This window comes from Lontra canadensis, unplaced genomic scaffold (assembly GCF_010015895.1).
Source record: "Lontra canadensis isolate GAN:19392208 unplaced genomic scaffold, GSC_riverotter_1.0 scaffold37, whole genome shotgun sequence".
Taxonomy (NCBI): Eukaryota; Metazoa; Chordata; class Mammalia; order Carnivora; family Mustelidae; genus Lontra; species Lontra canadensis.
The window spans coordinates 14,121,454-14,193,542 of NW_022631031.1; the positions used below are offsets into that span (position 1 = coordinate 14,121,454).

The window sequence follows — 72,089 nt, forward strand, 5'->3', positions numbered from 1 at the left end:
TCTCCCATGTAAAAGGTACCTACCCTTTACTAAGAGGAAGAGAGACACCCTTATAATCAGGGATAGAGAATTTAGGGCTAAGAAAGCTGTATAAACAAAGCTTATTACTTCTTCATTAACTTATTATCCCAAACCCCTTTGTCTTCTCAATTCTTCACAAATTTATTCTTTGTCTAAAAGGTATAAAAGCTGTCTGCTTTGGTGACTTTTTTGAGTTCCATATTTTTATGGGCTTCCATATGTACAAAGTAAGTTTGTTTTTCTATTTTCAATCTGTCTTATATCAATTTAATTATTAGACCAACAAGAGAACCTAGAATGGAAGAAAGGAAAATTTGTCTTCCCTAAACTATTTGCATTATTGCATTATTGTTACATTATTTAGATTATTGCTGCATATGTATTATTGTATATTTATTTTATAAACTGCATGAGGCATCATTATTGTTATTTTAAACAGCTAATATTCATTTATATTTATTCCCATAGCCACCTTTCTAATGCTTTTCATTTCTTCCTATAGTTTTATTTTTCCAGGTAGGATCACTTTCTTCTATCTAGGAACTCCCATTAATTTCTGACAACATAGGTATTTTACAATAATTCTCTCAACTTTGTTTTCTTTTAATCTGCAGTTATCTTGATTTCATCTTCATTTTTGAAGGATTGTTTCTATAGGTATAGAATTCTGGGTTGGGGGTTTTCTACCTCTAATACAATATTTTAAGGACATTATTCCTTTGCATTCCATCTTCTGTTGAAAAGTCGCCCATGAGTCTTGTTATTTTATTACTGACAATGGGCTTTTACTTCCTGTTGCTTTTAAGATCATTCATTATCTTTGACTTTTAGCAATTTGACTATGATGTGCTTAGGGTAGTTTATATACATATGTATATATATGGTAATTGAGATTGTAGAGCTTTTTTAATCCCTTGGCAAATGTCTCATAGCTCTTGGAGAAAAGTCTCAATAAATCAGAAGAATGTAAAATTTGCATTATAATTATGTATCATAGAGAAGGGGTAGAGGGAGAGAGAACTTAGTTCAGATAGCAAATCCTTCAGAAAGTCTTGGGAGAGCCATACCTACTCACAAACCCTAGGTTTCTCCTAGGGGTTCTCTCCTAGAACATTGCATTACAGCAAATTTAATAATATATTGTAACTGTAACTGTCTATATTTTTCCCTAGTGAAATGATCAGACCACAAATAATATGGACTCTTTGTTCTCACTATGCACAAATGTGTATTATGCAAAATATGAAAAATAATTTTTATTAATCATAAAATCATATTAAAATTATTTTATTATGCCATTATATGTCTTTATTTTTGTTTGTGTATTTTGCTTGTTTAAAATTTAAAAAATGGGGCACCTGGGTGGCTCAGTGGGTTAAAGCCTCTGCCTTCGGCTCAGGTCATGATCCCAGGGTCCTGAGATTGAGCCCCGCATCAGGATCTCTGCTCCGCAGGGAGCCTGCTTCCTCCTCTCTCTCTGCCTGCCTCTCTGCCTACTTGTGATCTCTGTCTGTCAAATAAATAAATAAAATATTAAAAAAAAATAAAAATAAAAATAAAATTAAAAAAAAAAACAAAACTAGACAACTAAATAGGTTCTTTAAATTGTCCTGAATAGTATTTACTTCCTGGAGTCAATTAAGAACGAGTTATTGGAATTATGAAGTTAAATTCCCCCCCCAAATCAGTAGAGTTACTGAATAAGGGGATCAACTGTTAGATTGCATTTGATTTCTAAATTTTTATTAAATATAAAATACCTAAAGTAGATACACCTTTGAAAGTACTTTTAATTAAGCATAAAGTATAACACTAAAAAATTATTTAATATTTACAACCCTTTATCAATTATTCAAGCTCTTAGTCAGTGTTTCTCTTTAACTATAATCTCAGATATCTTCAAGAAAATCACCACCCACCTGTTTGTCCACCCAAAGAATGACTTACATTATTTTGTCAAAGTTTGGGGAACTTAAGATTATTTGCATATTCTTGGTATAGATTTTGTTAGCATGTATGGATTATTGTTTCTATATTTAATATGAGTAATGCAAAAGAAATACTGAATGTCCGGTGACAAAATTCTTTTAAGGCCCTGTGAGTGCTTAACAGAAGTGCTACCACAAATAGTTACAAGAGTGGCATCTGTTGGTCACTCATGTATCTGCAGATATGTGGTTAAGGCACAAATAATGTGGCAGGTTGACCAAGGAATGCATTAATTATTTCACTAGGTAAAGGCTGTTCTGTGCTAATACTTTGTGATACCAAGAAGACCCTAGCATAGACCTTGTAGCATATAAAATAAGATTTTTGGAATGTTTTTGAATATGCAATCAGGGAAGCTAAGAGGCAAATGCAATAATTGAGGTGCCATTCAGTGTTAATTGGGCTTAAAGGAAAAGGAATAAGCTTGTAACATCAAGCTAGAAGCCAAAGATTGCCCGAGGAGGTAAAATAAAGCCATAGGATGTGTGTTCTGGGGAATACACACACACACACACACACACACACACACACACACACACACACCACACACACACACAAGCATCCGGACAACGTAAACTACACAAGACCAGACAGAGATGTTGAGACATTTAGGATGGTTCATCTAGAAAATGTGTGTGAAGCGTAGCCAGAAAAAGCTATCAATAAAAATTCTCACTTCAGCACAGGGGAGGTTAAATATGAGGAAAGGTTCCTTGCACTTATTCTGTGTGGGCAAGAAGCAAAGGAAAGTATCTGAGCAGGGAATTTACATGTCAGCGTTGGCCTCAGAGAGACTGATACAGCAATTGGGTGTTTCGCAGTCATATATATATTTTTTATTTTCACAGTCATATTTAAGAATCTACGTATTTCTCACTTGAACCACTGAAATGTCCCAGAGATAATAGACAACAAAGAGAGTACACAACCCAAGGAGAAGAATTAAAAACAAGCAAACAAAACAGAATGAAGATTGCCTTGAATGCAGCAGAGAGACTGAAGAAAATAAGAAGCACAGTTATGTTCAATAAATAGATCACACAGATCTTCCCAGGCAGTTTCATTTGATGAAGAACAAACATCAAGTATTTGCTTAAATTTCATCTCCTCAGTGAGACCCTTCTTGACTGCCACCGTATAAAGTAACTTTTATCCACTATCTCCTTCCCCTGTTTAATTGCTTTCATAACAATCACCTCCACTGGGCATTTTATTATGTATTTATTTGTTTCTTTGTTTCTTCCCTCTGCCAATGCAATGTAAGCTTCTGATAAGCAGGTACTTTGTCTGATTTTTGTCTTGACTACTAGCTGATATGTAAATGTACTCAAGAAATATTATGGAATAAACAGATGATTGAAAAGCATCAAAAATGAAAGGGGTAACCAGGATCTGAAATCAGTGACTAGAGGTGGCATGACTAGATGAACAGTGAGGGATTAAAAAGTGTTAAGATAGTGTACACACACAGTTCAAATGCTGCTGGTTCTCAAAGGAAAGAGCAAACTGAATAGTGAAAGATTGAAAAGCAGATAAGACAATGACTCTTGTGCTATTCTGGGCTTGGAGGAAGAGTAAAAATATAAGAGAAAGAAAGAATGATTGACAGACCAAGTCTTAATAAAGCCAGCCTCTCTGACCCTCTACAGGGAGATAGTGGCCAAAGAGATCCTTATAAAATGTGTCAGGTCATGATGCCTGTCTGCTTAAAACTGTCAATGACTTTCCATTTCATTTAGACCCTTAAATGGTCTACCCCATGCCACCTGGTCTGGAGCCTCCCTGACCTCATTCCAACTTTGTTTTCTTCTCTCAATCCACCACAAGCCTAGTCCATAGTTCACCTCCCTTTCTTCCTCTGCCTGGAAACTTCTTCCCTAGAGGTCTACACTGTTTGTGCCTTGGTATATTTTCCACATAGCTATCTCCCTCAAATCTTTCATATCTTTGCTGAAATGTTACCTTGGTTAGGCTTTTCCTGACCCTTCATGCAAAACTGAGTATACTCCCTTCCTGTACTTCCCACTTGTCATCTACCTTATTTTTATTCCATAGCATTTATCACTCTGATATATTCCATATCTCAATTTGTCCTCACCTCTAGAATATACATTCCGTGAAGGTATGGATTTTTTATGTTTTGTTCACTGCATAGCTCCCAAACCTGGAATAGAGTCTGACACATAGTTAGAACTAAAAAAAAAAAAAAAAAAAATTAGAGAAATGAGCGCTTATGTGCATGATTATAATGAAATATAGGAATGAATAACCCATAGAGGAGTTTAAAGCATTCACTAGACTAGTTTGGTTTTGATTGCTTACTCATGAATATCTCTATCAGTGGTTCTAAATCAGGGGTATTACTGCACCCCTCCTCCCTCCAGAAGGCCATTTAAAATGCATACAGGTAATTTTGATTGTCACCATTCTGTAGAAACTGAAGAAATTTCTCTAGGGATTTAACATTCAGATAAGCCAGGAATGATAAATGCCTTTCAAGGCAGGGACAGTCTGTCTCAACAAAATATTGCCCCATCCCTCATGTCAACATCATTCTTACTGAGAAACACTACTGAAAAATAATTCTTCCTTTTCTATAAAAACACAAAAGGGCTGCCTAATACTGTTACGAGTCTGTTTATTAATAAATAAGAAAGTATTAAAAATAAATAGACATTATGTTTTACTTCAGGAAAGATTTATAATTTATCCAAAAACTTATTAATACAATTATAGGTTTAGATCATTGTTCTATTATATAGTAAGATTTATCATTTTATTTTCTATCTCCAAAAAAGATAGTTCATATTCTTAGACTTCATTTTTCTTTTTTCCTACTTGAATATGTTTCTCCTTCACATTGATTTGATGGTTTCAGTTCATGAATCCAGTCAAAATAGAATTCTCACTGTCTCAGTGTTCTGGGTACCAGAACTCACTAAGTATAATGGGGAAAGACCCAGGTTGTACACATGACAATTAATTCTGTTATTTCCAGATTGTCCTACTTGATTCACATGGAATTACTGAGCAAATGCAAACCTTGACATACTTCTTTTTACTTATTTCTTCTTTCTCTTTCTCTGTGGCTTACTCACATTTTTAAGTACAAATAGTGCAGGAAAAAGCTGAAGAATTTGGTGCTGTTTTCTCAGAACTAGCATTCTTTGTCTCATTCTTTTCCATATAAGGGTAAAATCAGGGCACAACATAAAAATGTCTCTCTAGGCAATCTCTGTCATAAATTGGTCATTCAGATTACATGGACCTGTTCCCAAAGGGATACTAATTTAATTCTGATTTCAACTACAGATTAAAAAATAAAAGTAACTTAGATGAGAGATAATGGTTTTCTGGAAAAACAGGCTTGGTTTCTGTTTCTGTGGAAATTAATTCTGTTAGCAGAAACTCTAACGATATAGATTCCATAAATCCCTGGTTATTTTTCAGAACATCATGAAAAAGTAATAGTGATTGTAAAAATTATTTATTTATTTATTTATTTATTTATTTATTCCTTACCAAGAACTGTGTGCAAGAAATTCTTTACATCTATTACCTTATTCATTCATTTATTGATCCATCTCACAAATATTTATTGGACACCTACAAAGTTCTAGGTGTATTCCAAGGCCCTGAAATAAGGTAATAAATAAGGTAAAGTGTCTGCCTTCATGAAGCTTATGTTCTTGTGGGAGAGACAGATAGTAGACCAATATATGTAATGCAATTAGCAGCATGCACACATGCAGATCTTAGCTCAGTTATCATATTGGTAGCTCTATGGAGGCAAAACTGCCAAGTAAAAGTTAGAGGGTGATGGTGTGGGCAAATTGTTAGTTGGGGGGCTGGTGGGGCAGATTGAAAGGCTAAGGAAAAGGCCTGTGTGACTTGTCTGGGAGGAGGATGTCCCAGTCACAAGGAAGAACAAGTGAAAAAGTCCAAAGACCAGACGAATTTGCAGAAAGCAAGCATAAGTGGGCTGCCAGAGAGAAGTAGAGGAAGATGGAGAATGAGGAAGAAACCAGTCCAGCAGAAGTAAGATAGTGCACTGGGTGCATTGAGTACCTTGGAATGTCAGCAGAAGGTTTTGGGCAGCAGAGTCATTGAATGTGCTTTACTTTCCAAAAGATCAATCCAGAAGCTGTGGGGTGCTGGATTGTGAAAGAGCAAAAGTGGAAGCAGAGAAATAAGTAGTGAAGCTGCCAGTGTCTAGACTTGTCACCTCCAGACTTTTTGGTGTGTATCCTTACTTTTAGAAAGCTCTGATCTTGCACACTCACTGTATATAATATAAATTATACCATGATGCCATTATACATTAGACATTATACCATGCACTGATGTAGTGTATGTTTATGAAATAGAAATAACAAATAAAATATTTAGAATAAAATTTTTAAAAACCTTTACAAATGTTATTATTTTATCAGTGTTGTAAAAACATTTGCCTTCACCAAAATATTATTTGGTATTTCTGCTATTATTTTAATTTTAAATTTTATTAGTATTTACAATTTCTATCAGAACAATAGGACAACATAGGCTCAATGATTTTGAAAAGTCTTATTTAGTATAAAGCTTCAAGCGCAATTTTCATTTATGTTGGTTTAAAAATGTTTGCTAATCATGACAGCTTCACCGTCACTAGCTAGCCTATCAAAACAAATGTCATTAATGAATATTTAAGAGCATGGTCACCATTCCAAATAGTCTTGAAGATTTTTAATTCTTCGACAGTCTGTCACATGTGATTGGATCATTGTTTTTCCTCATAATGTGGTTGACAGAAAGCTTGTTATGATAAGCACAGTAATTATGACTGTTAAAGTTCCTTACGGTTAACTTGTGCTTTTGTTACTAAATTATTTTAAATCTTGAGGTTCCAATATTTGTGAAGGTCCAGTAAAAGCTGGATTTCAAAAGTAGTTAATTCTCTTACCTGAGTCACTAAAATGCACTATGTGCAAAAGCCCTAAAAGCAAAGAGTCACCTGAGGAGCATAGTAAAGCCGCCTTGTACACTCACCATTCCTTCAGGATGCCCCAATTGCCTCTGGAGACACATGACTCTTACATGTGTGGATCTGGGGGAGAGGGGGCTGTCAACCCATTATCCTATACAAAATCTTAATAACTTTTCTTTTTTCTTTAGATAAAATTAAATAGAAGTAGCAGTTCTTGTGTTTTTTAAGTGCTTTTCTTAATGGTTCTTCTTGTGCATTTTCTGGAGCACAAATTCCTTGTTGGAAACCATTAATTTATTTGAGAAACAATAGTGGCTTGGATTAGGCTGTTGGCAGCTGAGGAGATGTCAAGCATTACTTCTAGTGGTGAACGGTATCAGGATAATAATCTGGGCAATAGATGCACTAATTGTTACTGGATTGCCATAGTCCCTAGGAGTTTTTTACCACTCAAAGATAAACATACTGGTTTTCGTAAAGAAGACAGCTTGAAGTAATAACTCATATTTAATATTTCAAATTCATAGTTAAAATTTTAGTGTTACTTAACTTCTTTAGAAATCATGCTTCTTTTCTCTTACATTGAAAAACTTGGGTTCCTGAAAAGAGTACCCAAATTACTTATTCGCTTTATTTTTTCTCCTCTTTTCCCCCCTAATACTACCACAGAGAGCCAACTGAATAAAGTTGTTTCTTTGTAACTCTGTCTTTACAATATATTCCACTAATATTCATTGCATTTCAAAGTTATTTGAAATATTGTTGTCCCCTCCATCCAGTTCCCTCTCTCACAGGTAATTATTTTTATTTTATTTTTATTTATTTTTTCTTAAAGATTTTACTTATTTATTTGACAGATATCACAAGTACACAGAGAGGCAGGCAGAGAGAGAGGAGGGGAGGTAGGCTCCCTGCTGAGCAGAGAGCCTGATGCAGGGCTCGATCCCAAGACCCCAGATCATGACCTGAGCTGAAGGCAGAGGCTTAACCCACTGAGCCACCCAGGTGCCCCCATTTTTATTTTTTTTTAATTTATGATTCTATGTCTCTTTTTGCAAATAAAAACAGATATATATTATAACTGCATGTGTGTATATGTGTATTATTTCCACTAGTATTTCTTACAAGGGGAACATTCTAGTTATATACTTGTGTATCATGCTTTTTCACTTAGGATCATATCCAGGGAGACCACTCCCTACAGTGTACAGGGATTTTTCTTGTTCTGTTTTTCATTTGCATAGTATTCCCTTATGTGGACATACCATTCAGGCAATTCTTTTTGTAACTTTCAAACATGTGGATAGGGAACTGGAGGTTTGAAAGATGAGGGAGTGAAGTGAAAAGGGAAGACTAGCAGGAGAAAAAGAAGCAGTTGACAGAGAGCCACACGGCTCCTGGAGAGAGTCTCTGAAAGGATTCAGGTTAGTGAGGCTTGGGTGAAATATGGTACATTGGTTGTGGCAGCAATTCCAGTGTGTGTGTGTGTGTGTGTGTGTGTGTGTGAGATTGAGAGAGAGAGAGAGAGGCTAGGCGACTTCCCACATATCACCAAGCAATTCTCAGACACAGGCAGGGTGTCTAGGAATTTTTTTTTAAAGATTTTTATTTATTTATTTGACGGACAGAGATCACTTGTAGGCAGAGAGGCAGGCAGAGAAAGAGGAAGGTAAGCAGGCTCCCTGCTGAGCGGAGAGCCCGACGTGGGTCTTGATCCCATGACCCTGAGATCATGACCTGAGCCGAAGGCAGAGGCTTTCACCCACTGAGCTACCCAGGCGCCCCGGGTGTCTAGGAATTTAACTCAATTCTGATACTATCTACTCAGAGATAATATCAGTTCCCACAGGTCAAGATTCAGTCCTACAAGATTGCTCTCCACCTCAGATGACAGGCACATGCTCAGGTTATTACCTATGCTTGCCACCAGCTATGAATTGGGGTTCCCAGGACTTCCTCCTTGGAGTTCAGATGCCAGTCACAGGTCTAGGTTTTATCTGTACTTTGGAGCAACTGGTATAAATCAGAGGTTCCCACTACTTCCTTTGGACTCAATGAATTTGCTAGAGCAGCTCACAGAACTCAGAGAAACATTTTACTTACTAGATTACCAGTTTATGATAAAAGGATGTATCTCAGGAACAGACAGATGGAAGAGGTGGGTAAAGCAAGGAATGTGGGAAGGACAAGAACTTCCATGCCCCTCCTGGTGCCCTCTCCCTACACTTCCTTGTGTTCACCAACCCCAAAGCTCTCAGAACTCTGTGGTTTTTCTTTATCTATGGAGGCTGCAAAAGATAGGCATGATTGATTATATCATTGATCATTGGCTGTTGATTCAACTTCCAGCCCCTCTCCCCTCCTGGGACATCAGGGGGTGGGACTGAAATTTCCAAGCCTCTAATCACAGAGTTGGTTCCATTGACAGCCAGCCCACATTCTTTTTTTTTTTTTTAAATATTTTATTTATTTATTTGCCAGAGAGAGAGAGAGAGATCACAAGTAGTCAGAGAGGCAGACAGAGAGAAAGGGGGGAAGCAGGCTCCCCGATGAGCAGAGAGCCCCATGCGGGGCTCGATCCCAGGACCCTGAGATCATGACCTGAGCCGAAGGCAGAGGCTTAACCCACTGAGCCACCCAGGCGCCCTGCCAGCCCACATTCTTAAGTGCTTTCCAAAAGTCACCTCATTAACATAACACACCTTTCTCACTCTCCGCCAACACTTAGGAATTCCAAGGATTTGGGAAGCTGTGAGTCAGAAATCAGAGGAAGAACAAATATGTATTTCTTATAATAAATCACAATATCACATATAATAAGGAGAATTTTAAAGTCCTAGATTCAGATACTTCTCAGCGCCCTGGCCTGTGAGATGTACATTTCGCCAGAGAGAAAGGAATTACTCTTCTATAGAGCCACCCTAGGAATCACTATCCTTGGGCCAACTAGTAGCCTGAGGTGTGCCTCTTCCCCAGGAACATCAACGGTTTCTCTTCAGGCTCTCTATGTGGGGAAGCATAAACATATTTGCGTTCAACTATTACAATTTTCCTTAGCCAGAACTTCTTGATGAACATTGATCTTTTCCTCTTCCTCCATGGAAATGTCTTTTATATTTTTACTTCAAAATATTATTTGGAATTGAGTAGAAAAAGAAGGGAAGAAGGAAAGACTGAGGCAGGGAAGAGAAGAAAGAAAGGGGAAAAAAGAAGATTATTGGTATATTTCAGTAATGCATTAAAGATAAAATCATTGTTTCTTTAGAGAAGTACCTCATCATACCTTATCAAAATTATCATGCCTTCTAGTTCTAAGTCTATTTGAAAAATCTTCTGAAAACAAGAAAACAATTAGATATACTTTTAAAACAAAACAATTATAGTATTTTATTGAAAGAAAGAAGATATAGCAGAGTTCAAAAAGCTACACATGTTATGCTTTATAAGAACAGAGGTTTACACAGGTTTTATGTATGTACACATTCATAACATTGTATCACAAAATCAAAGCACCTTTCACTGCCACAGTGTTAGGTAATGAATAAAATTTATCCAAATTAGTCTTTAAAAAAATTTAAACTGATATGGTATATTTTAGGATTATGTACATATTCAAAATGTTTAGATATTTAAAAAACACATTGTTTTCATATGTGCACCACAATTATCTCCAATTCCCAAACTACAATGGTACCAAAATTCTGTTTGTCAAACAACAAAACATGAGATCCTGTAAGTTCTCTCCAAGCACCAAAGTTAACATTTGATTCTTCATCATATCAGAAGCTTTTAACATATGTAAAGTGAAATGAGTATTGAAATAAATTAGTGCCTCAAACTTGTTCTTATTTTAATTACCTGATTGTTTTAGAGAAAAATAGGGGGAACTGGATGTTTTAGATCATGTTTTTCTGTTTAATGGAATCCTTGGGCTCTACGAAAAAACATTCTGCTCACAGGGGAAAGTTTGGAGTTTGAGCAGATCCATTTTGTATGTAGTATATGTTAGAGTTTTATATATAATTAAGATCATAAAAAGTGTTCTTTTGCTTTAAAATAAGTTTGAAAATACTACTGTGGAAAACTGCTTCAAAATATATTTCATTCAGTTATGCTAACATCGTATAAGAAACATTTCTGTCAGAACAGGTTCTCACTATTGTGTGATACCTACACATAATGTCAATGACGTACCTCAACTGGAAGTTTACAGAAGACTTTTGTCTTCATTAGTTATATCAAGTGATATAATTCTAAGTTTTTATGTACATTTGTTAGGCTAGAAGGACTTTGAACGGAATAATACAATTTTATCATTAGCTAAATACTATGACCAAAGAACGTTATCAAATTTTAGACCAACAATTAAAAACAGAGAGGTAATCCTTTTTAATGAAATGAATTATTTTAACATATCTCCTTTTAATCTTACATGTTAAATAAAAATAATCACTTTGAAAATGAGACATACTTATAATTCTGTTCCCTAACTTTAACTCTAATTGTATTTATGTTGTAAACCAAGTGAAAAACATACTTTAGTAATACTTAGTTAAAAAAAAAAAACACTTCGATGAGCACCTTAGAACGAAAATATCATTACAAAACATTATTATTTAAGAAAGTGGATGCCAAGACATAGTCTCTCTTATCCTCTTTGAAAATTATATCAATACAGTCAAGCATTTTCAAATGCTGTCAGATTTAAAGAGTACCCAAGAGTTCCAATATTGAGGAACTTAAATTTTTTTGAACAAAAGAAACTGCTCTTTTTGCAGCCCAAGCAGCCACCAAAAATTTATTTTCACAATCACCAGAGGGCGCCAGTGTCCGCAGCACAATTGGTGTAGGTGTACTCTAACCTTCAGGTGATACTTGAATTTGGACACTGCCAAGCTAAAAATGCCTTGAAAAAAAGGAAATTGATAACTTCTAAAAAAATATATTTACATTCTGTAACACCTAGGTAATATTGGACTGTTAGATAAATACGAGAGTTCACTGGCCCATTTCTGGGTAACATTAATTTAACAGGATCTTATTAATATTTCTGAATCAGGAATTGAACGGATATCACTTTTAACAATGAATAAAAAGAGCATTACTAAAACTATTAACACTAACAATTCATTTAGCACCACGTATTTAGCACCAGAATCAATATCGATAGTTCACACTTAGTAAAAACTTTAACTGAAAAGAACCTCAAAATGGTAACAAGTATATGGTTGTTGTAATGCATTTTCAGCACCATTAATGAGTGAACTGTTAAACTTTCTAAACTTTTGACTGACCTCTCATAAGTCAAAATTATATCATGGCATAATTTCTAAAAATAATTTTGCATGTGCTTAAATATGTCTCTCCCCACACAAATAATGACAATATTATATATATATATATAAAATATTGTTATATATATATATAAAACATATATATATATATACACAGTTGTTTATATCAACTATATATATCAAATATACTGTTAGGCACTGATAGAAATCTAACTTTACTCTCCCTAAACACTTTGGTAGGTAAAAGCTTCCATTTATGTCAAAATTTGCATCCTTTGATACTGAGGAACACAGGGAATGGTGTTTTACAAAGGGGAGAACACAGAGCACAGGCTGACTGTTACTTTTCCTTCCTGGACACATTCAAATTGTCTGTGTAGCTTATATATTCATTTACTAGCAGGGTATGAAGAGAAGACACTTCAGCTGGTATAAGTGTATCAGATCTGCTTTTGTAGATGTTATAAGTTGATTTAACACAAGCATGTATTAATGAGAAAAATGCACACTGTTTCAGTCCAAATAGTCTGAGTAAATCGTACTGGGTCAACTTGCCTTCGTGTTTGTTCAGCTCTGTGCTAGAGCTGCACGGATCTTTTGAATGAATGTTTCCACAAAGGTTTCAAGTGAACGGTATGGCGCTGCCAAGTGAAGCTGGTAGGGGAAACCCTGACGGACCACAGAAATCACGACGCTTAGGCTACTGAACAGAAGCAAAAATGGTACTAATAAAAATTGTTTCCACCACATTTTAAAAGCAAACTTAATCTGTCATAACCAGCAACATTAAGACTGTGCCTACACGACTTCAATACAATTCTGTAAAGAAGTCCATCGGTTTAATAGTTAAAATTGTCATTTTTCCTGATGACATGGAAGCAAAAAAAAAAAAAAAAAACCCCCCAAAAAAAAAAAAAAAAACAAGTCCTGCATTGTGACAGAGTGTTTTCTTTTTTACTGTATAAAGGGTGATCTGAAAACTCTTTGCCATAGAGAGAGGATCTGGACTGTGGAATGTGGAAAATATGGAGAATACTCTTTCTTTTGAGTGATGTGTTTTGAAATGAAAACCTCAACATTGACTATTTAAAGCTGCTCTTAAGAAATATCCGATACCCAGACTCTTTCCGCCCCTGGGAATTACAGCGAGAAGGAGCCATCCTAGCACCATGGTTGAGTGCTTTAAAAAACAGAGCACACGGTGGATATCAGCAAATTTTCATTTGCTTTTGCCTGGAAAATGAAACATTTCACATGCCTACCTTACGCTACTCACTTTAAAAAAGTACACATAGCGTAACAAAAATACCCGTTATGTTTTCCGCTAAATTGTTCAGTTACAAATAAATGCATAGCTCTAGTTGTGATTTGGAAAGGACTGTGGTGTAAGTTATTCATGCCTAGATCCTCGGTCTTAATCTGGTATGTTTGATGACTTATCTGGATTTTTGATGCATTCAGAGCTTTATATTTAAGAAATTTTTTGTCTTAGTAAAATACAGAAAGGAGGGAATCCCTTAAATTGTTGCAATTCTACACTTTTTAGTTAATTCTAAATATATATTCACAGACACGTTTATTAAACATGTACTGCATTATAGGCACTCTATAAGAGTTGGGATGAGAATCAAACAGTTTCTGCCAAAGAGAAGCTCATAAAACTTAATTTTTTCCAATAAGTTTCACAACATTAATGATGCTTTTACTATTCATAAATTTGCTATTAATATGGTAACTTTAGTCTCATAGGAACTTCTGTGAAATATGTAGCAGATATCATTATTCTTTTTCAGAACTGAGAAAACAAGCCACACAAGCAATCCAGCAACAGGACTGGAACTGAGAACAGTCATCTTTGTTTAATAGTACTTTTGCTACTTCTAAGAAGAACTCTAGGGAAATGAAAGTTGGAAATACTTTGTAGAGAAAGCATGTAAACATCCCACTAATTAGCTTTCTCTCCAATTGCCCATAGCTAGATAAAAGTTAGACTGGGGCTTGAATCTTACTTACAACTACTTCTGCACTCCAGTTTAGTCTCCAAAACATTTATTTTTAATACAGTCTATGTATGTGCCCACAAAAGCAGAGTAGTATGATATCAAAAACTTTTGGTCACCACATTCAATTTGTAAAAAGGAATCAGACCAATTGTTTGTCATCATGCAAACCTAAAACTCCAGATGGTGGATTTTTCCCTCATTGACTGGATTTAATTGTCAACTTTCAGTGCCTCCGCCCTAAGAAACTGCAAATGTGTAGCGAATTTTAAACAAGTAGCTTCCTTCTGTTATTTGCACTCTGGAACTAACCCTGTTTGCTTATGCTGTAATTCTATGGAAGCATTATAGAACTTGTGAACACACACACACACACACACACACACACCATCATATAAGATGTCTCGACCCCGATGTTGAATTTTTCTAATAGCAAATTCCTGAAGGAGGAAACATTGCATTTCCAAAACCACATGAGTGAAATTGTCACAGTGACTTTGATTTGATTTCCACAATCCAACTTAATGGAGAACTGAAAAATTATTCTTCTATGTGGACACGGAATTAAGCTCTGCTAAGTAGTCCTTAGCAAATCACCTGAAGAGGGCCACTTTGCCAAACCCTAACCGTGCTGTGCATGCAGGATCTTTATGATGATTGGAGGGATGCTCACCAAACAATGATGTGAAGAGACTCAAGTGTCGTTGGCATCTCACGGGTCTCTGGCACCCTTCACCCTCTGCTGACAGGCCTCAGGATATACAAGACTCTCCGGATAAGCCCTTCTGAAGCTCTCACCTGTAATTTTTTGTGCAGTGACCTGATCTCTGTGACTTTTCATACCTGTCTCCTAAATCTTAATTCTCCTGGGCTTTGTCAGGTTTTTCAGCGTCTTGCCTTCTGCTTCCGAACTCACAACTACTTACTCTGGTACAGTAATCCCTGGGCAGTTCATTATGTTCAGTTTCTTTTAGTTCCAACTGGTGTAGCCACATTTTCATGCTAATCAGAAGCTTTTCATATTACACAGTGTTCTCATCACCTGCTTCACCTATAGGTGACCATTGTGGCATCTAGTTCCTCAAACTTACACTGACATCAGTTTGTTAAAAAACTGTAATTTTGCAGCAAAATCTTAAACCGCATTGTTTCCTGAATATTTTTTGTGAGCTTCTTGAAGGCAGGAACTGTATCTCATGATCTTTGCATTATCAGAACATAACTAACAGAGTGCCTTGCACATAGGAAGCACTCAACACATGATTACTCATTCAATAAAAGAGATTAAGCAAAATGCATGATGTAATACATAAGTTGAGCATATCCTTTGGTGAACCCAAATAAGACAAGATACCTCCAGAATAAAATCCTTGGTTGCTTAATTAAATTATTAAGCCCAGATATCACTGAATGTTACCTCGTAAATTATCACTCTGTAGGTATTATAGGAACGGGTGCTGAAGATGTCCCGCCACCTCATATATATTTTTAGAATAGTGTAATTTTAAATTTCCCTTAAGTTAACTACTGAATTACATTATTGCCTGTGTTACATCATCTATTACATGTCTGTGCATGTAAATATACATATATATGCATGTGTATATGTATATCTACATACACACACATGAAGTACAGGTCAAATATATATATTTTATTCCTCACAAATGTAACATCTCTCCTTTGGAAAGTAAGTTTTAGAACTGGATGTCTCAACTATGTCAATACTACATAGACACCATTTTAACTTGGGCTTAGAGGTCAGAAGATAGAAATGGATGTTTTGATTACCTCAAAGATGAAACAAACATACTAGACAAACACTAATTTATACAAGGAATAATAAAAGGAAAACAAGATTATTATAAAATATGTATAATATGTGCAAAACTCAATATATATATATGCCTATGAGTCCCAGAAAACATTCTGTTTCCTGGAGGAAAAGATAAGCTTATTTAAACCAGTATAGGTAGTTTGATGTTACTCCTGGAAAACAAAGATTATCAGTACAAGATCCTCCGTAACTTGGAGGGCAAGCAGAACATGGTACTCCTACTTTATAGGGTGCTTCTCCAATCCAATTGCCCCTAAAAGAAGAAAAAAAAAGTACAAAGATAACATTAGTGCTATATTAGTGCCCATTTAAAGAAATGTGCTTGTCCTTAAGCATATGTCTGCATGGATTGACATGTAATGATCTTTTTGAGAAGTTTGTCAGTTTAGAAAGGCAGTGAAAATTATATCCATTTTTTTTTCTTTCTTCTTTCTTTCTTTTTTAAGATTTCATTTATTTATTTGAGAGAGGGAGAGACGGGGAGTGAGCATGAGGTGGGGGAGGTGTGGCGCAAAGGGAGAGGGACCAGTAGATTCTCCAGGGAGCAGGGAGACCCAGGCTGGATCCCAGGACCCTGAGACTATGCCCTGAGCCCAAGGTAGACACTTAACCCACTGAGCCACCCAGGCATCCCTCCATTTCTTATTTATACAGTAACTTATTTTTCTATATATCTTACTTCTTAAATATTTCTCTCTGCAACACTTAGTATTATCTTAATTTACAGATAAGACGTGAGGCACTACAATGAATGATGACATAATTAGGCATCTGATGCCAGGCTCAATGCTCATTCAGTCACGACATCTGTTTCTGCCCTGTAACTGCCTTCTAGAGCACGTTGGCAGGACACACTCCCATTTCTAAACTCCTGCTAATGCTAAGGATGGTAATATATACATGCACTTACTATTTTCTGGGAGGCTTAGAAATGATGAGATGAGCAAGAAGTTGTCATGGTAAGAGATTAAGGGCTCAGGGAAGCAATTAAAGGTGATTTCAAAACCTTTACCTATGTGTAAACTCATAGCTTTTGTTTTTAGTAATACTATTTGTTTTTTGATAATGTTAAACACTGTGTTGTCAATCTTTTCATCTGTATTGATGGCCATGATCATAATAATACATCAAATTCATCACTTAGAATAGTCGGAAATAGCTACAATGTCTTACTGTTCAATTATGAGGGAGGAGGTAATAGATGTATTTTCAATAGCACGGTGATTAGCCCTAAAAATAGCAACATGGCCGCATTTTGAAGGAAACTGAATGGTCAGGAGGAAATTTGGTTGTCAGTAGTAAAAAAGTCAGGGTTGAAGATAAGACAACTGTAAGAAAGAAGCTAAAATATGAAACAGGTGGTTCTCACCTTTACAACCTGAAGAAGCCCAAACAGTGACTCTTAAAGTGAATCTACATAAAATATCTGCTGAAATCAGTCAGTTAAAAATTCAGGATTTGGGATGCCTGGGTGGCTCAGTGGGTGAAGCATCTGCCTTTGGCTCAGGTCATGATCCCAGGGTCCTGGGACTGAGTCCTGCATCTGGCTCCCTGCTCATCCCTCTCCCTCCACCTGCCCCTCCTGCTGCTTCTGCTCTCCCACACTCACTTTCTGCCTCTCAAATAAATAAATACACACATAAATAAAATCTTTATAAAAATTAAGGCTTTGATCTACAAAATATTTATGGAGGAAAAGTTACCTATAAAAATGAAATACATGCTGATTAGCGATTCATATAACAAAACGTCATCAGATTCCAAGAGCACCCACCTCCATTCAGTTTATTCTATACTCTGCCCTCTGGATAAGATTCCTTGAGTTTAATTTGGATGACACATGCTTACTCCAAAACACTCGAGGAGGCCCTTTCTCTTATGAGTGTAACTCACTCCTTTATCCTAATCTCTCCTATTCTATATTAATAATCTTATTTCCCTCTATATCTTTATCCAAAGCCCACAAGTGCATATGGGCCAGCCTATGCTCTTTTAATTTCATATTTTTCTATTTATTCTACATAACTTTTTGAAATTACACAGCACATATTTTTGGTAACATAAGCTTAGAAATACATTTTATTATGCGTCAAAAGTATTACGTATTACGTTACAAACTTTTACATAAATCACAGATTTTTACTGAATAGAGGACAATTACATTCAGAAGTAAATCTGTCAACCAATGAACTTATATTATTTATCCTTCCATTTTTTGTTCTATTCCATCTAATTAAAATTCCCTTCCCTCCCTCCCTCCCTCCCTCCACCTCTCTCTTTTTTCCCCCTAAAAAACAGACTTGAGATAACTTTATATTGGCATTGGAAAATTCACACTCAAATAACATTCAAGATTTTAAAACTTTTTTCATTGCCTTGGTTTCAAAATAATGGTTCTTTTTTACAACAAATTAAGCATTTTAACACAATATCTTAATCTCTCATTGAAAACAATCCGATATCCCATCAATAATAATATTAGAAAAGTCGAATCAATGTTTAAAAACAAAACAGCTAAACAAATGAAATAAAAATCTCTTTCACCATATGAGTACTACTTGGCCTATTTATGTCAAGAAGAAGGGTAAAGTCTTAATAGGAAAATATAAAGTATGAAACAGAAAATATCAAGCAAATGCACAGTTTCAATGTTTTTTGTAATGCAAACACATTCTACTTTCCAAACCTAATTATTCCAATAATTATGAAGGGGCACTATGGGGAAAATCGCTATTTTTCTAACTTTGCAAAAACACTGCCACTGGCATTTTACCATATAAATGAGTAATGCAGTTATTTGTGAAACATTTTCTCATTCCCTCCCCATATTGGCAAAGCTGGAGAAAATCTTTGTTTGGGACTTACTTTGGAAGACACCAAGAGTGTCATAAATCCTTTTCCACATTTTGCTATTTACTCCAAATGGGAACAGACTCATGTATAAATATTGGAACGTTTTATCGTCTCAAGAGTTATTGTTATCAGGAAGGCATTTTATCAAATGTTAACAAATGCTTATTTATGCTCATTTTATAAAGAATATTTATAAATATGGCTATGTTTTATAATCTTTGATCAATTTTCACAATACACTTTTATGTATGCCATAAAATATATATATAACTAATGAAAAAGTTGTTTTATTTTTCTTAGATTTATTTATTTGAGATAGAGGCAGAGAGAGTGTGCACACATGCATACAGGAGAGGGGGAGGGGCAGAGGTAGAGGGACAGAGCTAATCTCAAGCAGACTCCCTGCTGAGTGGAGTCCCACCCTGAGACCACGGCCTGACCTGAAATCAAGAGGGGGATTCTAACTCAACTGAGTCTCCCAGGCACCCCCAATGAGAAAATTCTAAATTTTCAATACTGAAACTTAAATCATGGCAAAGCTTTAATTTAAAAAGAAGTCACAGCATTTAAATTTTCCCTTCTGGCAGTGAATGACTCCTTAGCCATCTATAAAATTAGTAAACTACAATTTTTAGTTTTACTCTTAAAGGAAGAAGGACTCTGTTTTGCTTTCCCAGTGAAAAAAATAAGCCAACATTCTAGTACTGATAGCTGGGAATAGTGCAGTATTGATAAATTCCCTAAAAGATTCTTCTCTTTTTCTTTTTATAGAACAGTCAAAAGCCTGAAAGTACAGTATTTATTTTACAATTATTATGACTAAAAATGGGTGAAGGGAATTTAGTGAATTTCCATATCTCAAATTGTTTTGCTCACAATTTTAGCTGGAAATACCTATCTGTGAAAAATAACTGTTCATCTCATTATTTTTCAGGTATATGAGGTCACTGGAGATTTGAGGATTAGAGGCTATTATAATTAAATCTTATTCACATTAAAATAACTAGCAGACTGGAGATATTTAATATCATTAAAAGTTCCAAGAAGTAGAAGCCAGCCTAGGACTTACTTTGGGGCATAGTTGCATACCAGGTAAACTGCACGTCGCCACACAGCTCCCCAGACATTCATGTTTTGACAAGTATGAATTGCACATCCTACCCGATTGGAGGTGGCCCAAACCATCTGCAAAAATAACCAATACATCATTATTGAAGTTAAAGCTAAGAAAATGCATATTCCCCAAAAGAGTGAGAGCATTTTTGAAACTATGAATCAAAAATTAACAAGACCATTGAAATAACCTGTGTATAATGGGTGCACATGGGGCCAAAACATCTCATAGGACATCTGGGGTTGCAATCCTGAGGATATGGAAAAGCATAATCTTTCACCTCATCATACCATGGCTTGACCAACTGGAGAATAGAGCGATATCTAGATACCAAGAAAAAAAAAAAAAGAGAGAGAGAGAGAGAACTTAGAGTATAGCAGTCATAATTTATAGTGGACTCATATTAAGTTGTAAATTAATGGTTCTTTTTGCAGATTATTCATGATGATGCAGTAGCAAATCCATACCTCACAATTGCCACCATCACCTATTCCTCCAAGTAGGGCCAAGCTTGAAAAATGCCCAGGACTAAAGCAAGTGAGCCTATATTCGTTTAAGTATATTTCTGGTTGTTTCAAAAAGAAAAATGCAAATTTCAGGAATCTTCATCTTTATCCTGTTTTATATTGTTAAAAATTTCTCCACCAGAATTAAATATACAATTAAAAATTAGAAAAATAAATTGTAGTTGTGATACTAGAACTAAATGTGTTTTTTCCCTTAAACTTGATTCACTTTAATTTTAGTAATAGCACACCTGATTTTTCTCCTGTATATAGAAGAGAATGGGTCTTTGGAATCTTGGATGATGACATTCCTTGGTGGTGGAAAAGTTATCCTATCACTGGGAACAGACTTTCCCATAGTTGCACAGACATATATGAGTATAGATATATGCAACCATGGGAGAGTTTCATAGACAAGAATGGTTTCTGCCACACTGAAATAATTTTCCTGAGGTGGGAGAGTCAGGGTATAGGCTATTACATATGCCTAATCCTTTCAAAGATTCTATGACGTAAGCAAAGAATACAGGCTAAGAGAGGGTGTTCCAAGGGTGAAAGGGGAAACTGGTCTTATTAGGACCTTTTAACCAATTAAATAATCCTTGAAGACATCTGAAACAGTCCCAGGCCAAGCATCATTGCCTGACACATAGTGAGCACTCAATAAGTATTTGCTGATATTACTTGAAGGTGGTATCACTCCCCCTTGGGGTCCCTAAGTAATAAAATGTGTGGATAAACAGTATCAGTGAAACTGCTTCCTACCTTCCAGTTCGTACAGAAAGGTTTTGGCCCAAAAATCTCAGTAAATAAGAAGGTCCATGGTCCCAGATGCAAGTAGCTGCCCACGCCTCCGCAGATTTTGCAAGATTTTCATCCCAAACCTGTGAAGGGGAAAAAACCTTGAGCTTTACCAGTTTTGCCAGTAACTGACAAAAGTTAAGAGGAAGAAATGGTACTACTGTTTACTAAAGTTCTTTCAATTCTGGTTCCTTTGACTATTCTCACTAAAGAAAGCAAATTCAGACCATTGATATTAAAGGTTCTATAATGTAATATGATTATATCACAGAAAACATTACTGTTCTTACAGTGTCATCCAAATCTGAAGTCCAAAGATCAGTTTTAGTAATGGAGAGGCTAACAAAAATACCACATCCATCTAGATGTAGCTTGGGGACACATCATACTGACGACTGAATTTTTAATCCACCTGAGTCAACTGATTTTCCTAGAGGTCATCTTCATAACAATGAGGAGTGATGTTATTAATGTATCTTAAAAACTAATATCATCAAATTATTTATTCAAACTGATCTACCAAAATTAATAATGTCTAACATTATACCGCAATTTTTAAAGGTCAAACTATATTGTTGTGTAACGATTCCCAAGGAGCCTTCATATTTTACAACATTTGAATCTTTGGTAGTAATAATAATATGAGAACTAAATTTTAGTGTGTATGAACTAGAAACAAATTATGATCAAGAATAATTTGAACTATGCCACATAGGACTTCTATGAAACTATAGCATATTATAATTCAATTAATAAATTAAGAAAAATAGTAATTGTTCTCAAAAAAGGAAGTTGTTTAAATTGATAAGGGTGTTATTGATGTATAATAACTTTTATTTAATTGAAAAAAACTGTGGGACAAAATTTGAATGAGCCTTAGATTTAATAGATATTTATATTAGTTACCAAATAGATTGATATTTTCATTTCTAAAGCTGTATGGGGAAATGAAAGCAAGAATTTGTGGACCTGCCAATTATAAATCAACCTAAAATGGTAATCTATTTTATAAGATGCTTCTAGGCACAAAAACACAAAATAGAGAATATTTATAATTCTTGTAAATCAATATACAAAAAATGCATTCAAACATTTTCCCTAGTAAAAATATAATTTAGTAAAATATTTTTCTTCTCTGTGGAATGGTTTTAATTGAAGTTGATAGTTTGTATCATGACATTATTTCCTAAGTTATTTAAATATTTAAATATTATTCTAGTTCTCTGAAAAAAATTTGTCTGAATTTTGACTAGATAGTAGCATATGTTAGAAGGTAAGAACTTACATGAAAAAATAAGTGTCAATTTTATAATTACTCAAATTCACATGGAGCTCCCCATAGGAAAGTATATAGATGTTCTTCTACTGATCATTATTTTTCTGTTTTTCATAGTCTCCCTTATTTTATCATTCTTTGATGACTTTATCCTTCACCAGGTTGTATGGAGTTAAGTAAGACTCACCTACATTAGGGCTGATGGTCATGAGTTCACTTTGAGTTATAAGCTTTCAAGAAACTCATGAGACTGCTTGACTAGGACACTGAGAGGCTTAATTTTCCACAAGGGTGATGGGATACATATATTTAGTTAAGATAACAATGTATTTAAGGGAAGAGAACTTATTTTAGTGACTTTGAAATAAAACAGGCAAAAATCAAAATAATAGATGAACTTTTCCAGAGACACTTTCATCCCATGAAGCCACCTTCAATAGAAATTTGTTAGTTACTCCGAAGTTGTTTTAAATTAGGAAAGCAATGTCATCTTACATATACTTATCTAGAATTACATTAAGGTAAACATAAGGTTTGAATAAAATTAGAAGTATTTAGAAGAATCTGGAGCAATTCTATAGTGACAATGGCCACATCTTTTTTTTTTTTTAAAGATTTTATTTATTTATTTGACAGAGAGAGATCACAAGTAGGCAGAGAGGTAGGTAGAGAGAGAGGAAGGGAAGCAGGCTCCCTGCTGAGCAGAGAGCCCGATGCGGGGCTCCATCCCAGGACCCTGAGATCGTGACCTGAGCCGAAGGCAGTGGCTTAACCCACTGAGCCACCCAGGCGCCCCAACAATGGCCACATCTTAAGGAGCTATAACAAGACACACTTTTCTTAGTTACCCAGAATATCATTTTCCAATTTTGAGGATTAAATTAATGTGGCAAAACATTACTTAATGCCATTTTAGTCAGTGAGCAATCAATGTTATATACAGTATCAAAAATTGAAAACACTCTATCATGAGAGATTTTGTACTACAGTTTTCACAGTTACTTAGGTCAGACATAAGTTTTAGGAATTATTATTTCAAACTCCTCCTTTGTCTTATCTGTAAAAATTTGGGCAAAGTTTATCAACAGTACAAAATAAATTTATAATTAAAGTCAGAATATCTAAGGACTTGAATTAACTTTTAAAAACATTGGTGTGCCTGGGTAGCTCCGTCATTTGAACATAGGACTCTTGATTTCAGCTCAGGTCACGATCTCAGGGTCTTGAGATCAAACTCCAAGTCAGGCTCCACACTCAATGGGGAGTCTGCTTGTTTCTCTCTCTCTCTTGCTCTCCCCTTCTTCCCCACTCTCTTTCTATCCTTCTCTCATAAGTAAATAAATAAATAAACAAACAAATAAATAAAGTCTTTATAAAAAAGTATTTGTTTGGCTGATAGTGGATTTATCTAGTATTTATTCTTTTGAAGTTTTCTCAATGAAATATGGATTACAGTTCACTGAAGTACCAAATAGCATAATTAATTCACAAAGGAATTCCAGATGGCATGGCATCAAAAAATTATGTCCCCTGATGGGCTCTTAATTAATTGTAATCACTTGGGGAAAAATGCATCTAAGTATTATTTACATATTGAACTACAATGTATACTCAGATCAAGAACTGCTAAGAACACTATCTTATAGTCTTATCCTAAAATATAAGCACAGCATGGCACAGATAACACTGACCTGAAAATAAAAATCTTGTGTTCTAACCCTACTTATGCTACTAAGATCGACTATGACTGAAGACATGTCAATTATTTTCTCCCACTTACCTCATCTGTAAAATAAGATTGGATGAGGTCATTTCTAGCGTACCTTTCCTCTCCACTTCTCATGATTTAATATACCTGAGCAGCACCAGCATCAAAGCCAGTAAGATGTATGTTACATTGGTCTACAACTTGCTCAATTCTAGCCCTTTCCATTCCACAGAGAGGATAAAAGCAGATTCTTTTCAAAATAATTAACAATATTTAAAGCTGTTAAGAATTTAGAAGTAATTTAGCTTGTATAAGTCTATCTTTATACTCATTCATATATTTTAAAACTTAATATTTTAGGGGCACCTGGGTGGCTCAGTCATTAACCGTCTGTCTTTGGCTCGGGTCATGATCCCAGGGTCCCGGGATCCAACCCTGCATCGGGTTCCCTGCTCGGCGGGAAGCCTGCTTCTCCCTCTCCCACTCCCCCTCCTTTTGTTTCCTCTCTCAATGTGTCTTTCTCTGTCAAATAGATAAATTAAAAAATCTTTAAAAAAAAATAAACTTTATATTTTATATATCAGAAAGACAAACCATTTATCATACATATATAAGATATAGATGGATAGATTGATATAGAGTTGTATTTAGATCTCAATCTGTATTTATCTGAAATATTTCCACTCAAAACATCAGTTTGGATATACAGATGAATCCTTTATGTATGGCTAAAAGCATTTTTACTTTATTAAAATGTTGGTCACAAACCAACCAATTGGGGGGGAAAAAAAAAGATGAACCACAAAGTTCATTCCCAAAAAATATCTTACATGTACAAACCTTATTAACCATGATAAGAGATTTTGATTAAGAAGACAATGTATTTAGTGTTACTGATGCCTACATTTTTAGGCATGAGTTTCTATGTATAAATATTACAATAAAAATTTTGGGGAAGATGGTTATGGAGGAGAAGGGATAACCACTTTCTTCTCTCTCCATGTTTACTTTTAAGGAACTGAGGGGAGGGATTTCTGCCTGTCTCTATGTTCCTGAAGGAAGATGCTAGAGAGACTGATAGGCATGGCCTTGATCCTACCCCCCCCAGAGAGCTGGTCATTTTGACTCCCCTGGGGAGACATGGTCCATTGACCTTTGATACCCACTGCAGGAGAAGTCAAAGGGGCTATCCTTTTTCTTGCCTCTTTGTCCTCAAATAAGACTCACACTCATTCTATAGAGGGGAAGATCCACCTTGAGTAGGGAGCTCTGAAATTTAGGAATTACATCAATCACGTCAACTGGTGAAGTTAAGATCTACGTTTGCTATCTGTCTTTCTTCCTTGGTTACAACTTCCTGGAGAAAATGGGTATATTATTTATCCCCTTAAGATCCAGTGGTATTTAAATTTATTAATATGATGAGAGGTCTTTGAGGTTTGAAAATAGCAAGCAACAATAACTTTATTTAATAACAGTAGGAGATTTCAACAAAAAAATTGTGGCTATAGGGAGTGGCCCAGTGTGATCTTCTTTTTCCTAACCAGAATCTCTAAATTGTAGTGAATGTGGCCAAGTGCAACCATGTGAAAGAATTCTTACAACTTATGAAATTCAGGAAATGAAGATGTAAATTGCTTAAGCATTTAACTTAGCATATACATTTCTGGATGCTTGATGGGTAATATATCTGCTGAATTTTTCTAAGTATGTGCAGCATTTATTTGAAATTATTTTATTTTTTAAAAGATTTTATTTATTTATTTGACAGAAAGACAGAGAGAAGAGCAAAGCAGGGAGACCAATGTGGGACTCGATCCCAGCACCTAGGGATCATGATCAGAGCCTAAGGCAGACACCAAACTGACTCAGCCACCCAGGCAATTAGAAATAATTTTAATATCGGATCCTACAAATATAGCAACAGAAAAGGGCACACATGTGCATTCTATGGAATGCCTAGTAAATATGTAACATACTATTTGTTACCTTTTGTTGGAAAAACTAGATATCTGATACTTAGATTTTATTCAACCAGGTTGAACATCCTGTTATTTTTGGGTTTTGCCCTTCTAAATAGGTAAGATGAGTTCACAATAAATTAAGTTGTAAACACTTAAAATTTGATCTTGCCTCCTAGAAGTGAGGCAAAAATTAAGAATATTATGCATGGAGGCACCTGGGTGGCTCAGTCGGTTAAGCATCTGTCTTTGGCTCAGGTTATAATCCCAGGGTTCTGGGATTGAGTCCCACATGGGGCTCCCTGCTCAGCGGAGAGCCTGCTTTTCCCTCTACCTCTGCCTGCTGCTCTGCCTACTTATGCTCTCTCTCTCTATCTCTCTGTTGGAGAAATAAATGAATAAAATCTTTTTAAAAAAGAGTATTATGCATGGGTACCCAAAAACATTTACAGGACACACTAGAACTTAGATATTATGATTAAATTAGTTCACAAAGTAAAGATGGCTTAAAACAGTGTGAGGTGTGTCCTATTGCTCCAAATGATTTTCTTCCTATCCTTGTTGTTAGAGCCATTTAGTTGGGCGGCTTATAAAAGGACTGCTTTATCTTTGTACTAAAATATTCATCATGAACTATTCTACTTGTAAATAAAAGTTAGCATCTTGTCTGTGGCAACCACATAGTTGGACTAAGCCCTGAGAGATATCCCAAATTCAAACTGATGTCATTTAAATATCTGCAAGAGTTGTGGATCCAGAAATAGGAGGGGTATGAAAAGAATGTAGATTCTCATCAAGTTTAGAAGTCTTTAGAACTTGAGCCAAAGAAATACCAAATCAAATCAAAGAATGTTGCAGTATGGGAGAAGTTTGCTGACTTTCATAAACAGACAGAAGAATTAAATAGTGATATGATCCAGCCAGGGATAAGGTTCTTTTGCCAGCCATCCGTGAGTTTTGGTATCCACAACACAGTGACAGCCAGAATCGTGAAGCACATTGACATCTGAAGTACCCATCCCAGTCAACATCTTGGACAAGAAGTGTACTCAGACTAGAAGGCATCCCTAAAAATTACTTGGGAATACATCCTCACATCTTTGACATTGTTTGAAATGAAATAGTGCTTTTTAAAAAATGGGTAAGATCTTTTAATTCCACACATAAGATTTAAATGTAGGAATGTTTGAAAGAATCAAATTTAAGGTATTAGGAAAGAATTTCTGGCTAAGGAACCTGTGTGTACTTGATATTAAAAATCTGTAATGGTTAAGAAAATGTGCCTATGAAAGCAACAGGTTAGCCTTGTAATTTCAACATAAATATATCAGTGAGTAATTATTTAACTTGTGATTTTAAGTTGAAAAATACAAGAAAAATCTTAAATTTTTAAAATAGTACTGCACAATTTAAAACTGAAGAGTCACTGTATGTCTTAGACTTTTAAGATCCGTTAAGGGGAACCTGGGTGGCTCAGTTGGTTGAATGTCTTCCTCCTGCTCAGGTCATAGGGTCGAGCTCTGTGCCAGGCTCCCTACTCAGCAGGAAGCCTGCTTTTCCCTCTTCTCCTGCCCCCCACCCTGCTCATGCTGTTTCGCCCTATCTTTCTCTCTCTCTCAAATAAGTAAATATTTTTTAAAAAGATACTTAAATGTATGAAAATCATTTTCAATAAATCAATTGAAATACTTTTAAAACCCAGATAAATTAAATGTGTACATGCAGCTTAGGAAATTTAATTAATTAAATCTGCTGGTAATAAATATTAAATAAATGTATCTGTCAGAATCCTAGATTTATAAATAGGACAAAAGATTAATGAATTGTGGCTAAATTAAGGAAGAACCAGGAATATTAATTTTGGCCTCTTGAAAAAATCTATTCTGCTCATGGATACTATCTTTGAAGACATAAAATGCTAAAAATAAAAATGTCACACTTGAATTTTCAGAGACGCATTTCTAAATTGGTTGTTGTCATAGATACTATGGTGACAATGCCATTGGAGAGAGTTTGGCATGTCCCATAGTTATGTTGCCATTTCTTGTATATTTTGAAAAAATGTAAAGTTAATTTAGACAGACATGCTTTGAGGTTTTAAAGAAATAACTTATCTAAAACTGTTTGATCTTTTCCTAGGTTAGTCAAATTGGAAAAGGGATACTGGCTTACGAAAGTGAGAAAGAACCATTACAAAGAAGTTAAGTGATGATAAAATTATTTCCTCTGAGGGCAGCCAAAAGCTTTTAAAAAGCTTCACATGCATGATTGTGGTTCTGATTTGAAATTGGTTGGTTTTTCCCTGTTAGGTAGAAAAGGTTGTGAAATGGCCCATAAAGGACACTGAAAGTGGAATATAGAGACCCAGTGTTAAACCAGGCAGGAGGGTAGAAATGAGCTTTGGTAAGACTACAGAGGGATGGGTTGAGGTCTGGTGGGGTGGGGCAGAAAAAGAGAAAATGCCTTCTTATGGCAAATTCTGGGCATTAGTTAAACTAATGAAACTTTATACTTTATAGTTTATATACTTTATAGAAGTAGTTAGAGGAACTTGATTAAAAAAATTCCCTCAACCCTCAAAAATAACTGCAAAATATGGGAACACATTACATTACAAAATACCAAAGTAAGGTCTGAAGCTTTTTTTTTTTTTAATGCTTAAAAAAAGCATTTTTTTAAGGGGGGTGGCTCAGTGGGTTAAGGCCTCTGCCTTTGGCTCGGGTCATGATCCCAGTGTCCTGGGATCGAGCCCCGCGTTGGGCTCTCTGCTCAGCGGGGAGCCTGCTCCCACCCCCCTTTCTCTGCCTACTTGTGATCTCGCTCTCTCTCAAATACATAAATAAAATCTTTTTAAAAAATGCTTAAAAGATGATAATGAAGACTTCCTTCAGGTAAAATGAGAACTACCTTTTATGCAGGTGGGAGAGGAAAATTTCTATAAAGAGATGATGTAAAGTGGACTCTTTTTTTTTTTTTAAGAAAGGATCATTGCCAATGACATAAATTTATTAACAAGAAACTAAAAAAGGCTTCTCTTGACCCCTTTTCATCTTCCAATCAATCCATCATTCTCTCCTTTCTCTTGCAATAAAATTCCCTGAGAGTTGTCTTAACTGAGAATTCCCAGTTTCTCCTCCTCCCTTCTCTCCTGAGTCCACACCTGCACACTCCCACCCCACCTCCACTGCACCCAAGCTGCTCTTATCAATGTCATCAGTGGTCATTTTTTGGTCACCATTTTACTTGTTCTAGCGGTAGTGTTTGGAATACCTGACCACCTACTCTTCCTGCACACACCCCATCTCTTGGTTTCAGGACCCTACACTTGCCTTGATTTCTTCTGGTGACTGCTTCTCCTTATGCATGCTGACTCCTCCTCATTTCTCCAATCTCTGTGTGCTGGAGGGTTCTCAGGACTCAGGCCACATCTATTTCTCTTTTTCTCCCCCTTTGGTTCATCTATATTCAAGGCTTAAGAAATCTCATCTAATCTCACAGATTGAAATACCATTTATATGCTGGTGGTATGGTTGCACATTTTACGTCCAGTAGTCGAATTCCAGACTACTTTAACCACCTTACTACTTTAAGTCTCTACTCAGCATACCATAAACTGAGCTCCAGAGAGTCACAACCCCACTCCACTTCCTAGCCCCTCACCAGCTACTCCTGTAGTGTTCCTTCTACCAGTAAATGGCATTGCCCATCTTCTCATTCAGGGATCACCAAATCTGTCCTGTTACATTGTTACATTGTCTATCGCTGCTGTTGTGCTATAAAAGCAGAGCTGAGTGGTTGCAACATACGCCATATTTACTACTTGATCCTTTACCAAAGAAATTTACCAACTGCTGTTGTAGCTGCTCAGGCCAAAAATCTAAGTGGACATCTTTTCTCTTTCTTTGCTTCATAATCTTAATCTGTTCCATCAACAATTCTTGTTGCTCTTCACTTCAAAATACTGTACATTCAGAATACAACCAACTGCTCATCACTGTTATTGCTAATCACCTCAGTCAAAGCCAACTTAATTTGTTATCTGGGTTACTGCAAGAAACTCCGAACTGAAGAAATGCTTCGTATCCTTGAAACCTTAATATATAAATTAATGAGGGTATGGATAAAAGATAATACATTCAGAATTTGAAGTAAGAGTACTTAAATACGACTGGCGTTTAGGAAAGAAAGTTCCAGTGCTTTAAATCTATGTATGGCTAAATCTGCACTGTGAAATTGTACTTGATTTAAGTGCTTTGAAAATAGTAGAGCTCTGTATAAATATAGTCGTATTCAAATGACTGTGTTGGGGGGATGGTCTAGTAAGGAAAATGAATAAAGTACTATTGATTGTAAGATGGCAAATTTGCATGTCCAGAGGACAGTTACATGGGGAAAAAATAGACTCAGAAATGAACAAATCTGCCCCACCCAAAGAAGCTACTCCTCTCTAACCAATTGCTGACAAGTAGGAAGTGGGCTTAATGGCTCTAGAACTTTCCCCTCTTGAGGATAATCTGCAAATACAGATGTATATGTAAAATGTATCAACATTAACATTTGACAAATGATTTTTAAAAATGTAAAATTCTGTACAGTACCACGCAGAGCAAATTAAATATGCCCACTAATTAGAATGGTTGATGGACTTACAGTTTATGAATTCTTACGTAAGGTATCATTTTTATAATTACATTCACATGGATGTGGCATCTTCCTTCCTAATACCCATGGATGGTGGCAGGAAAGTGTCCCTGGAGCCACATTTGCCCCAAACCTCCTATAGCAGACTTACCACACATGGGCTGCTGTTTTGTCTTCAACAATGGAAAATGCAAGAAACACATATTTTCAGATTAACCAATAGGACCCCAGGTAATGCATTCATCTAGACAGCCAGTAAATGAATATTCATTGGGAGGCATTGGGTACTGTGAATTCTACAGTCAGTTGGGCAAACATGGACTTTATCTTAAAGTTTAGGGAAAAGACAGATAACAAAAAACACTACCAAACAAATAAATGAATAATTGCCAACTGTAATACATCACATAAATACATTATTATATAACAAATTATACATATACACAATGTATGTAATACATTATTACATATTACAATATTAAAAAGCTCCAGAAGAATCATGTGCTACTTAAAAGTTTGCTTCTTTTAAAGTTTCCTTAGCCAATCAAGTATATTCCCAAGTGAACATGATTTCATGTTGCAGACCCAGAGGGCCCACATGATATTTTGTGAAACCAGGTGTGGAATAATTTCAAGTGAAATTTTGTGATAGTGTAGAATTACCACTGGGATAATTTTTCCTTTGGGTTAACCCATTAATTTGTTCAATGTATAGTCTCTTGACAAACAAGTGGATATTTAAGCCACGTACTATTTTCCTCAGTTCAGTTTTGTGTCCTAAACCATGACTGAATTTATCACCTGGGAAATTACTCCAGGATCTTCTGGGGAACTTTCAAGAAGATAGATGCTTAGCACAATCCTGGACCTATCAAATCAATGTTAAGACTGGGGATCTTAAATGTGTGCTTACAAAGTAGTTCTGTTCTCTTCTGATTAGAAATAATTATCTAAAGCCTTCTTGGTGGAGAGGCATTTTGATTGCAGAGAACTTTGGGCCTCCCCTCTCCTCTCCTATTCCTACTCACTCCTGACACACCACGTGGAATGCTTAAGAAGAAGGGCACATTTCTGATAGTTAACATCTATTAATTTTCACATATAAGCACTTATATCAGTGTCCTTCTTCTACACTCTGGTCTGTTATTGACTGAAGTTTAAATAAAAATTAAAAATAACATTTTGTCCTGAGTATGCCTCATGGTCACAGATGCTAGATGTTAAACTCCATGAGGATATTTGTAATGTGTATTCAAGGAAGACAGAATTATTGGGGAGAGAGAGAAAGAAAGAGAGACATCGTTGTGTGTGTTGCTATACAAATATGCGAACATCATTCAGTCTGAGAGTGACAATTTCAGGAGAAAAGAGCATGCATTCAGTGGTTATCTGGATATGAACACAGAAATAACATGGTATTCACAGTGCTTATTTAGACATCATGGGAAATCTAAGTGGCTTTATTAACTAAGAGATTACAAATAACATGGGAAGAAACTTATACAGAACTTTCTGAAAATCTAAAATCTTGAAAAAAAAAAGATACAAAATTTAAAAAGATCCTGCTCTAGGCATGTGGCGTGGGTGACTTTTTATGATAATCTCCTGTGGCCAGCAAGGAATAACTAACCAGACCCTAAAAAGAAGTAAGCTCAATGGTGATATCAATAGAAATGTTTAAAAGGATTTAAGTACCCTGGTTAGCTTTCTATAAGAGACCAATCCTAAAGGCCCTCACTGGCAACCTTATGGGGTCCCCTTTCATCCGTGAGAGCTTTTTCTGTATCTTCACGTAATAAACTTCTATCGCTTTATTCACTCTCCGTTGTCCGCGAGATTCATTCTTCCACTCGGCGGGACAAGAACCTAGCTCTCTCGCATCGTATCTATCTATCTATCTATCTACCCATATATCATCTATTTGCTTTATTTCTGCAATATTATTTCATAGTTTTTATTGTTGTATCTCTAATTCAGTACTTACTCTTTAGTGAAATACATATTTCAGATATTGCATTTTTATCTCTAGAAAACTGTTTCGGCTATTTAAAAAGTCCTCATTATGTACATGTTTTCCCTGAAATATTTGAACATGTTTATCATAACTTTTTAAACTTTTTTTTCATGGGGCTCCTGATGGCTCAGTTGTTAGGTATCTGACTTCGGCTCAGGTCATGTTCCAGGGGTCCTAGGATGGAGCCCCACAACGGGCTTGCTGCTCGGCAGGAAGCCTGCTTTCTCTCTCCCATTCCCCCTGCTTGTGTTCCTGCTCTCACTGTCTCTCTCTATCAAATAAATACACAAAATCTTTTAAAAAACCACAACTTTCTCTTCTGCTAATACCATCATTTGTGTTTCTATTGTCTGATTTATCTCTGCTACATATTCTATTTTTCTCCTTCCTTATATGTCTGATACTTTCGTTGTCAAACATCACAAATTTTATGTTGTTAAAAAATAAAATAAAATAAAAAGGCAATCACTTTCCACTATAATGACACTGAACCTGAATTTAAAACACATATTTGACCAATATGCAATTCATGAGAATACAAGAATATGATTCAAATCAGCAGAAGGTGCCCGCCAATTCTGCAAACTTAACTTTAGGATGCATTCACAGAAATAGAATAAATGGAGAACAATTTGTCATTGCTACTCTGCACCTGTCATATCACATAAATTCTAGGCACCTTACTGTAAGAAGAGCATATATGTATTGGTACCCAACTGGGATGACAACAGGATGAAAGGCCTTCCTTGCTCAGAGCCACTCTGCTTCCATTTCCCAAAACAATTTAATGGGCACCATTTATGTGTGTATGTAAAACAGTGTGGGGTAAAAAGTGTGGGGGGAGTACACTGATTTTCTATTTATTTAATAGTACAATTCTTACCTTTTCCAGTATTTTCAGAAGGCAAATATCTCTTTGCAACCTTCCCTGATAGGCTACTTTGGCCATACTCTGCATGCAAGAGGAGTCATATATAGATACTTAACACAAAGGGGCTAACGGCTAAGAAAAAGCTGGGTAACTTGAGGTCAAAGGTCCGAGACATCAATGTTCACAGTTCTCAAAGACTTGAAGCACTATCACAATGCAGAGTTTTCCTATATGGTTACCAAGGGTAGAAAGAATACTGGGAATAAGATTTGATTCTATGTGCAGAAATACTTTCTAATATTCAATGAGGTCCTCAGATCAAATACATGTAGAGAAATACCTTAGCCAGTGGTCTCAAGAGCAGGAGATGCACACAGGAAGGGGAGCATGTAACATATGGCCTTTCAAAGCATGGGCTTTTTTGTCCTATAGAACTCCTTTTCATCATTTCGGTTTACCTGCTGTGTGATGTTGGGAAAGTTATTTATGCTCTCCAAGTTCCAAGTTTCCTGTTTCTAAATGAGAAAAGTTGTCTTCATATTTCAAGACTTCTTTGACGGTTAGACAAGATCATGACTGAAGACTATTAACACAGCCCTAGGAGGACAATGGTGTAGTTAACGGTAGACATTATTATCACTGGGGATGCAGGCACTGGAATGGTGGTGATGACAAGTGAACTAGAAGGCCACCTAAAATGGGAAACAGTGTAAAGTGCACTTTTGATCATGTTATCTGGCAGCCTAAAGTTTAAGAGACTCCAAGCTTTAATCTCAACAAAGCAGGCATCAGATAAAGTGAAAACAGATAAACCCTGAAGCAACTAAATAATTAGAAACAGAATTGCATATAGATAATAAGGAGTTTGCTTTCAGAGGAAATAACATCAGACAGTGAAAGATAAAAATTAGAGAATATTTTAGATGTCTTAAAACTTATTAATTCCCCTCCTTAAATCCCTCTTTAATATATATTTTATCTTTAAATTTTAAGATCATTTGTTGATGGATTCTAGTAAGAATTCTCCTTCCCAGGGAAATATAATATCCATCACCTACTACTTAATATTGGAAATATGAGCCAGGAAGACATTTTCATGTGTGGCTAATTTTTTTCACCAACTCAGTGTTGCAATAATCTAAAAACTGATTTCTTGATTGTTACACTATCCTGTGATACACAGGCATAGCCCAAATCTTGCCAGTGACCACGTGGTCAGAAGAATTCAAATGCCTTTCCGCCTACCTACTGCCTGCAGAAAACATGATCTCGCTGGAATGCAGAGAGAGAGATTTGGTAGAATGTTCACATTTAATGAGATTATGAGACATGAATTTGATGCACTTTTTAGGAGAGAGAAATAATTGTGTCCTGAAGCAACATTTCTCAACTGTTTCAATTTGGAGTATGTGGTGTGAAATTTTAAGAGTCATGAAAAGTTTATTCTAAAAACACTTGTTGGGCATTATTCCATATGCACCTAAAAAAAAAAATGCTTGGTTTTTTAGACACTATGGGTAACAGGCTGGAAACTTTTGAACCCCATCCATGCTTCCAAACCTCAGTCTGTGATGTAGTTTATGCCAAGCATTTTCCTTGACCAGTTTAAGCTATTAGTATTGATTTTTCTCTAACCCCTAACTACATCATTCTTCAGAAATTCTCATAGACTATGAAACTTCTCAAGTTCATAACTATTTAATGGCCACTGACTAGTACATGCTTTTTAGATATGTTAAGTTCAGGACATCAGCCCAGAGCCAGACTAGTCAACCCCTATTATTCTGAAGTCCTCTGATTAGTTTCCAAAAAACCTTATCCTGAGCATATCAGAAGAACAAGGTGGGCTTGGTCCTACCCAGGCCCCTGAAACAGATTTGGATTTGTGTGGATTTAAGCCTCAGCACTTATTTTTTTTTTTTTTTACTTTTTACTTTTTTTACTTTCTTATAAAAATTCTTGAGTAGATTCCCAGACATAAAATCATCCATCCATACTGTCTCTGTGACACTACCCTACCCCTATTATGCAAAGAGGTTCATGTTGATTACCAACGTATACTCCTATCCAAAAATGTTTATAGTAGAATGTTCCCGCCCACATACTAGCCACTTTTCCCAACCTTTGTAGATGTGTACCCTGGATAATAAACCTGCAGCCGCTGAATGACTACCTGAAACCTGCTCTTGATTTTGTGTTCTTCAACTCTGAGAAACCCAGCTGTCCTTCACCTTGTAGCCAGAACAACCTCTCTGAAATGCAAATTAATTACTTATATTATTAATTATTATATTATATTATATTATATATATATTGTATAATTATATATAATATATTATATAACATATATACTATATTATAATTATTAATAATAATTATTGCATTCTGAAATGCAAATTAATTAACTTTCCTGCTTAAAACTTTCAATAACTTCCCTTGATTTTATAATAAAACTAAACAAGTTTTTGCCTGCCTTCTCCAGTCTCATCAAACATCATTTTTTTCTCTTATACACGATATCCAAGTCATACTGAATTTTTACCCTTGCCTTCAATGTACCATTCACCTTCTTGGAGCACCCTACCACACCTACTACACCTTCCCTGCTTCTATACCTTAAGTTCAAGTCTGGGCTAAATATGTTTCTTGTAATCCCAGAACACCCTGTATTTTTTCCTACTTTAGCACCCAAATCACAGCATTTGCACTTACTTATCTGCTCACAGTTTTTCCTAAAAAGAGTGTCTTTCCCCTCCCCATTGAATGCCCCAGCACAGTGCCAGGCACAAGAGTAAATATTGTGGAATGAATGATGGAATAATGAATGACTCTTGCAAATCAGACCACAATAGCAATGTGTTCTTTACACGTGGCTATAGTGTTCTGAATGCCCAGAAATTGTTAGAAGACTTCATTCAGGTGTTCCACAAATATTTATTGAGTCTTCTCTGTGGAACAGATACGAAGCTAGGTTCTACAAATACTCAGCAGGAATACAATAGATTTATTTTTCTACACTATTGTACATAGTTAAATATCATTTGCCCTCAAAAAAGCAGTGTTGTAATACTAGGAAATACAGTCACCATATATGTATGGGCTTCATGAGATTCACGGCTTTTCTGTTTACCACCTAATGGTAAGGTTCTGAATCATACTGTGTTAATGTTTCCACTTGCACTTTAGAGATTGAATTCAGAATGATCACAAAGAAAATGTTCTCAACCTTCAGCTGGCTCCATACATGAAGAGTTGAGCATTTATATATAAGTAACAGTAAGTAATATTAAGCAAAATGCACCTTGGAAGAAAATTCCTACAAAATGTGCCCAGTCTGTGTTAGAAGCCAAGAAACTTAAAAGGCTCTACATCTATGAGAACAGGAATGTGGAGTTCCAAAAGCTCTGGAGAAATGCCTTCCTGTCAGCAGTCTTTCTCAGTTCACCGCTGTCTGGCAAACGGGTCTCAGGAGGCTTTCTAGTAGTCATAAAAGCATTCATCGAAAAGATTTAGGTTAGACACATCAAATTTCTCATGTTTATAACAAGAAAATTGAGTTATCTTTCCCAAATGAGAGGAAAATGTGCCATCTGGGACAATATAGGGCTTCATTTAAAAAAAAAAAAAAAGACAAGGATAGACATCACAAGTGTTTGGTCAACTACTGAATAAAGAAAAAAAAGGAGTTTAACATCATCAATATTCTCTTCCACATAAGGCCCAAATGAATAAAATCAGCATTTTCATTGTTCCTGCCCGAGTCATAAATTATTGTAAGCAAATAGTTTTTTGGCTATTTCCAAGGATGGATTAATCTATTCTCCATTCATTCATTGGAGTCATGCTTTCTGTTACTTTACTACCTGCCATGACTTGATAACTAGTACTTTTCTCTTTTCCAGAAAGGTCTAGGAAGCCTTAAATCCTTTTAGTCCTGCAAATAATACTTGCAGACACCAAACAAATGAAATGGACCACATTATCAACAGAGTCAAATTATATTACACTTTCTCAGCTTTAAGTCACTTGGTTCATATCCGTCATTATCTTTTCACTGTCCTTCACCTCTTTTTCCATTTTGTACACCAACTACAAAGACTGCGATTCTATACACCATGCTTCAGTTAGCTGTTCATACCCATTGTTGTGTAGGGGCAGGTGTCTGACTCCTTCTTACCTAGAGAAGTGGCACTATTAACTCAGTGATTGCCATTTCCCCAGTCAACTTCATTAACAATTTGAACTCCATCAACTGCTAGGGCCATCTTTCCAAAATGCAGCTCTGATGCTACTCTAAAACTTCTATAGTCTCCTTAATCACTTTTGTATGAAGTGATTCTCAGTATTTTCTCAGACTCCTCAAAAATATGCTAACACATTATACTCTTCCTCTCCTGGTGATTTTGTGCATGCATTGCTTTATCTCGTATCAGTCAACCCTTCCCCTTCCTGGACATCTATCTCAAATGTCCTTCCTCCAAAGAACCTTTCTTGATTTTGCCAATAAGAGATTATCACTTCTTTCTTTGATTTCTCCATGATATTTATCTGTACCTCACTGATTACATCAATCTTACACAGCAGTGTATTAATTCAGTATAATACTGAATTATATGCTTAGTGTTTTCTTTCTCTTTTTTTTTTGTTTTTCATGGTTTTGTTTATTACTCTAAAGACAAAGATCTCTGTTATTGATGGATCTCATCCTCTTATGGAAGGAACTCAACATTTTTAAGATCAATTTATTCAATTGACCTGTATTCAAGGAATATCTTACAAATTCTACTCTATGTGTGAGTCTTACAATTTCATTCTTTGGGAGATAATTCTTATTCTAAGAAACTAGTGTGGTTTGTGGTTTAGAGTCATGGTTTAAGCTGCCCTTAGAAGAATGAAAAACAGCTGGTGTCCAAGGAGCTCTGGAAATTTGTCAATAAACTAACTGTGGAACAGAAGCCAAGAGTAAAGAAATTTGACTTGCATATCTTAAGCCCTATCTATTGTATTACTATTTTTTTAAAGATACTGTGTTTAGAAAATTAGATATTTTAAATATGTATTTTTTACTAAAATCATGGACAAAATATCCAAAGAAATATTATATAACTGTAACATAAATGTCAACACTCTGTTTAAATTGCTTCTACTTTATTTAGTCAAGGGTACACTGACATAACCAAGTACTTAAAAGGAGATAAAATCATTTAATTTTGAGGGACTATTTTAGAATTTAGGAAAATTTTTTGTTTTAAACTTTAGGTGAATGTGATAAAATATCATTATATATGATAATAAAATTTCCATTAAAATATATATCAAAATTGATGCTACTTGTAAACATATAACAATTCATAGGGAATTCAACTAAATCATCAAATAAATGTTCATTACTGTCTATACTCAAGAACTCGCTCAAAACAAATAGAGATACAAAGGCGAATAAAAATAGATTTAGCACCTAAAAAGCTTGCAAGAATTATACAAATAAGTACAGATTTTGATATTGATAAGAGCAAAATAACAGACATGAATGGTTATTTATAGCAGTTAAAAGAATGAGAAATTGATGGGGTGCCTGTGTGGCTCAGTTAGTTAAGTGACGGACTCTTGATTTTGGCTCAGGTCATGATCTCAGGGTCCTGAGATTGAGCCTCCAATAGGGCTCCCTGTTTGGAGTGTGGAGTCTGTTTAAGATTCTCTCTCCCTCTGCCCTTCCCCTGCTAAAAAAAAAAAAAAAAAAAAAAAAAAAAAAAAAAAGGAAAAATTGAATATGGTCGTGAGGGTAAAAAAAAATCAATAAAGGACATAGCATTCTGATAAAACTTGAAGGTCAGGGTCGTGAATCATGAATAAGTTAAGGAAGAGAAAGATGAAGAGAGACAGCCTGGAAAGAAGGTTCAGAGAGAAAAGTTGCGGATGAAAGGGACCCCCATCTTGCCAGCACGTTTAACAAAAGCCCCGAGCTGAAGACCATCTTCAAGGAGGTTCCTGCAGCTACTATCACACACCGATGAGGACTTGAACACGTGGCTAGTGGGTATGGTGAGCTGAGGGTCCTGTGTTTAATTACATAGTAAGTGTTAGGAATGGAGCTCACTTTCAGACTGCTCACAGTCCAAATCAATGCTGAACAGGTATGTGGTAAATTGAGATCTATATTTTTCACCTGGCCTAGAGATTAGTCATTTGCTCCAACCTCCAAGTAGCCTCTTACATTGTAGTGCCCTCAATGTTTCTCTGAGTCTTCATGAAGGATCCATGTGACTTATTTCAATGACTTCATTTACTCAAACAGTCTTTCTAACTTACAATTTCATTAAATTGAACACATTTTTCTAGCCAAACTAATCAGTTTTGTCCTTCCCCAGGGCCTTTTCCATTGCTCTTCCCTCCACCTGGGAAGTTCTTCCCTCATATATCAGTGTGGTGGACTCTCTCACCTCTCTCCAGGATACTCTTAGTGAGGCCTTCCATGGTCATCCTATTAAATTTCACAATCTCACCACAACCTGCTTTATTTTTCTTAACAACCTTATCACCTTCTAATGTACTATGTACTTTTTAAATTTATCTTATTTATTGTCTGGTTTTCTACCCAGGAAGTCAAGGACTGTCTATTTTATTCATGAATGTAACCCAGTGTTTAGAATAGTGCCTGACATACAGTAAATGCTCAATAAAAAATAAATGAGTAAGTACATGGGCAAATGAATTATATGCAGTATTTACATGACAATTTGATACAGTTATATTTAATTTTATAGAACTTACTGTTCCAATTACTACTTCTAATTAACTTAACTGACTGAAGGAGGATTTATAAAACATCTACTGACATAAGCAGTACTGTATCTGGTTCTTACAAAATAAATCATATCTTAGCTCCTATATTGAGAAATAAGAATAGAATAGAATATGAATACTACAGGATTTCAGCTGGCATTTTAAAGGAGGAACAAAGATACCCTGACACCTCCATGGGTTTCCCTCAGTGGAGCATTTAATAAACCTAGCCAATGGAAAGATGCTTTCCAACACAAGCATTGGCTTTGAAATTCCATAGATCTAAATTCTAACTCCATTAATACCATTCACTCTCCATGCCACCTTGGCCTACTCATTAACTTTTCTAGGTCTACATGATTTCAATTGTAAAATGAAGATCACAGTCTCAGCATCATAGGGAGAATGTGAGCTATCAAATGAGATCATCTATGGAAACAATTAGCCAAGTCATTGACACATAGAAAAAAATTAAATAAATGCATGTGGAATGAATGAATACTTGATCAGTAGAGGAAAATATAACCAGAAAGGATGTGGCTTTTTCAACCATTTATACTGTGTTGTACCTTTACTCATGATGATCCCTCTGCCTTCAATATCATTAAAACAGTGAATTGCATTATATGTAGGTTGGTTATTATCTATATTATTACTCCCATTTTAAAGATAAGGAAATGGAGTCTCACACACGTTAAGTAACTTGTCCAAAGTCACAAAGTAAGCAGCAGTGTTAGGGTTTGAATGCAGAAGAGCTCACCTCTAAAACACTTCAGCTATCTTCACCCTACTTTTGTCTGCATAGTGTTGTGATTGGCACCAGGAATTATTTCCTAAACCCACAGTGTATATATTATACTTTTCTGATCTCATTCAGAATCTTATGTGTATTTCTCTCCTAATTTGTGGTAACTAAAAAACTTATTTGTTCTTTTTTCTATACCAATATATCACCTTCTAGAAAGTGCTGTTTATTGGAGGTCTATTTTGTTAGGCTCTGATCTACTTGCTCAATCCCTCAACTCATACTTTCCTGATTACAACCCTATATGGCAGGTACTACGTTTATCCTCATATAAAAGATGATGAAAATGAAATGAAACACTCATGCAGGTTGTATTTCAGGACTGAGATTTGAACCCAAGCATTTAGATTCCAAAGCCCATTTCTTAACCATGAGGGTATAATGCTATTCCTAAACCAGGACTGATTATATCTCCTCTTCCAATTTCTTTACAGAAAACTAGGAAAGTGCATTTTCATAGAATCTAAATTCTACTTCTATGAACTATGACTCTCTTACATTTGGCAAGTCTATTTTCCCTGTAACTCTGACATCTGCCATTAGTCAAATTTAAAAAGCTTATTTAAGTAGAAGAGATGAATTGAGAAACTGAGAGAAATACCAAATTTTAGGTCACTTATAAAAAGTTGTTAGTGGTACCACCTCCTCACCCCAACTTAGAAAAACCAGGCTGGTGATCGTCATTGCCTTAAAGGAGCATCAAGCTGTGCTCTTAGAAGGTACTGGACTCTAAACCATAAGCTTACATAAACACAAAACACAAAATAAAGCAACTTAAAAAAGCACAGCTATCCTTTCAGTACCAACTCAAGGGTTTTATTTTTTGCTTCCTAAGTAGAGTGATTTGAACATAGAGTGCCTATTTTTAAAAGAGCAAAGAATGTGTTCATGGCAAGTTGGAACAGCGTGCAAGTGTGCTGGCTTCACTGTTATCTGAACGACAAAGCATTAAATCACAACGAGGAAAAAGTCAGCATGTTCTCTGAGAACACAAATAGATTAGCATCAGGAAGAGCTTTGTCCCAGAAAGGGAAGAGACACCTACCCAAAGATAAATGATGTACACAAAACCTATAATTTTAAAAAAGTATTTTCAAGAAATGTTTTAGCCGATAAATATGACTATTAGATACATGAACACAGAAATATTTCCATGTGAATATTTTTTAAAAAGTGTGTCTTTCAAATGTGGTCAGTCAACACACCCCATTCTTTATCTCTGTTTCTTATATAAGACCAGATTCATCAGTGGTTACGGAACTCACAAAACAAAATGAGAACCTCCCCTCCCTTTAATTCTATGATGCAACAAAATTTAAGCTTACTAGGCATATAAGAACCTTTCCTAAGTTAAAATGTATAGCAGAGCTCCATATCCCTTAATATATAAACACTCTTTAGGTTCTTCAATGAACAATTTAAATCCAGCGTCCTCACTCCGAACTCAAAGAAAACAAATTCCTCTTACCATATATTCCATGTTTGCTGCCGGTGGGAACACCTTGCCCCGAACTTGATTATGATAATCAAGAATGGCGATCATGTCATTCTGCGAAATGTAGCGCTTCCGCCTGGCTTTGGGGATATCCGCAGAATCTAGTTGTGCTTTTAGTGCTGCTTCAATATCAGTGAAATTATTGGTTGGCGGGGATGAGTCAGTGGAATTGAGTAAGACCACGGCACTTGCTTCACAGAGAAGGGAGAAGAGGAGTGCACTGCTGACTGCAGAGACTGCTATCATTTTGAGGGATGGAGGAGGAGAGGCCACCAAGTGTACTTTGCTTTAAAGGAGAAAGATAGAGTTAGTATCTATAAGAAAAGAAAAAACAATGGGGGGTGGCAGTGAGTATGAATTTATAAAGTTATCATTTGGGAGCATCGCTTGATTTGATTTTCTCTGAAAAATTCAAACTGTTCAACTCAAGTCTAGGAAACAACCTACAGTAGTTGTTATACATTTCCCTGGGTGTTATGAGGCAGATTCCTAAAAGAAACTTCCTATAGCTAGAGAAAAATAAACAACATGACTACTAACCCTAAAATGAATGTGGGCCATTTGCCCCAAATGCCTGAACCATGTAATGCATTACTGCATATTTTCAGAGGGAAAACTTTAGGAATTGAAATTAATCTTGAGAGTGAGAAGGAAAAATGCATCACAGGTAACAACAGAGAATGTGCTGATAATGTGTCCCAGACATATATGGACACCAAGGGATAGAATACAAACAAACAAAAAAAAGTTATATTAAAGTCAATCTCATTTCTAAAAAAAAAACAAAAAAAACAAAAACAAAAAAAAAACCCAAAATGTGAGCTAGTATAAAATCAATGCATGCAAAATAAACTTGAGCTAAAGAGCTTACCTCTGCAGAATGCCAAAATGAATATATTGTTCTTCCAAAAATTTAAAGTTCTTTGCTAGGTTGTAGCATGAACTCTTATAAGAGTGTGTCTTATTACAAGCTCTCAGAGAGCAAAACTCTGCAAGGTTTGAATGCTGCTGGCTGCAGGAGCAGCTAACAGCTTTTATATGTCACAGTCTGCAACTTCCAGAAAGGGCAGTCTTTCTTAGGGTCTTTCTCAGCCAAAATCAAAGGGGAGGGGTTTGGATAGAAAAAACAGTGATTGGGTGGCAACCTTTTTATGTGGGTGGTGAGGAAATTGAGTCACACCCACAGCTTACGAAGTACAAACCATAAAAGACAAAAACCCCTTTTCTCTGGGCTTCCACCTTTTCTGTGAGTGGTTAATTTTCCTTATTTAAAGCTTTCTAGTTCCTGGTTCCCATACAAAAAGGAGGGAAAAAAAAAGAAGAAGATTGAATTCTTGAAAACACAGACGGCTGAGTAACAAGCAGTACGTTTTTTTATAAGACAACAAATGACATGGGAGCTGAAAAGAGCAAGCTGATATTAAATCAAGAGATCAGCTCACATCATTAATCTGGGTGGCCACAAATATGACTCAAGAGGGATGCCAGGCAGATCAGTAGTGGCCAAACTATAGCATATGATATTAGGATAATAGATGTTCAAGTGGTTATACTTTCTGTCTCCATGTGGCTTTATTCTTCTAGTTTATGTATTTATTCTCTCCCTTTGTTTTGTTTCACCCTCTCTCCATTTTTTTTCTTTCTCCACAGAGGGAGGCAGCAAATTACCTGCCTTTTACCTGCCTTATATACAATACAAATAGAGAAGCTCATGACAAATGACAGTAGCCAAAACATCTGTTTCAGGTTTAAAAGCATATAGTTGAAATCTAAGCAGAGAGGGGTTCAGACTCTCAAGAAGCATTCTGAAGGGCATAGCATAGAGGCCATGAAGAATTTAACAGCAGCAGCCAGCTGCCAACAGTTAAAAGTGCCTTCTCAGAAAGATGGCATTGGAGCAAAATCCATGTCCAGCAAGAACAAGAGCCAAGAATGCGAATGTCAGGGCAATCAACAATGAAAGGACCCTCAAAAATGCCATGTGTCATGATATCACTAGTAAAATGTGAACCATTCTCAGTCAGTGGCAACAGGAATCCTGGAGAATACACACTATACAGTTTAAGAACTTACTTAACATGCACTAACTTGTCTAGTTTACCAATGTGATTGTCTCCTGCATATTTCAGCAGGAAGAGTACTATGTGAATTTACAGTCATCAGAAATGATGGTCATGTGGTTAGAAATACACCAGACTGGGAGCCAAGTTTCCTGGGCTATATTCCCAGTTGGGTCTTCAGCATTATGTGTGGCCTGATGCGTACTGTTTAACTCTTCATTAGTACAGCCAAAACTGGGAGGAAAAAGGTACATATCTTATGTTGAGATCAACAACATCCAATTCCTTAAGAGAGCAGTAAGGTATTTGAAACCAGAAGTTTCTCTGAATTTCAAAGTACAGTGATGAGATGCAGTCTTAGATGTTAACAAGTGCCAAGTGTCACCATATTTTAATGAGATTTAAGCTCCTAACTAAAGTCAAGTCATTTTAGGAGAGCTTACCGTATAATACTGCAAGTTGTAAACAGGAATTAATTAGCACTGGAGAACTGGAAAGACAAGAACACAAAAGCACAGGAGGTGAACAGGAAGAGTATAAAACATTAGAGCAGCTTGAGAAAATGCACATGGCTGTCCACAGTTATAGATGTTTAACAACTGGAGCTGTCCAGCTAGGGTCTCACCTCTTCAGAAGGTATTCATGGCACCTTGAATGAATCTCAAGGACACAGTGTTAAGGATTCCTGAATTGAATAGGAAGTTAGGCAACATCCTGTCTGTGGCCATCCAGTTCAAATATCCCAGGACATTTGAGAATTTAGTGCTAGCACTGATTAGCCTTTATCTTTCAGTATATCTCACATAGCTTTCCAGCATAAATGGGACTAAAGGACTTTTATTACCTAAACAGCAGAGATGAGCTTTTCTTTCTCTAGGTGGCTGAGCTCTTGCTTAGAGTCTCATAAAAATCAACCACTACTTCCAAGGTTACCTCTTTGTCATGTCCACTAAGAGATATTGTCCATCTCTTGAGGTTCGAACTAAGGGACTTCCATGGGGATAAAAATGCATTCCTTAAGAAATGTGTCTGGACCACAAATGAGTTTCCTCTAAAAGGAAATAGAGGGCTAGAGGAGGAGAAAGAGAAGGAAGGAATTTCTGAGTTGGACCTAAATGGGAGATTACTTCTTTGAGTCCAAATACATGAGGACAGAGCTGATAGTTGCTTAATCCTGAGACCCTGAGGCATGTCAATGATTTCAGATGTCTTTCAACACACATGGATTATATTGTGGAATTTCAGACTATTAAGGAAACCCACAAGGCTATGGAATCATAAAAGGAAAGACCTGTGGGAGGAGAATTAAAAATTCTGCCTCCAAGCAGACGTTATTGCCAGGAGTATTTGAAATGCTTTGGAAGTAATTTTAATTTTAAAATACTTGCAAAATTAAGGGGCATACATCCAAGTTGCCAGTAAGAGGACTATTAATGAACAACTAACAATGAGGTGGTTCTTTATAAGATATCTTCTTGAAAAAGACCACTAACGTGTTTAGAAACCTTAGGGGAATGCTTGCCAACAGTGACAGAAATGAAATATAGCTACGATACTGAAAAAAAAAAGAAAGAAAGAAAAGAAAACACACATATGACATATACAATTGGTAACAATTATTTTCTACCTTGAAACCTGTGAGAAAATGATTACAATTTTTAAAATGAAATAAGATATAAATATCCCAGAAAGTGCTTAGTAAATTGTGATGTGCTATATAAATAGAAACTATAATTGTATTCTCTCACCTCTAGGACAGAAGCCCCAATCATCCTTTGCTCCTCACTCTTTCTCTTCTTGTTTCATATATCCACTAGTTTTGTAAAACATGTGGATTTATTTTGGTTTTATTTGAGCATTGTTGACACACACTGTTACATTAGTTTCATGTGTACAACTTGATTTGACAAATTTACACATTTTTCTATGTTCAATACAAGTGTAGCTACCATCTGTCCCATTATATCATCACTCTTACAATATCACTTACTATATTCCTTATGCTGTAACTTTTATTCTCATGACTTATTCATTTCATAGCTGGAAGCCTGTATCTTCCACTCCCCTTCAATTTTACCCAAACTCCCACCCCATTTCCCATAGCCACCATCAGTTGTGTATTTTATCTCTGAGATGTCTCACCAAACTAGCCTTTTTTAAATAGCATTATTATGTCTTTTTTTTAAATTTCTCTACTTATTTATTTATTTATTTTTATTTAGTTTTTACTTAGCTTTATTTGTTTATTTATTTATATATTCAGTTAGTTTTTACTTTAATTCCAGCTAGTTAATATACAATATTATAGTAGTTTCAGGTGTACAAAATAGTGATTCAACAGTTCCATACATCACCCAGTGCTCATTATGATAAGTGCACTCCTTAATTCCCATCACCTATTTCATGCATCTCCTATCCACTTCCCCTCTGGTAACCAACAGTTTGTTCTCTACAGCTAAGAGTCTGTTTCTTGGTTCCTCTCTCTCTCTCTCTCTCTCTAAATCATTATTATGACTTCTTAAATTTAATCCCCTTATGTTTTTCTAGGATTACTCTAGTGTCTCTCCTCTCATTCACTAGTCACATTGCTTTTCATTACCTTCTTGAAAAGCAAACAGAATAATTTCACTCATCTACGTGTAACACTTTTGGCTGCCCATTGCCCATAAGATCAAGTCCAAGTGCCTTGAACTTACAGGGGGCTTGAGAGTATAAATCAATTATATGTTATTATAAAAAAAGCTCAGTAAACTCTAAGATAACTGCATAAATGGTGTATTAACTTCTCTTTATTAAAATATTTTCTTACTCAATTACAAGTCTCAATAGCATTCTAAAGCCATCAATATTTACAGATGTCTAAGTGAGGTTTGCAAACTTTTTCACCAGATTAACCATTAATAATTACTAATCAATTTATGATATTTCAGATAAAGGGCTGATATCCAAGATCTGTAAAAAACTTATCATACTTAGCACCAATAAAACAAAATAACCCAGTCAAGAATGGGCAGAAGACATGAAGACACTTCTCCAAAGAACACCTACAAATGCCTAACAGACACATGAAAATATGTTCAACATCATTAGTCATCAGGGAAATACAAATCAAAACCACAATGAAATACCACCTTACCACAATGAAATACCAACTTATACCAGTTAGAATGGCAAAAATTAACAAGAAAGGAAACAAGTGTTGGTGAGGTGTGGAGAAAGAGGAACCTTTCTACACTGTTGGTGGGAATACATGTTGTACAGACACTCTGGAAAACAGTAGGAAGTTTTCTCAAGATGTTAAAAATAGAGCTACCCCAGATACATATGCAGTAAAAGGAAGGGGCACAGGCACCCCAATGTTCATAGCAGCCATGTCCACAATAGCTAAACTGTGGAAGGAGCCACGATGCCCTTCAACAGATGAATGGATAAAGAAGATGTGGTCCGAATATATAATGCAATGTTACTCAGCCATTGGAGAGGATGAATATCCACCATTTGCATTGACATGGATGGAACTGGAGGGTATAATGTTAAGAGATAAGTCAAGCAGAGAAACACAATTATTATATGGTTTCACTCATATGTGGAACATATGGAATAGAGTGAAGAACCATGGGGGAAGGAGGGAAAACTGAATGGGAAGAAATCAGAGAGGGAGAAAAACCATGAGAGACTCTGGACTCCAGGAACCAAACTGAGGGTTACAGAAGGGAGAGTGGTAGGGGGATGGGGTAACTGGGTGATGGGTATTAAGGAGGGCACGTGTTGTGATGAGCACTGGGTGTTATATGCAACTAATAAATCGTTGAACACTAAAACAAAAACTTATGGTTTACTATATGCCGGCTAACTGAACACAATTATATATATATATATATATATATATATATATATATATATATATGTAAGGGAACTAAGAAAGGCAACGGACTTGTTAGAATAATAGGAGTTCGGGGCACCTGGGAGGCTCAGTAGTTAAGTATCTGCCTTTAGCTTGGGTCATGATCCCAGGGTCCTAGGATCGAAACCTGCATCAAGCCCTGCATCAAGCCCTGCATCGTGCTCCCTGCTCAGTGGGAAGCCTGCTTCTCCTCTACCACTCCCTCTGCTTGTGTTCCTTCCCTCGCTGTCAAATAAATAAATAAAATCTTTCAGAAAAAAAAAATGACAGGGTTTTGGTGTCTAATATGTACTTCCATTTATAATGTAGAGGATCATGAATTTATTGGTTCAGAAAATGTGCAGAATAAACATACAAAATATTCTCAGTTTTTGAGTTCTTTGTCTAATATTATATATATATAAAATATGTAGTTTATATGTCATATACTTACATAAATTTTACATATTATATAATAATATATATAATTATGAGGCATAATACAAAAATACTGCATTTTCAAAGTATTTGATAAATTTTGTAAAATATACATAATACTATCTATATATAGTATCATTTATTTTACTATATTATTCAGTACTGTGAAACCAGTTTCAAGGTTTTGCATTTTAATTTACCATTCTCTCTTTTTAAAAAAATATTCTTTTATATTTTTTTAATCTTTCTAACAAAAAGTAATTAAGACCTAAATGTAACATAATGATACTTGAATGATTATTCCAACACTTCTGTGTGTTTATTTTTCTTCAAGGAAAAATAACTTTTAGGTTTTCTGTATTAAAATACAGAAAAAAAAACATAAAAATTAACAATTTTAAGTGTAACCAAACCTGAGGTTTCCCATTGGAAATAGTTGTGAAAATCATAGCTTCTGGGGAGAACAAATGTAGGTGAAAATGAAGGACATAGGACTATTGTATTTTTTATTTTAATTTTATGGAATTAGAATAAAATACATTAATTTATTGATAAAAATTAATTTGGTAAACAGCACAGATCAAAGTATGTTCACTGAACTAATAAACATGAAAAACTGGGAATGTAGATAAAAGGGAAACCACATTTGAGTTTGCTTAGGATCTCTCTCATTGGGTTTGATTCTGTTATAGGAACTTCTAACAGACTAGAGCCTCTTATCTTAAAAATTTAATAGCTACACTCCTAGAAAAACCCTACTGTTTTAAAGGCTCCTTGTCTACCTATTTTGTCCTACTGAATTTAAGGCTATGCTTTCATCTTTCTATAATTCATGGAAGAAATGGTGTCCTGAATGAACATGTATGTATTAGTTGCTACTGTGGATATTTCATGGCCCTGAAATAAGAGAGGTTAGACTTCACTCATCTCAGGGATTGTCTTAATGCTTTAAAACAAAATGTATGAACACCATGGCCTATGGTTTCTTCAAGGTCTATAAAAGACAAAGGCACTCTTTCAGTTTTCTAATCAATCTTTAAAACAGGCACATACTTTTCCCTGCCTCCCCTAGACATCCTTCAGAAATCTTGGGTAATAATCTCAAGGCTTTTAAGACCAATGTGTCTGGTGGATAAAGAAAAATCTCATAGCTTAACTAGACTTCAAAAATTTATGGACTTTGACAGCCTTGAGGGAGGACAGGCATGAAGGAGCTCTTCAAACAGCCAGTAAGTTTGTGTTGGTATCTGCAAAACAACCAACTGGAGAACTGGGTCATTCTCCACTAAGAAGCTTCTAGATACATTAGACTTTAATGGGTATGAAGGATGGTAAAATCGAACTTGTAACTATTTGGCTCCAGGAGAAAAACATTCATGGTGAGTAGATAAAAGATACAGTTACAGTGGTAAATTCTGGCATGAAATATTGGTTATATCTGGTAAAACACATGAAGAATCCAAAGTACTTAAAGGCAGATAGTTGGAGTTGGGGTGTGGTTGTTAGTTATTTTGTGAAGGGAAAAAGGAATCAGGTATTAGGATCATATAGAAATTGTATGGTTATCCTACAGAGATGAAAATCCCTGAAGTTCTATTCCAATATATATATTTTATATATATGTGTACACACACATACAGGTACATATACATTCATATACAATATATATTATAACCTTTAATATATAAATATTATATATATATATATATATATATATATATATATTTCCATTCCCTAATGTTTAGGAAGTTGTTGCTAGAAAAGAACAACAGCACAATGACCCAAAGATAAGATATTTATTTTCCATGTGCCAAGAATATATCAAAATAAAACCCAAGAGGTTCATGTTGTGGTCAAGTAGACTGAGAGATTTTAACGCACTTTTTCATGGCATGATTTCAGACTTTGCCTATAGTGGGTATTCAAAAGATGTTTGTTGAATTTGATAAATAAACAAATGCTATATCAGCATGGCCATTTCCTAATCCAAGACCTCAGCACACAGCCAGAAAAAACTTGGGCTTTCCAACAGTCATCTGCACTCCAGCCAGAGTCATCAATTCTCCTTGGTCCTTTCACTCACTATGAAGAAGGTCTGGATAAACTTTGTGGGAAAGTCTTGTTAGCTGCCCAGTAAAAATTCAGAAATGAACATATGGGATGGTTATATTAGGCTGTGTGGAGCCATTAGTCAGATTATATATCACAAAGTCCATCATTTGTCATTCACACAGAGACCATGATTAGAGGTGTGCAATAGGGCAGCTTGAATAAAGAGTAACAGAAAGAGAATTAAATATGTGCCATTCCAGACATTTGATAATAATCTCAGACTATCTGGTAATCAACAGTTTTGGAAAATTCTTCTGAGTAAAATTATACATAATGGGTTAATATTCCAAAAATGATAACCTGCAGGAATGATTATTGCTCCCTTAAATCATGTTCCCACAAAGCCTGCCTGCCTGCCACTATGGTCCAAAGGAAGGGAATGGGTTAATGATATTTCAAGGATAAGGAAGCTTTCATATAATAGAAGTCTTTTCTATACAGAAAGGAATAAAAAGAAATTATTTCTTGTTCCAGGGAACATAAGAAGAAAACCAGGAAGATAAATGCTACAGTTATAATTTCAGGTTGCATTCCTAGGAGATGAAGCGTGGATGGCAAAAAGTAGATATTTCATATACACAGAGCAGAAGGTCAACAGTAGAAAGACTGACTCACTTCTAATTTGAGCTTTTAGGAAGAAAGCACATTGCAGGGTGCCCCCATACCAGTATGAAATTCCCACTGGATGGAGTAGTGTCATTGAGAGCATGGCATAATTGAGCAGAGAGGAGAGAAAATGTGATATATGCCAAATCTCTCTCTGATCATAGATATCACAGAAAGCAATTTTCAGCTCTAGTGGTAGAGAGATTGGAGGACAGAAGAGGGACAACAATACAGAATGAGGTAACCTTGTATCAGAGGCTGCAAGCAGAGGTGGAGATGCCAAACCAAGAGTGACAAAGAACAACCTGATTGAAATTCTGAAGACCTGTAATACCAGGAGAGCTGATAAAATCTAGTAAAAACAAAAAGCTCTATTATCATGAAATTATCTAAGATTTCCTCCACCCCTCATGTCCTCATGGTCAGGATGGAAGAGAAACCCTAAACTACTGAGTATTTACTCAAAAGAGATTGAGTTAACCTGTGAGAATGTGAAATTCCCTCTTTTTAGCAAACTGGAGGATATATTTGCCCCTAAATGCAACTACCTAGCAATAAGGGCTTTTGGAGATCAAGGAAAAGAAAATAGCTAAACTGCTTTTGGAACCGTCTTGAATTGTGACACATAAACTTTGAAATACACTGTAGATGTTTACATCAGATTGTTTGGAAGATCTACCTAGACTGTCCAGATGTTATCTCTGGATTAAGCCAAATGTCAACAGAGAGCCACAATTTTGGACCACATTCCTTTGAACCTGCTGCAATAATGCTTTACTTGTCTTAAACATTGATACTGAGCCTCAGGTGTAAGAGTGCTAACTGAAAGGGGAATGGTGCTATCTCAGTAATTCTAGGGATATTGTTAAACATGTTGTCAACCACATCTAGTGTTTCCATCAGAAGTCTTAGTATGAAAAGTCTGTTTCTTATAGGTAATAGGAAAAAATTATTTCTCCACCAGAATTAGTATGTTTTTCCTTTGGACAGTTTCAAACCTTGTAATTCATTGTATTTCCTTTTCTGCTTAGGTTAACAGAACCTGACAGTCTATTTCAGTGTCTGCTGTTGACTCTAAGATTGCATACCTACATATCCATCTGTTTTTATATTCCTGGTCTATTTGTATTTTTGTCAGCCATGATTTTAAATTATTACCTTTATTTTAACATAGTTCTTCTCTATTTTTAAAGATTTTATTTATTTATTTGACAGAGAGATCACAAGTAGGCAGAGAGGCAGGCAGAGAGAAAGGGGGAAGCAGGCTTCCTGCTGAGCTAAGAGCCCAATGTGGGGCTTGATCCCAGGACCCTGGGATCATGACCTGAGCCAAAGGCAGAGGCTTTAACCCACTGAGTCACCCAGGCACCCCCTTCTTATCTATTTTTAAATGGATAAATATTAGATTAGATTACAGTAAATTAGATTAGATTAAATATTCTTTCATAATAGCAAATAATAAGTGCCATGACGTATTGAGACTTCTTATAGTAGGAACTCTTAAAAGATACAGTTTAATCCTCACAAAATCTATAACCTATGGAAAAATTCCCACACATCTTTATTTTACTGCTGAGAAAATGGTTTAATGAAACTAGGCAATTTACTCAAGTTCACAAAGCTAGAAAATGCTTGAGCTGGTCCCATTTAAAAAGAAAAGAAAGTGTTCAAGCTAAGATACAAACCTATATCTTTCTGAGGGCAGAGGCTGATCTCTTAGTTGTTATAGTATGCCACCATTTTGGAGGAAAATGATATTTATACAAATGAATTATCAATAATTAAACAACTATGAATTATTTACTCAATTTTCAAGCTTCTGTTGGGCACTAAAGATCACAATAGAAATAAAATAGTAAGTCACCCTGCATTCCTAGGGTCTTATGTATAAGTTACAGAAAAAAATTATAGAAAGGAATTTGTAACTAAGTTTGTTCACAAACTAAGTAATAAAAGAAAGTCATCTGGAAATGTTTAAATGGAGGAAAAAGAGTCAATATTAAGTTAATTGGGGATTTCTTATCAAGAAATGAAAATCAAAATGAAAATAACCATATAAAGTATGGTTAAGAATAAAATTGATGGAGGTGAAGACAGAGCCTTCCACAGAAGGGAATAGGTAGAAATTAGGCATATGGACAAAAATAACAAGAACAATTTTATGACATAAAGTGATTAGATTGTAGTCAATGAATAAGGTTTCATAAGTGAATCACTAATAAGGTTTACATGTCTCAAAAATTCTAAGCCTAGAAGCTTGGGGAAAAAGTCTGACTAACAATTTGGGAAGAAAATCCCATTTGAGGAATAAATGGGAGGTTAGTTTGCATGTGTTGAGTCTGAAATGATATCCACTTGGAAATACCAAGCTGTGGGGAATTGGTAATGGTCAGGATGTATCACACTGGGATAGAGGAGTACTGGACACAGAATATACTGCAGGCCAGGTTCTGCCCCAAAACCAATCAACACTAGAGAATTAGTTAATATGTGAATAAGTAACTCATCTTAGTCCAGGCAAGGGAGCAGGTGTAAAGTTTGAGAAGGCTATATAAATGAGAAAAAAAGGTGGAAAATAACTTGGTGGTGGTAGGGGGGGAACCAGAACATACACTCTCTCATTTGAAGCCTAAGTTATATGTTGTTAGGATAGATGGGTGATTAGATAAGAGTGTATACATCTGGAAGTAAACAAAGACTAAATTCCATAAAATTTAGTAGACTGTGATTACAAAAACAGCACTAGACTTTCAAAAATACTCCGAGAAGACTAGAAATAAATACAATCTTCAAAAGAGAGATGCAAGTGAGATCCTTGAAATTGTACTAGTTACTTAAAGTAGGGTTGGTTCAGAGAAAAAGGTCAGCGAACAGTCTTTGGATAACGATACATGTTAAAAGTAAAAAGAATAAAAATCAAAGGAAAGATGAAAGAATGATTAAGACAAGCAGAAGAAGAAGGAATTACTCTGGCTTTCTTCCAACTATGATCATACACATCATGTTTCACCCTAATTTATCTGCATTTAAAGATTATATAAAAATAAGTAAATACAAGCCATAAAATGTAGTATTATAGAAAATAAAGGACTTGATTAATTTGAAGGTGTCATTGTGTAGAGCTGATGTTCCATGTACATGTAAACTACTGATTATAACATGTGTTTTGAAAAAATTTGAAGCATCTACTTACCACTTGATACTTACCACTATCTACTATGGTGGAACCCCATATGCCTTCTCTGATGTGGTTGCCCACATTAGAGTCTCTAATGAAATGGGCAACAAATGCAAGACAAATGTGTACAAAATGTCAATGGTAACATTGATTTGTGATATGTAAGAGCAACTTTTTAATCTTTTATCCCTATCAGTACACTGATATCCTAAGTTGATTTTGCCATATTCCCCTTGAAAGGCATAGATGGCCTACACCAACGACCTCCCAAACCCCACCCGACCCACTAACAGCTTCTCATTCACCTTACCTTCCTAATTCTCTTAAAGCGGAGCTTCTCAAACTTTAGCATTATCAGAATCATCTGGAGAACAAGTTAAACACAGATGGCTGGGCTAGGATGAGAGCAGGATCAAGAATTTGCTTTTCTAATATATTCTCAGGTCATGGTAATACTGCTGGTCAAGGAACTACGAGCACTATGACTTAGAAGAATGTAGTTACTTGTATTGTTAAAAAGTTGTTACCTTCAAAAAGTAATAAGGTAAAGAGAAGACTGTCTCTTGTTTATCTCTGAACTCCCACTGGGCAGGGATACTATCCAGTACAATAATAAACATGGACAGAATGGACAGATTAACCCTCATTTCTATCTCTCAAGGTTTTTTTTTTTTAATGTGTATGCCTATCTTCTAATTTAGTATTCCCCACACACGCATACTTAGAATAAGAACTACCTCTTCTCTCAAAATTTAAATCTTCAAACTTGTGAACTTTATTTCCTCCATTTCTGGAAGGGATAAATGTAGAAATAAGACATTTCTGCAATTATTCCTTCCCTTTCCAGGATCTCAGTATTTTGTCTCTACTTGTTTACCATTCCCTGATTCAAAATTTATACATGGCCTGCTTATTCTAGAATAGTTTTTGAATATTATTTTCTAATGCTCTAGTCCACTCATCTTCCCTCCACATTTACCTTGTAACTTTGGTATGTTTTCAGTCCCCGGCCCCGGGTCCTTTATCACTTCACAGTACCTCATCAAGAAGGCTGTGCAGAGGTCTTTGTCTTCAAGCTGCACCTCTCACTTAAATAACAACTTCATACTCTCCACTGTTTTCTATTAGATAACTCAAAACTCAACAATACCAGAATGATTATTATGTACTTCACAAAATATTTCCTGTCAACCTCTCAGTCTCTATTCATGTCACCATTGAATGCCTATTCCTAGTGTGTAATGTAGCCCAAACTTACCATTCCACCTTGAAATATCTATATATCCATTTTTCTCTCTCCATTTGAACTTTGATCACCTTATCTTAGGCAATCAGGACATGGGATGCCAAAATACATGTTCAGTTAACTAATTTGACTTCAGTTTTTTCCCAATTCCTATATAACCCATTATTTACCAGAATTTCGTAAACACCCTTATCTTGTTATTCCTTTGTTTGAAGTTCCAAAAGACTCGTACTCCACAAACATAAGTTCTTTGTCATGCTATCTCTTCCTATTTCCCATTAATACTAGGCTAGTAAGGTCAGTTGCCTCCATAGATGATAATGCCTATCACAACCCTGGTGGCTTTGCTTAGGATGTGTCCTCAGCAGCATAAACCTACTTCTTCTTCCCTCTGCATATCTTCTCTATGGGCTTTCTAGATCACTTCTACAAATTGTCTCAAATCCTTTATCTCAAATTCTTTGGGAGACAAAATGGAGAAGTACAAACCAACATTTATCCCACCTGTCACTGATATTTTATACTGTATTTGATTATATGCTTTATTATTCCTTCTCTGTCATGTGTAGAATTAATCTTCAAACTGTCACACAATTATATATTCCTTTTGGACAATGACTGTATCATCTATAGCTTCATACTACAAAGAAAAGTTAGAAATGTATTAGTACATATATGAACTCAACAACTACGTTTTGGCTGTTATTTATATACCTAAGTGTTAAAAGGGATGCATCTTACCTTAACAAAAAGTACAGATCATACTATGAGTGGAAGAAAACTGTATAAAAAAGTTTGAATTGTAATTCATATAAGCCTTTAAACTTTTAAAAGTTGCCTTTAGAAAAAGAGACTGGCCTTTAACATTTGAAGTAAAATTGTCTTACACAAACCACTATGTACAATCTTTATCTTTGACTAACAGTAACTAAAGCAAAGAGAACAATTTCCCAACATTGTGGTGGGAAAATCATCTTGTAATACTCACTTTTCTTGCAATTTTCAGTTGCTTATTAAACAATGTTTTGATGTGTACCTACTCCCACCACAGTGTAACGTCAGCCATGTAGTCCTTTAACTCCTCCAAGTTTGTGTTCTTGGCAGAGGGCCACATTGTCCAGCCAACTTCTTAAGGATCTGAAGAGTAACGAGTGGTACCCAGAAGTTGAAAAAACCTTATAACACAAAATGTTTTTCTTTCCCCAAAAATAGTGGGAATTAATCCATAAGACATGTAGTGAGTCTTCTTCCTTATTTCTTCCTAGTTCTAAAATACAAAAGTTTGTACAAGTACAAGCCTCACATTTACTGTTAAGTTTTTTCATATTCTATGGGGAGAAAATGAGAAATGATATAGCAGGGCAACAGAGAACACATACTCTGGAAATATATAGTTGCTCTTTAGCACACATCCCACACTACTACTTCCCAACTCTTGAACGGTCAGCAAATTACCCAAACTTTCTTAAGTCCAAACCTTTTTCTACTTAAAGAAGGGATAATAACCTATCTCACACAGTTGTGAGAATTAAAAGAAATAACATATGGAAGACACTTAACACAAATTCACACACACACACACACACACACACACACACACACACTCCTAAGCACATTTAGGGCATCTTTGCCTAGGTCCAAACCCCTGGGAAGAGGGAGGAAATTGTGGAACTGGGGAGGTAGACAAGAGAGAAAAGGAAGGACAGTGTCTAGATTGTTGATAAAAGGAAAAAGGAAACACGTTCTTACAATATTCTAATTTTCTTTAAGAGGTACACAGTTGAGAAGATAATCATAGAGTGATAGAATTTAAATTTTAATTTAACGTATGTGAATTTAAAGTGTGAATTTAATGTAATGAAAAGGAGAAGAAAGAGGGTAAAAGGAAACAACTATAACTTAGGGACACAGTTTCCCACACTGCTCATAAGTGCCATTCTTTTCTCAGCCTCAGTTGTAAGGTATTCAGACTAGCTGCTATAGAACATATGCCAAATCCTGAAGAAGGTTTGGATTGAGAAAACTAGAGGAAGGACCTGAGGAAGAGGGTGAATAAGAATGTGTAGAACACATGGACTGTAACCAGCAGTAAAGTGATTCAGTCAGAATGTCTGGGAAAACCCAGATGGCTGGACCACCAATAAGGAGGTGGTGTCACACTGTTCTAGCACACTGAGTAACATTTAGAACAGAACAAATTCAAATGTCCTTTTGCCTTTCCCCTTGTTCTATTTTCCCACCAATACTGATGACCTCTGTGCTCACAGTGTATCTGTGCAATCATCTGAGCTACATGAGTCCACTGAATGATGCACTTGTTCAGAAAGAGATACATATGACTATCCAAAAGTTCAGGCCAACTCCAGAGGGTGCCAAGCAAGATCCACTTCAACAGATCATAATTTATACTGGCAGCTGGACAAACAAAAGCAGAGTGACGCATGAACCAGCTTAAGAAAATTGCCAATCCTCCACCAACTGCTTGTTATATTACTCTTAAGTGTTTCTAAATAGGTCAGTTAGAATAACATCATGTGGGCCATAGTAAGAAGAAAATAAATGTCACTTTGAGCAAGCTGAATTCTTCCTTTAAATGTCTTCTCTTTGGTCCTTCTAGTTAACCATCATCTGGTGAAGGGTAAAAAACAAAATTGTCATGGTTTTGTAGTGGTCAGCAGTTTCAATGATTCACATTTCAATGTGGCCCTGTGACAACTGTGGGTCTTTTCCAGGTGGTTTTTGGCATTACCTACGTAGCTGGTCATACGATGTATTTTGCCTTGGAGACTGGAAGAATAATAACAATGACCCCATCTCTCAGAGAACCACAATTTCACTCTGGCAGAGGTTCTGAGCCAAAGCTCTGAGATCGTGAGTTCTAGGATGGTAAGGAGTTCCAGAGTCTTGGGTCACCCAGCCTCCCCTTCCTCAATACTCAAATGACAAGATAATCCCTGGAAGTGTCCCAAATCAGTTCTTCTGGCTGAGGTTGGGTCTCATGTCAAAAGTGATCTCTAATAAGATTTTAGCCAGATGGGGTTGTGTTCATGGTTATGCATATCTGGAAATGTAACCAGAGGAACTATGTGAGCAATGATAACTATAAAGGGATGTTGATTTCTTTTTGCTTGTATATACTGTTCTATCTATAATGGTTTTGAGGGAGAAAATTACCAATATCTAGTTATGAGGGAAGGAAATAGCAAAAATTAAAAGGAGAAAGGAGGACCTAAAGTGGCATTTTTTTCTTTTGGTATATTAGGATGATGTCTGATAGTCCTACTCATACTCTTTTTTTCAATGTGAGCAAACAGAATCTCTAACTGTTCTTAAATACTACTAGTTCAGAAATTTTACTAACAATTATTAAGTGTCAATTTAGGGTTATAAAAAATTTTTATTCTACATTTTACATTTTTGTATTAGAAAGTATTAGAAAAACCAATGAGGTCAGACAAAAAAGAAAGAGGTAAAATTAGTCCAGACAATAATGAGTTTAGGAAGATAGCAGGATCAAAACAATAATCACTTAGCTGATGCTATTGAGTTTGCTTGCATGAAATTTAAAAATGATAAATTACTATACTTTCAGAGAAAAAGAGAGGAAATCTACTTTGCAGTCACCTTAAACAATTATATGTGAGAGCTGGAAATTATCTTGGAAATTATTCTACCTCATTTTACTTGGGAAAACAGACAAAGGAACATCTCTACTCAATTCAGTTTAAATCTGTCTCTATAATACAAAAAAAAAGCTGCATGCAATGCATGCTTAATAATGCTAATAAATGGGGGAGATCAACACAGATGTTTATTCCATTTCTATCTATAGATGGAGCATGAATAAGAAGGCATCAGTGCACATGCTGGCTGAAAAAGGATAGAAGAAAACCTCGAGTCATGCATGCTAAAAAAAAAAAAAAAAAAAAAAAAAAAGGAGCTTTAGGCAAAACAGTGTGACCTGAGAAAATGGAGACCAAGGTGCTAAGAGGAAACTAGATGAGTTTGAGTAATCAGAATTTGTTTGATGTCATATGATGCTGAAGTTTACTCTAGGAATATTTTAGGAAGGATGTTAATTTACATACCTTTCAGGTTAGGAATTAAAGAAAGTTTAGTGATAAATTAAGGGAAAGACAGCATATTTAGGACCTAGATGGATGGAAAACAAATAATCATTAGTGAATAATAAATTGCTGATTGTTGTTCTAGAGTGTGGAATGGGATGCTACCAGATGAAAATAAATGATTGCTATAGTGTAAGTATACAAAAAGTACAAAGCAGATTATTGGATTAGAACTGGATATGAAAGTCACACATAAATTCTCAGCATATCCATGCTACTTAACATGAAATCAGGTCCTTGGGACATTAAAAAAAGAGCTAACATACAATGTAGCAATTGCACTACTGGGTATTTACCTCAAAGATACAAATATAGTGAAAAGAAGATACACATACATCCCAATGTTCACAGAAGCAAAGTCCACAATAGCCAAACTGTGGAAGGATCCGAGATGTATGATAAAGCCTCAGTGGATGAATGGATACAGTTGATGTGGTTCATATATACAATGAAATATTACTCAGCCATCAGAAAGGATGAATATCTACCATTTACATTGATATGGATGGAACTGGAGGGTATTATGTTAAGTGAAATAAGTCAGTCAGAGAAACATAATTATTATATGGCTTCAGTCATATGTGGAACATAAGGAATAATGCAGAGGACAATAGGGGTGGGGGGCAATGAATGGGGAAGAAATCAGTGAGGGAGACAAACCATATGAGACTTGACTCTGGGAAGCAAACTGAGGGTCGTGGAAAAGGAGGTGGGTGAGGGGATAGGGTAACTGGGTGATGGGCGTTAAAGAGGGCATGTGATATAATGAGCACTGGGTGATATACTCAACTAATCGATCATTGAACATTAATTATATCAAGTACTAATGATGTACTATACTTTGCTTAATTGAATTTAAATTAAAAAAATGCAACTCTGCTAAGTATAGAAGAGAAGGGAATCATTACAGGACAAAGAAAATGGTCTATAGAAGGAGGCAAAAATAGAAGAATAAATTACTCTTAAAGGATTTCCAATAAATACTTTGAATAAATCACTTAATAAAGAAATTGTTGAAACCCAGTGATAGAATTTTATTTGATTCAAAACAAATCAAATAATGATTCAAAAACAAAAAATACTTGGCTTCTCCCTTCATCACTACCATGTTCTGACCTCCTGGTAACTCATCCTCAGTCATTGAGAAATCGCTACTTGCATTGCCTCTTTCTGTTCAAATTTCTGATATCATACTAGAGGAGTCTGTCATTTCATAGAGTTGTCCTAGAATTTTTACTTTGTAAAGTATTTTCACTAAATTTGGTATCTATACTCTGTGACCTTAGCAAATTTCACCTTCATTCCATATTCTACAACATTCCCCACCCCCATTCCCAGAGTCACATTTTGAGTCCTGTCAACTGCATGTCAAAAATCTTAATCTCCAACATCCCATTTTGTGACTACAGTTTATGTAATAAGACCTTAAATTGTATGGAACAAAAGTGTTGCTCGGAAAATAAAGCTAACGACCTTGGATGGAGCTGTGAATGGCATTATGTCCAGCCAGAGAATATTAAGTCCTACCTATTCAGTAATTTAAAATTATTAGTATTTTCATTGTTGCTATTATTTATTAGTATGAAGCTACTTTTGTGGCTAATTCTGGAACACAGTTTTGGACTAAGAACATCTCACTGATTATCTGAAGGAAGGGACCTAAATGTAAGAATGTGAATTCGAAGAACTCCAACATCAAAGGACCCCAAGAAGGATCAATATAAAGAGAACCACACATAGTCATAACATCAACTGATGAAAAACACAGTTAAGGAGAAAAACCTTAAAGGCAGCCAGAGAGGAAAGAAATACATTACTTAAAGGGGAAAACAACAATATTAACAGACCAAAAAATAAGAAATGACATCTTATAAGTGCTGGGAATAAAAGATTATCAACCCAGAATTTTATATCTAATGTAGTCATCCTTCATATATAAAGGAGGAAATAAAGACATTTTCAGATCAAAGAAACTTGAGAAAATCCAGCATTTGTGAACCTGCACAATGAGCAGTACTAAAGGAAGTTCTTCAAAATAAAGAGAAATTTCTCTTTACCAGTGGAATTACCAGTGCAATCTTAGATCCACAGGAGGGGATTAAAAAGCTTGGTTATGTTCTATATGGTTCTGGAGTTAAGATCTTGTGACAAACATACATTTTCAAACCATTTTACTTGTAGTTCCCAGAAGTAGAAAGATTCTGTTATGAATATATATGTGACCAGTAAATTTGATATGCAGTTGTTCCACAAAATAAGTATGAAGTTTTAAAATAGAGATTAAAAAGTAGATGGGCATTTCTCTCTAGACAGATTGGGACAAAGCTGACCAAAATGATTCAGAAGCCCAAGAACACTATTAGAGGATCTGACTATTGCCTTCATAACTTCAGTGTAGATTATATTCAAAGTTTCCAGGATTCAGGCAACCAAAGGAAATAATTCATACATTATGTAAATGTTAAAGACTGTAAGGTATTTTATTTTGTGGTTTTTGGGTAATAAGATTAACCCAAGTGCCTGTCAAGAGGCTATAGGAAAAGCCCAGGCCCTGCACAGGGACAGCAGCAAATATTTCTACATTGAAGTGAGTACAAAAGTTGTCAGCAATGGTATAGTGACCATTAAGGAAGCAATTTAAGTAGCTCTTAATACTTAGAATAAATGGGTCATACCACTTATTTACAGCTTTCTGAATTTCTACTCAATCAAACCAACTTCATTTTATTGCTGACTACTGCAGTCTACAATCTGTCCTAATCAACTTGTACCTACCCACCACATAATTACAAAGGAGGATTATACGTTCTATGTATGTTGGAATGTATTATGTACTAAAGCAGACATGTACAATGTACTAATGTAATTAAACTTTCTAATTTATTATTAAATTAGTAATTAAATTTATTTTAATTTATTATTATAATTAATAAATTATATTTTATAATTTTATAATTTATAATTTATAATAAATTATTACTAATTTATTAAATTAGTAATTAAATTATTAAATTGTTAATTAAATTTTATACTTTAAACTTTATAATTTAAACTTTTTACTTTATAATTTAAACTTTAAATTTATATTACTACTTCATTAGTGCATGGGAAAAGGAAAATCTGCTCACTGAATAGTCTATTTATTAAATCACGGAACCTCATATGTATAAATTGTGAAGGGTGTCTGATAATAATAGTTCTTTAATTATCAAGCTAGAGAATTAATAGTAATAGAGATAACCAAAAATATTAGTAATTACTGTTTTTTAAAGGTTTTATTTATTTATTTAGAGCATGAGTAGGGGGAGGGGCAAAGGGAAGGGAATAGAATCACAAGCAGAATCTGCATCAAGTGTGGAGTCAGACATGGGGCTCCATCTCACAACCCTGACTGAGATCATGACCTGAGCCGAAATCAAGAGTTGGACACTTAAATGACTGATGCAGGCACCCCAATATTAATTATTATTAAAACAAAACGTGAGGGACTCCTGAGTAACCCAGTCAGTTAAGCGTCTGCCTTCAGCTCAGGTCATGATCCCAGGGTCCTGTGATAGAGACCTGCTTTGGACTCCCTGCTCAGCGGGGAGCCTTCTTCTCCCACTCCCCCTGCTTTTGTTCCCCTCCTAGGGTGTCTCTCTTGCTGTCTAGCCAATAAATACAATCTTTTAAAAAATGAGTATCACCACACATACTTTTAACAGAGAAAGGCAGGTTGTATTTGAATTTTGTTTAGACAATTTAGTAGAAAGGTCTTTGTTGGGTGAAAAGGCTCATCTTAGATTTTAGCAAGCCTATCAAAGCAGGTGATTTTCATGATGCAGTAATTGCCCAGGAACTCAAGTTCACTTGCTAATTATCTCCTTCAAATTAAATGGGAAATCCTCAGCCTAGTCCTACAAGTCTAATTAGTCATAGGATTTCATGTCATTTTTTTCTGCAGTGCTTATACTTTTGATTCATTTTATAAAATTGTTCATTTAGAAAAGTTTTAGGATATAAAATATATCATAAACACCTCTGATATTTCCCACAAGTTAGGAATATGTATATAACACTCCATTTTATCTGGACACCTTGGATAGAAAGCAGAATGTATAAGGTGTGTAGTTGTTTTTCCCACCTTTCTTCTCTCTTTCATTTACTAACTAAATCCCAGATGTGGATATTTAGTCTTGTTCTCCCTCCACTGGGAAATTACCTCATGCCTTCCCTGACTCATGAGCTATATACACAGATACTGTAGGTCATTTCCCGCTAAAGTATTATATTTTGGGAGCAGAATACTAAAAAGTTTAAAATAACACAAGTACCACAGTCCAAAAGTCTGAAATTATCTTTGGAAAAGTCTCTGATATTTTATATTGAAAAAGTAGAGTGAGCATTTTTACCAGTTAAACTAGACTTTTATTAAGTATTTATGTATATTATTAAGTATAATACATAGACATTGCATTTAAGAGGAACAAAACTAGCAAACATGAAATAATAATGCAGTAATACATAAAAACATGAGACCAGGTGCTAAGTGTACACACACACGCGCACACACACACACACACACTATTGGTTTTGTTTCTCTGAAGAATCCTGACAAATACACAAGGCTTTTTGGGTAATATGTTTTAATTTCTCTATCAGACTAAACAGATTGATAAAACCACATATTCTTAATTTTGTTGTTTCTGACACTCACATGGTACTAATAGCAAATGATTTAGTCCATTCTGGAAAAAGAGTAAACCAATGAATGCCCAAAGTTGAGTGGCCCTAACGAATGAACATAAGTGAAAATAAAGAATATGAAAGAAGCATATCCTCTAGAAGTCAATGCAGTGTAGGAATGTCTGTGTATTTATTATTGAAACATTAGAAGAAACTGAAAATTAGCAAAAGGGAGGAGGGCAGAGAGTAATAACATTGAACGATATTTCGAGTTTGGTTAATTGGTTTCCTTATAATTATTCTTCTTTTAGTACAGAGGAGTGATATTGAAATTTTTGAGACAAAGAAGGAAGAGCAGGGTGAAATGCATCGAGAGGAAAATGCAAATATCTGAATAGATATCAAGTTAGTAAAATTTTCCCATTTGCTTCTTCTGTAGGACTGGAACTATGGTCTTTTAAAATGTCTATTCCTTCTTTTCAGTCTCAATAAATAAAACTGCCTAAATGCTATCTGGTTGTTAGCAACGTGACAAACCATGGTTCTCACTTTATGATTTCATATAATTATCTTATTAATAAGACTGGTCCATTTTTTTCTTTCAACAACATAGATGTAAGAAACAAAGATTACTTAAAAGCTTCTAGAATTCTGGAAAAGGTAATGGAAAGGTTTAAAACACTAGAGGTAATTAGTCATCTATCTGAAGCCCATGGATTTAGATAAAGATCAAACCAATGTTGACTATCCTTAATTCTACAAATCAAACATGAATAATGTTAATTTTGGAATAAAAATAATCTGGGATATGTTTATTTTTATGAAATTTAATATTCCAGATGACTCGAAGTAAAGAATTATAGTACATAAAAAATGAGATTACCTATTATCAGTCTTACTGGATATTTCCATTGTGTCAATTTAGCATCAGACTAAGATTGGTCTAACATGTATCCTGAGCGTCGAATACAGGCTAGGCTTATCCACAAGGTACACTCTGAAAATCACACTTTAAGGTAAGTAGTATTATCCTAATTTTATACTCCAATATATTAAAGTTTCAAAAGGTAACTTAACTTGTCAAAGATTAAGTAAGCTAATAAATTTGAAGCTGGGATTCCTGCCAAATTCTTTTGACTCCAAGTCCAGTCCTTTTTTTGATTATGCTCTGCTGGATTGAGTATAACTTCAAAACTTTTTTAGATGGCTAGGTCTTTTTTGAGGCCAAAAAAAGGGGACTGTTTTGATATGTTTTAGATAAGTATGAGAACCTTGCCTGTAAATGTATTCCAAACCATCTTTAGAACTCTGGATACCACTAGTCTTAAATATCTGCTATTGGGAAGCTGCATCTCCCAACTGTGTTTTTTTGTTTTGTGATCACAAACACAGAAAATGGCAAGGTCACAGTATACTGGTTGCCCTGGAAAACCTACTGGTCAAAATTACGTGTTAGGTAAATAATTATTACCAGCTTAAAAAATATATAAATAAATTGGGAAGTACTGGGAACATTTATAATTAATTTAGTCCAAAATTTCTGTGTAAGGTTAATTCTGCAGGGGATTAGAAATAAAACATTAAGGATAAACATTTATAATTTATAAGGAATAATTTCACCAACTTTACAATATGGTCTAAATGAAACAAGATCTTTTAAAGAATTGATGGTCATTATATTCAACCGAATCTATGATAATAATGAGTTCAGTGTCTCAAAAGCAAATATAATGACCAGGCGACCAAACTTGCCTCAAAAATTCAGTATATATATATATATATGTATATATATATATATATAATAATCAAGCTTATCACAGTTGTTTAGATGCATTAAGTTGATCACTTCATGAGTTGTTTTCTATGGATTCTGAAGATCAAATTGATTTAGGAAAATCAAAATTGAATTAAAAAAAAAATGTAATATAGAGACTACAAGAATAAATGACTATGGGAAAATAAATGGTTGGCCAATAAATATTTCCTCACATTCCAAACCATTTTCATACCTGAATAACCAGATGATTCAACTCTTAAAAAAGAACAAAACAAAAACCCTAATGAAATATAGGAAAGAAGATCAATGCTACACTTGCTTAAACTGATGTTCTACTAACGTAGACTCATGTGTGATATCATCAGTATGTTATGTGAGCATTAAAATGTGTCCTGCATCTGACTCTTCCAACCATTTCCCCATCTCTTTCCCTCTTTTTCCCTTCAGTTGACTTTCTTTTTACACTTCTGACACAGCATTCTGGGAGCACTTGGGGGAAGGGTGTACTTCTTCCTACTCCAAAGTCAATTCCACAACTTTGAGAATTCTCTAAGAAATATTTTCCTCAAATACATGTAATTCAGAAAGAGTTGAAGATGTACATCCATTTTCCTGAAGGGAGAATCATATATTTCCTCATTTTGAGGGTAAAACAGAGACATAATGCAATATATTTAATTCTGGCCTACATAATAGAAGTGAGATATAGTATAGCTAATCTAAACAGTGACTAGTACAAAAATTATTTGCAGTGAGTTAATTATTTACACTTGTTCTTTGTTTTGGGGATTTTGGGGGGGGGGGTAAAAGGCTTATTTTCTCAATTTTGTTTCTTATGCAATTAGTTACAATGAATATTTGCTTCCTAAATAGGATAAGCCAAAATAAAGATCTCAGATTTTCACATAGGAAAATATACCCAGGGGCGCCTGGGTGGCTCAGTGGGTTAAAGCTGCTTTTGGCTCAGGTCATGATAGCAGGATCCTAGGATCAAGCCCCACATCAGGCTCTCTGCTCCTCGGACAGCTTGCTTCCTCCTCTCTCTCTCTGCCTGCCTCTCTGCCTACTTGTAATCTCTGTCTGTCAAATAAACAAATAAAATCTTAAAAAAAAAGAAAGAAAGAAAAGAAAGAAAAATCTGCCCAGTAAGTAAGTTCATGTATCTGAGTTGAATGTGAAAATTTGAGGAAATGGTGGTTGCAGAAGCTTTCAAAGAACAAACCTTGAAATTAGGAAGAGAATTCAGAGAGAAAACCAAAGAGAAACTATAGCCTGTAAAGCATAGAATACAGAGTCTAGAATTCCAGGAAAGTACATGAAACCTCAAGGAATCAGAGAAAATAGGAAATCAAGAAGAGCTAGAATTGTTTAATATTTTCAAAATCTAGCTTGCTCAACTTCGTCTGAGTTACTAAAAATGCACAAAGGATTCATAAAAGGGGATAAATAATGCAGTCTTTTAGCTGAGTTACTTATCATAAGTGGATTAGCAATGCACATGGGAAACTTTGACCATAGATTTTAAAGAGTCACAACCAGAGTTTATCAACCCACAGACATCTGACGACAAGATGGGAAAGTTCTCTTGGATCTTAGATTAGTGTCCTTGTAAGCTTTTCAATGCTGCTCAGAACCAGGAAATTACACTAGTTTTCTTTTGGTTGCTAAAATTTGGCTTTTAGTCAGAGTTAAGGGCAATGTTAGGTGTAAATCACAAGAGTACTTGGTCCAACTAAAATATTATTTTTGAACTGGGTCTTAGACTAGACCTTCATATATATCAGCTGTTCCCAGGCAGAGTAGCAAAAAACATCTGTTCAAAAAACATTGTTTATCTTATTCTATCTCTTAATATTGTGCTTAAAAATGATTATAACAATACTAGGGGAAAGACCCAGCTTTTCTGTTTGCATTCACAGCCAGGAGTATTTTATTTAAATAATAAAGCAATAAAATATAGGATCAAAAACAGTTCTCTAACTGCTTAATTTCTAGAAGTTGTGGCCTTTTAGTTTTAGGAGAGGAGAGGCTGTTACACATATTTCGTTATCTTTGACCTTCCTAAGACTCTTTCCCCTCTTCACTCCCTTCTCTGCATTGCTAGCCCCTGCCATGTTTCTTTCTTTCCCTAGCCAGGTCCCCTCAGTAGGTTCTATTTTTCAGTTCTGTCTATGGACCCATATGCATTCCAGACTGGAGTAGTACATATATAAGAACTCACATTCCATATCTAATGGGTCTTGAAATTAGATCTTGTTGCCCATGATGATGAATTCTAGTTTCCAGCTCTATCCCTAGGTCTCAGGATTCTGAATGACCTCTTTCCACTCCACTTTTGACTCAGGGCACAGGTCTTATCTTGTGGTCCTGACTAACAAGCTCATTCCTCTTAGGGGATGAAGACAACTTGAGCCCTGTTGGTTCCTGGGTTTGCTAATCTCCTACTCCAGGAGGCTGGATTCTGTGTCAATTTTTGCTCCTTGATCAGTAGTAGATTAAAAATACATACTAAAGTGGTGCCTGGGTGGCTCAGTGGGTTGAAGCCTCTGCCTTTGGCTCAGGTCGTGGTCCCAGGGTCCTGGGATCAAGCCCTGCGTCAGGCTCTCTGCTCAGCGGGGAACCTGTTTCCCTTCCTCTCTCTCTGCCTGCCTCTCTGCCTACTTGTGATCTCTGTCTGTCAAATTAATAAATAAAATCTTAAAAAAACGCTAAAATCTTCCACCGGAATGAATTTGGCAGTTTTTTCCTCATATTTCAGATGTGTAAATATTACATGTCACAAAGGAAAATGTACACTGTTAAGGAATTTTTGAGAAAAGAAAGATTAATCTGGCTTTCAAGAATCAGGGAATTCTTTGTGATCCTAGTGTCTCAGGTGAACCTTCAAAGATTGGCAAGTTTTTAGACATATGGATAATGAGGGAAAAGAATAATATGGGAAAGGGGATATTTAAGTTAATCCATATATAGATAATATACAGGTAACTGTAAACATACCTAATATACTTAGTGGAAATGTAAGTGCTTTATAGAAAAATAATAGGAAATGCATTTGGAAAGGTAAATGAAAGCTCGATTATGCCATGCAAAGACAATAAAGTTTTCTGAACAGGAAAAAGAAAGGAGAAAGCTACAGAACCAATATTTATTGAGTGCATATTATGTACTTGGCACTTCTGTGTTCTTTTATTTAATTTTTGTTGCCTTGATGACCATCCATTCACTAAATATTTATTTTGACGTTCTTTCTCTATGAAAAGCAATATTGAAGGCAGTGGGGATATAATAAGTTAACAGAGTACCAATAATCTCATTATATAGCCAGAGATGTCAACTCACAAAGGGTAAACAGTGTACCTAAGAGTTCATGCCAGGCTTAAAAGCTGTATCCATCTGATTTAAACACTGGTTATTGCCCTATAACACGCACCTTCAAATCATGCTTAGAATTGAACTTGATGAAGAGTTCATCTCACAGAACAGGGTTACTTTTCCATTTCCTCTTCCCTTTCCTTATTCCAGACTCTTATTATTGCTTCCTATACCTGTGGACATCCCACCTGTTTCTCTGAGTGCCAGTGTAAGCATCCCTTCCTTTTGAACATTTCCTGATCCCCCATAACCCCCAATGGAGCATCCATATCTGAACAGCAATATCACAGATAGACCACACCACTAACATGGGTCAATATTTTGTAACTAGTTTTAAGCTCATTAACACAGATATTTAATTCTCCTACTTGATGGTAAATCCCTGGAATCTGGGGCTTTAAAAACCTATGAAAATGTTTTGGATTATGGAAACAGTAAGTGGAATGGGCCCTCCTTTGTCTCGAATGAGGTCTTATCTAATAGAAAAGTCACATGTGTACACAGAAACACAATAATGGGGTAATTCTGTAGAGCAGAAAGGAGTGACCCCTCTATACCTGCAATAATACCTCATATAAACAGGCAAATAGTAACTGCTTTTTGGACAAAGAGGTTAAAATATTCACATATTTATTCATGACAACATGATTTCTGATATGTTTCTTTGAAGGTATTCATTTTAAAAATATTAAATGTGACATACTTCATTTTAAAAACATGGAAAGAGACATTACCTTATACTTTTCCTGTTGGAAAGCAGGAATGTTCTTCCTACTGTACTCAGCTATGCTTACACCTTCCTTCTTCAGAGGTCTAGATCTGAGATTGCCATAAAGTTGGCCTTCATTCTATTTGATTTTTCTATGCCACTAGAAACAACATTTTCCTGGTATTTCTATTGAAAATACTTTTGGCTCATAATATTTTGCTCTCCAGTCACAGGGTGCATGCATGGGGAGGGGTACAGGTGGGGGAAGGAAAGGGGCAGCTTTACAGGCTGGCAACAGAATCCTAGAGGAGAATGTATCATAACAAACCACACATAGTATTTTCCCAAGCCCCCAAGTGTCTGGATTTCATCTCAACTGAGAATAGGGAAATAAAGACAAATGTCAAGACTGCTTGCCTTTAGAAAACAGAGCGCCTTGGTGGTCTCAGTGTAAAGAGTTTCTTTCTAATGCTTTAGAAAGCATCATCATAAGTAAATACATTCAAGGACCCTCCTTGAATACATTTAGTGACTATGTCCATTTATTTTTAAGGAGGACCTTTGAGTTTCACAGACTGGTTTCCAAGATATTGGTTTTACTAAAAATTTGGCAGAGAAAGGAAAGACGGGTACAGCCAGAAAGCTTTGTCATCAAGCTCTGCTTTGTTAACACTAAACAATGCAGAAAAAAGCGAATGAAACATAGATATCTTTTCTTTTATTATTCAAAAGTTTCTGCCATGGCTATAGAAATATGCACAGGCTCCTTGACTCCTTTTCTCAGCTTTTAGAAACTTTTCTCCTTCCTGGGGAGTGTTTTTCCATTGGCATTGATTTGTTCTCTAATTTGACAGTTACTCTAAGCCAACAATCTCAAATAGTTTAAATATTATTTGGTGACAAGTTGTTCCAATTTTGAAAACTTGAAGAAATCAAAAACCAAAGATATAAAAGATCATATGGTAAGTTAGCATCAGAGCT

The 72,089-nt window shown here is 35.5% G+C and overlaps 1 protein-coding gene across 2 annotated transcripts; it reads right to left on the reverse strand.

Annotated features, from left to right (window-relative positions):
* Positions 1 to 15,923: 15,923 nt before the first annotated feature.
* PI15 (peptidase inhibitor 15) lies at positions 15,924 to 43,981 on the reverse strand. 2 transcript variants are annotated; one of them, XM_032869252.1, is made up of 6 exons: positions 43,807 to 43,981; positions 42,909 to 43,221; positions 21,346 to 21,464; positions 20,265 to 20,397; positions 20,030 to 20,145; positions 15,924 to 16,360 (listed from the first exon to the last, which is right to left on the reverse strand). In XM_032869252.1, exons 2-6 carry the CDS (start codon positions 43,179 to 43,181, stop codon positions 16,225 to 16,227), a joined length of 777 nt encoding a protein of 258 aa, XP_032725143.1. In that variant the 5' UTR covers positions 43,182 to 43,221; positions 43,807 to 43,981; the 3' UTR covers positions 15,924 to 16,224. The 2 variants fall into 2 exon arrangements, with proteins under 2 accessions (XP_032725143.1, XP_032725142.1); XM_032869251.1 differs by having other exon boundaries at positions 42,909 to 43,249.
* Positions 43,982 to 72,089: the final 28,108 nt, after the last annotated feature.

Excerpts from the sequence above, each read along its gene's own strand:
- PI15 (XM_032869252.1), bottom strand. The coding sequence starts at position 43,181 with ATGATAGCAGTCTCTGCAGTCAGCAGTGCACTCCTCTTCTCCCTTCTC. Across the intron at positions 21,465-42,908 it reads CAGCAAACATGGAATATATG|GTTTGGGATGAAAATCTTGC; the intron begins GTAAGAGGAATT and ends TCCCCTTCACAG. Across the intron at positions 16,361-20,029 it reads GTATGCAACTATGCCCCAAA|GGGCAATTGGATTGGAGAAG; the intron begins GTAAGTCCTAGG and ends TTCTTCTTTTAG.